This window comes from Peromyscus maniculatus, chromosome 2 (genome assembly GCF_049852395.1).
Source record: "Peromyscus maniculatus bairdii isolate BWxNUB_F1_BW_parent chromosome 2, HU_Pman_BW_mat_3.1, whole genome shotgun sequence".
In the NCBI taxonomy this organism is placed as follows: Eukaryota; Metazoa; Chordata; class Mammalia; order Rodentia; family Cricetidae; genus Peromyscus; species Peromyscus maniculatus.
Genome location: NC_134853.1, coordinates 93,099 through 165,187, shown reverse-complemented (window position 1 = coordinate 165,187; position 72,089 = coordinate 93,099). Strand labels below are relative to the sequence as shown.

General features: G+C 40.7%; 2 long non-coding RNA genes across 2 annotated transcripts; one reads left to right on the top strand and one right to left on the bottom strand.

Moving 5' to 3' along the window:
* Positions 1-22,286: 22,286 nt before the first annotated feature.
* Positions 22,287-25,744, bottom strand: LOC143271779 (uncharacterized). Its single transcript, XR_013048901.1, has 2 exons — positions 24,103-25,744; positions 22,287-22,606 (listed from the first exon to the last, which is right to left on the bottom strand). It is a non-coding gene; the product is annotated as an uncharacterized LOC143271779 (long non-coding RNA).
* Positions 24,459-54,441, top strand: LOC121827520 (uncharacterized). The gene is made up of 2 exons (XR_006069820.2): positions 24,459-24,530; positions 54,079-54,441. It is a non-coding gene; the product is annotated as an uncharacterized LOC121827520 (long non-coding RNA).
* The last annotated feature ends 17,648 nt before the right edge of the window (positions 54,442-72,089 follow it).

Sequence of the window (72,089 nt, the reverse complement as noted above, 5' to 3'; positions counted from 1 at the left end):
CCCAAAGAGAGTCACATCAGAGCATACCGATAAAATCTTGGCATTTCATGCTGTTATGGTAAATGCCTTCTTGAGGAAACTAGGTTAAAACTAAAGCCTGGCCTAAGCATCCCCGAGATGAAATGTCAGAGGTGGAGGAGTAGCAGAGGGGAGGAAGTAAAGCCAGTTTCAGAACTGAGAAACCAGAACACTTAGGGTTGGAGGTAAAGGGTGAATTTGTGTGAATACAGCTGGAAGCAAGTTTCAAGTTTTGAACATTATTATGTTTCATGTTATTATGTTATTATATTATTTTAGATATTGGTTTCATTTTTCTGTTTTTTTTTTTGTTTATGTTTTCATTCTTTTGGGGTTTTTTTGTTTGTTTTTGTTTTGTTTTGTTTTTGAGACAGGGTTTGTTTGTGTAGCCCTGGCTATCATGGAACTCACTCTGTAGGCTAGGTGGACTTTGAACTCAGGGACCTGCCTGCCTCTGTCTCCCAAGTCCTGGGATTAAAGGTGATCTCATTTTCAGATGATTATTATTTCATTTGTTTTCTAAGCATGTTGACTGGAAAATAAGATAATGTAGCACATTCGGGTCAAAAGCACAGAGGAAAATGCAGCCATTATTTAAAATAGCATTCTGTCACAAGGCTCCAAATGAACTTCATGACTGAGTTTGGGAGTAAAAATATGTTCACTCCTGTACCCTGTGCCTATTTCCAGGCATTGTCTGTAGCTTCACATGGTCACTTTTCAGACAAGGTCACTCTTAATGGTTTAGGGTCCAGTAATTATGTCTCTGTCTTTTACACATTTTATGGTATTTACAAGAATAAGGAAATGTAGAACTTTAGACCAGTTTTCACTAGAACCCATCACTTTTCACATGTATCTGGATTGGAAGTTTCCACAGCACATCTGCTGTATTATTGTAACTATGTGGCTTGATAATTTACACTCGCAAGTGCCTTCTCCCATTCAATGAGTACACATGATGGACATGTGTTCTGTACTGTTATTAAACTATTGATTTGGTCCCCTGGTCTTGAATGCTCTCACTTCCCGAGGACCCATCTCATCTCTGTCTCTCTTCCACGTTTCATGTGCTGCTTTACCAAGCCCTGTTGTACTTCCATACAGCACTCGGTCACGTTTTCACTGTTCTTGTGGCTACCGCCTTAGTTTCCCCCTCATTTCTCACTTTGACTCTTCCTTCAAATGTTCTCTGACATCAGTCACCTGATACTGAAATTTGGAATTTTATTTTACTTCTCCCCTTAAAATCTATCACAGATGCCTTCTGTCTAGACAGTTGTCTTCAAATTTCACTAAACCTGTAATTCAAAAATAATTTTTAGCATTCATTATCATCAGGATACACACCACACATATAAACATATGTATATGTACACATACACACATATATACACATATATATTTGTATGATATGAGACTCTGCTCAAATATCTTCCAGCACATAATGAAGGCTGACCTCAAATCACTATGTACTAGATGACCTTGAACTCCTAATCTTTCTACCTCCATCTCAAGTGCTGGGATTATGGCCATACACTGCTTTGCCTGGCTACTATTACATAGTTAAAATATGAAATAGTAAAAATGTGTTAAATATTACATAGTAAAAATATGTACTAGAATAAAATCAAGAGAAATTATAGGTTTTACTCACTGCAGAAGATGTACATTCGGCCATCTATTCCGTGGGCCTGTCTCCTCCTCTCTTTCCCCTAGGTCCTGTCAATTCTCATGAACTCTTGCCTTCTAGGCAGAATGCATTCTGTAGAATGCCCTCAAAGCACTGCCTTACCTCTTGGCTTTGTATCTCGTACAGGCTGTTCCCTCTATCCTCACACAGTTTTACACTTCTAACTCCTTCACAGCCACTTCCTGCACTAATTCACAGTTGTTCTTTATGGGAGACATGGAGGTTCTTCTTTTCACAGGAAAGCACTAGGGGAACCAGGAATGTTAAATACACAGGGTTGTCTCTTCAAAGAGAGAGATGTATAACCTGTTTCCCACCGGAAGACTGGGAGCAGATGTGGTTAACAGCATGATAACCTTTTCATTATCTATGGCTGAGACCATGCCAGATCTTCCCTGAGACCCTTATCATGAGCTTGTTTTTTTTTTTCCAGCTAATCTACAGAACCTATCTTTGTGGAAGATAGCACATGTACTTTACAGAGAATTTTAATGTAGTCATACCTTCAGCTTTCTTGCACACATGGGGTTGAGTTGATTATCACCAGGAATATTTTCACCAAATTGTGTTGTGCTTACATGTGCCTAAAAAAACTGCCCAGTGTGAAACTTCTGAAGTTTAAACCAGCTCAGCTGCTGAGTTGTGCTGAACTGAAATCTTGCCTCAAATGGATTGCCACTCTGCTGGCCATGTTGGTTGCAGGGTCCCCCTCCCTCCCAACATGGGTATTAATCATTGTTTTGTTGCTGTAAAGAGACATCATGACCACAGAAACTCATAAAAGAAAGGATTTAATTGGAGCTGGCTTGTGTTCAGAAATTTAGTCCATTAATTTCATGGTGGGAAGCATGGTGGTGTGCAGGCAGACATGGTGCTGGAGAGGAGCTGAGAGCTCTGTATCTGGATCAGAAGGCAGAGGAAGAGAGAAAGAGAGAGACACTGGGCCTGGTTTGAGTATTTGAGACCTCAGAGTTCACCCCTAGTGACACCCTTCCTCCAACAAGGCCACACCTCCTAAGACCTGTCAAGTAGTGCCATTCTATAATGACAGAGCATTCAAATCTATGAGCCTATGGAGGCCATTTTTTTTTAATTATCAAAACTACCACATTGGAGCTCTACCCTCATGGAAGATAAGAAATATTTTCTTTAAATAGAAGCAGAGAATAGAAGTTTAGTCCTCTCACCCATGGGATCATGAACATAAGAAAGAGTTGTAGCAGGAATCTTAAAAGTTCTTATTGATAAAATCAAACCTGGAGCCAGGTATTGGGATGAACTGGAAGATCAGAGAACAAGCCACAGCTAACCTCACCTGACCAACTTCTCAGCTGGTCTTGTTTCCTCAGACTGGAGGCCTCTGAGTTCTCATCCAGAATGAATCTCAGCTGAACTGTGTTGCTCCAAAGCCTGAAAGCTTAACCGGTCAAATGCTTAACCAGCCACATGCTTAACCAGCCAAATGCTTCTAGTTTCTGGTCCTCATGCCTTATATACCTTTCTGCTTTCTGCCATCACTCCCTGGGATTAAAGGCGTGAGTCACCATGCCTGGCTGTTTCCAATGTGGCCTTGAACTCACAGAGATCCCAGATGGATTTCTGGCTCTGGAGTGCTAGGATTAAAGGCATGTGCTATCACTGCCTAACTAGTAGCTTTTCTGTTTTCTGACCCCAGATAAGTTTATTAAGATACACAATATTTTGGGGAACACAATACCACCACAAAGAGTAAAACAATGCGGCTTTTTCTCAGTCCTCTGAGGCAAAGCATTTTATACAATTATTGAGATGTTTGTTAAGATCCAGAAGAGCAAAACATTCAGAGTAACAGTTCAGGTACTTTGTACAAGTATCTGTAAATTTAATCTTTCATTTCTTGAACAAAGAATTATTGGTGGTGAAAATTGGAAATATACAGGAGCTAATTAAAAAGAGCCCATGCAAAGGAGGAGAAAATCCTTCCAATTATTTTTCAAACTGGACTACAGTAAAGTATTCCTTGGACCCTCTCAGGAGGATCACTAAAAAAAAAAAAAATTCTCTGCCAGACACATGTTGGCAGGTCCTGGCAGGGCAGGCTGAGCAGACTTTGAATGAGTTCAGTGGAGTAGCAGGCAGGGCTCTGCTGCAGCATGAGCCCCAGGAGTTGGTTGCCCAGTGTTTGGCTTTTCATTTTCCCTTGAGTATAGATTGATCAATTGCACCTTCAAGGGGAAATAGTACAGCAGACTTGGCTTCTAGTACAGGAACACTTGTAACAAGGATATAGAGAACCTTCAATTAGTCCTTGGAATTCTCCTATTTCCATAATTCATAAAAAGACAAAAGAATAAATTTCATCTGCTACATGATCTCAGAGACATAAATGCTACTGTGAAAACAATGTGGACCCTACAGCCCAGGCTCCCCTCTCCCACTATCATTTCTCAATGACATTACATTGTTATACTTGAGTTAAAAGGCTGCTTTCTCTCTATACGTTTATACCCTGATGTTGGCTAACTGAACATAAACTTGGGGACAGCCAAAGTCATCAAGACCCCTGACCCCTAAGAGAGTAGAAAAAGCTGAGAGGCAAAATAGGTCTCTAAAATGAGACTCTGCTGTCTATTTAAATTCAGATGTCTGTTTATTGAGTGGACTGAAGAGGAATCAGAGTCCTCCAGCCATAATGGGTAGCTTTGGAACCCCAGTTTGCACATCCTCACCCAAAATGGCTATCCTAAAGGAAGACTGAGGTTCAACCTTAACTGACCTCATGTGTAGCACATAAAGGTTAGAGATGCATTGAGAATGGCAACTGGCCTAAAGAGAGAAAAGAAATAGCATAGAAGGGTTGTATGTGGAGAGGGAGTAGAGAAAGGATGAAAACATTTGAGATGAGGTTCTTGAGGAGGGAGTCTAGTAAAGGACGAGTAAGAACCAATAGGACATGAGTAGTTTGGAGACAAATGAAAGGAAGGTTTAGTGTGCTCTGTCAGCTGGGTTTCCTCACCTTAAAAATAGTGATCCAAAAAATAAATACAGGCATGCCACCAGGTAAGCTGCCTGCAGACATTCTCCTCTCTCTTTCTGCCCCCCCCAGACCCAATCCCAGAGTCTCATCCCTAGAGCTGCAACAGAACACTAGCTGCAGTCTTCCCTCACCCTGTCCACATCTCCTGTGGATCCTACAGATCATCCCTTCCTAAACTCCCTCTTCCCACTTGTTGCTTTGACCCAGACCCCAGCTCCACCAGGCAGCCCCTTCTAACCCAAGGGCTGCTCCTCCTAGGGTAACTAGGCTGAAGGGAGATTCACACCTCTTCTACTGCTCCTCAGATCCAAGGCTCATCTCTAGTTCTGTCGCAGAGCACCTGCTGTGGCCTCCCTTTCCTCTCTGACCCCATCCCCAAGAAATCATAAAGACCTCCTCCTCCAACCTTCCTTGCCCCAGCGCACCCCAGGTACTCATCCTCCAACACCAGCATGCCCCTGAGAACACACCAACTGAACAGGCCCAGGAAAACAGAAAGCACACTGTCCACAAACTCTTTAAAAATTCAGAGAGGAAACAGAAACCAAAGAACAAACTACCCACTCAACAAAGACAAATCCAGAAATCAGCACCCAGACCTTTAATCATCTCAAACCCAAATGCTGAGATGCCAGCATAAAAACACAATCAACAACAGCCAAGACAATATGTCTCCACTGGGCTCTATCCTACCACAGCAGGCCCTGAATATTCCAACATAGCTGAAGCAAAAGAAAATGATCTTAAAACAGTTTTTTATGAAATTGATAGAGGTCCCTAAAGAGGAAATGAATAAATCCCTTAAAGAAATTCAGGAAAACACAAACAGTGTAAGGAAATAAATAAAGCTGTTCAAGACCTGAAGTTAGAAACAGAATTAATAAAGAAAACCCAAACTAAGAGAATTCTGGACATGAAATTTTTAGGAACTCAAGAGAAACTACAGAGGCAACCTTCACCAACAAAATATAAGAGATGGAAGAGAGAATCTTAGGCTTTGAAGATACGATGAAAGAAATGGATACACTGGTCAAAAAGTGCTAAATTAAAAAAAAAAACTAATGTTACATCTAAAGGACCATAAAAAATCCAGAATATCTGGCACATTATGAAAAGACCAAATCTAAGAAAAATAAGAAGAGGAAGGAGAAGAAATCCAGCTAAAAGGCCCAGAAGATATTTTCAACAAAATCTAGAAGAAAATTTTCCTAGCCTGAAGGAGGAGATGTCTATAAAGGTACAAGAAGCTTACAGAACACCAAATAGACTGGACCAGAGAAGAAAGTCTTTTCAGCACATAGTAATCAAAACACTAAACATACAGAACAAAGAAATATTAAAAGCTGCAAGGGGAAAAGACCAAGTAGCAAATAAAGAAGACCTATTAGAATTACACTTGACTTCTCAATGGAGACTCTAAAAGCCAGAAGGGCCTGGGCAGATGTGCTGAAGACTCTAATAAAACAAAGACTATATATATATATGTGTGTGTGTGTATGTGTGTGTATGTATGTATATGTATGTATATATATATGTATATGTATATATGTATATATGTATACCTAGCAAACTTTCAATCACCATAGGTGGAGAAAATAAGATATTCTATGATAAAGTCAAATTTAAACAATATCTATCTACAAATCCAGCACTATAGAAGGTGATAGCAAGAAAAATCCAACCTAAAGAGATTAACTACAACCATGAAAACACAGGAAATGAATAATCTCACACCAGCAAAATCAAAATGGAAACACACACACACATACACACACTCCCATGCACACGCTGTGCACCACTATCACCACCACACCACCAACAACAACAGCAAAATATAGGAATCAACAGTCATTGGTCATTAATATTCCTCAATATCAGTGATCTCAATTCCCCAATAAAGACACACACTAACAGAATGAATGTTAAAACAGGATCCATCCTTCTGTTGAATCCAAGAAATACACCTTAACATCAAGAATAGACATTACCTCAGAGTAGAGTGTTGGAAAAAGATATACCAAGAAAATGGACCCATGAGTCAAGCTGGTGTAGCCATTTTAATGTCTAACAAAATAGACTACAAACCAAAACTAATCAAAAGAGAGGGAAGAACACTACATATTCATCAAAGAAAAAGACCACCAAGATGACATTTGAATTCTTAACATCTATACCCCAAACACAGGGCCACCCAAGTTTGTAAAGGAAACACAACTACAGAATAAATCATCTATTGATCTACAGGCACTAATAGTGGAAGACTTTAACACCCCACTCTCACCAATGGACAGGTCATCCAGACAAAAGCTAAACAGAAATACTGGAGCCAATGGACATTGTAAACCAAATGAACCTAATAGATATTTACAGAGCAGTTAACCCAAACACAAAAGAATATACCTTCAAGTCTCAACACATACAAGAAAACTGAAATAACCCCTGCATCAGCAACAACAGAAACAACAGAAAGGCTACAAACTCATAGAAACTGAACAACTCTCTACTGAATGAAAAATGAGTCAAGACAGAATAAAGAAAGAAATTAAAGACTTTCTAGATTTGAATGAAAATGAATACACAACATACCAAAACTTATGGGACACAGTGAGAGCGGTGTTAAGAGAAAAGTTCTTAGCACTAAGTGCCTTCCTAAAGAAATTAGAGAGAGCTCATACTAGCAACTTAACAGCACACCTGAAAGCTTTGTAACAAAAAGAAATAATCATTCCCAAGAAGAGTATATGGCAACAAATAATCATACTGAGGACTGAAATCAATAAAATAGAAACAAAGGGAACAACACAAAGAATCAATGAAACAAAGAGTTGATACTTTGAGGAAAATCAACAAATCCTCATCCAAAGTAACAAAAAGACACAGAGAAAATATCCAAATTAACAAAATTAGAAACAAACAAACAAAAAAGGGGGCATAACAAAAGACATCCAGGAAATTCAGAGAATCATAAGGCCATATGTTAAAAATCTATACTCACCAAATTGGAAAATGGATAATTTTCTCAATAGATATCATTTACCAAAGTTAAATCAATATCAGATAAATTTAAATAGACCTATAATCTCTAGTGAAATAAAACAGCCTTTAAAAGATTCCCAACCAAAAAATAAGCAGCCCAGGGCTAGATGGTTTTCAGACAGAATTCTACCAGACTTTCAAAGAAGAGTTAACCATCCTCAAATTATTCCATAAACTAGAAACAGGAGGAACATTGCCTAATTCATTTTATATCACAATTACCATGATACCCAAACCACATAAAGTCCCAGAAAATAAAAAGAATTAAAGACCAATTTCCCTTATGAACATAGATATAAAAATATTCAATAAAATACTTGCAAACCAAATCCAAGAACACATCAAAAAGATTATCCACCATGATCAAATAGGCTTCATTCCAGAGATGCAAGGATAGTTCAATATACAAAAATCAGTAAATTTAATCTATCATCTAAACAAACTGAAAAAAATGTCACATGATCATCTCATTAGATATAGAAAAGGCCTTTGATAATATCAAACACCCCTTCATAATAAAAGTCTGGAGAAATTAGAGATACAAGGACATATCTAAACATAATAAAGACAATTTACAGCAAGCTGGTAGCCAATATCAAATTAAATGGAGAAAAACTCAAGACAATTCCACTAAAATCAGGAATAAGACAAGACTGTCCATTCTCTCCATATCTGTTCAACATAGAACTTAATGTTCTAGCTGTAGCATTAAGACAACTGATGCATCAAGGGGATACAAGTTGGAAAGGAAGAAGTCAAAATATTGTTATTTGCAGATGATATGATAGTATGTGTAAGTTATCCAAGAAATTTTACCTGGGAACTTCTACAGCTGATAAACACTTTCAGCAAAGTGGCTGGATACAAGATTAGCTGAAAAAAAAAAGATCAGTAGCCTTCCTATATACAAATGACAAATGGAGTGAGAAAGAAATTGGGTAACCAAAACAATAGCCTCAAATAATATAAAATATCTTGGGGTAACTTTAATCCAACAAGTAAAATACTTTTATGATAAAAATTTCAAGTCCTTGAAGAAAATATCACAAGATGGAATTTGATTAGCAGCATTAACATAGTGAAAATGGCCATCCTACCCAAAGCAATTTGCAGATTCAATGCAATCCCCATCAATATTTCAACACAATTCTTTACAGATCTTCAAAAAACAATTCTCAGCTTCATAGGGGAAAATGAAAAACCCAAGATAGTAAAAACAAGCATGAATAATAAAAGAACTACTGGAGGTCCCACCATTCCTGATTTCAAGTTGTACTACGGAGCCACAGTAATAAAAACCACATGGTATTGGCATAAAAACAGATATATTGATCAATGGAATCAAATTGAAGCCCCAGACAGAAATCTACACACCTATGGACACCTGATTTTTGATAAACAGGCCAGAAATACACAATGGAAAAAAGGCAGCATCTTCAACAAAAGGTACCGGTGAAACTGAATGTTGGCATGTAGAAGAATGCAAATAGATCCATATTCATTACACTGCACAAAACTCAAGTCCACATAGATCAGACTTTAGCCTAAAACCATATGCACTGAACATGATAGAAGAGAAAGTGGGAAATAACCTTGAACATATGGGCACAGAAGACAACTTTCTAACCAGAACACTGATAGTGCAGGCACTAAGATCAACAATTTTTTATTATGATTATTATTATTATGATTATTATTATTTTGGTTTTTCGAGACAGGGTTTCTCTGTGTAGCTTTGCACCTTTCCTGGAACTCGCTTTGGAGACCAGGCTGGCCTCGAACTCATAGAGATCCGCCTGGCTCTGCCTACCAAGTGCTGGGATTAAAGGCATGTGCCACCACCACCCGGCAAGATCAACAATTAATATATGGGACTGTAAGGCAAAGGACACCTACAGTATGGGAAAAGTTTTTTTTTTTTTTTAACCAATTCCACTTCTGATATAAGACTAATATCCACAACATATAAAGAACTTAAGAAATTAGATAATTAAAAAAATCCAATTAAAAAATGGGGAACAATTCTAAACAGAGAATTCCCAATAGAGGAATCTCAAGTTGTTGAGAAACGCTTAAGAAATGTTCAACATCCTTAACCATCAGGGAAATGCAACTCAAAACTACTTTGAGATTCCATCTTATACCTGTTTGAATGGCTAAGATAAATAGCACAAGTGCCACCAAGGTGTCCCACGTGCTATATCATTTCATTGGTGTCTTGACTTGGATAGGCCCTGCGGGTGGCCCCTCACATGCCAGGATCCTGGACCCAGTCTTTGGCTTACCCAATGGCTCACCACCCCATTCACCAGGAGCAATCTCCTAAGTTTCAACTGGGTTGTTACACCCCTTCTGGAGCTGCCCACAGCTCCTTTAGGCCTTTCAGCTTTTGCAACACGATTCCTGACCTTTCACTATGGATGAGATTCCCTCTTGGAGCTCGGTTTTCGTTCTTGCCTCCTCAAAAATCCTAATATGAGGAGCTGAAACTTCTGGCTCAGTCAGTCTAAGTCGACCCCTGTTGAGTGTGGCAACATCCCTCTTTGATGGCTTGGTCCTGGTTCTGTCCCTCCGATAGCCCTGGGGATGCCATGGCTGCAGGCTGTAGGGATTCCTTTCCCCCCTCTCATCCATGAGAACTGTGATTTTTCGGGACATGTATGACTTCTGTGAGTAATCAGGGCCTGCCCCTACTCTGACATGGTATTTCACTCTTTTCCTTTCCTCCCTTAAAACTCTTCCACTAACTCTGCTGCATGTAGCATGTCTGCTTGGTGGCATACCTTGGCAGGGCCTGCCACAAAGTACCAACTTGCTTGCCTCCATCTGTGGCAGACCTGCTCCTTCCTGCCTGTAACAAGTCTGCTTTCTCTTTCACTGGCTGCTTTGCTTTCCATTTCATACCACCACTCAGATCTCTGACTTCCCATCACTTAGTCAGGCAGGCGCCATCTTGACTAAGGTCAAAGACAGGCCATATGGCTCCTTCACCATATTTGATAAGGGCAATCATGTGGTCGGGCAGGCGCCATCTTGGCTAAGGTCAAAGAAGGACAAATCATAGGACCTCATGGCCATCTTTACTAAGGGCAGCAAAAAGTCACTTCCTGCCCTGGCTCAAGCATGAGCTGGGTGCCTGGCAGTTTGGACCGTCTGTATGGGGGGAGGCCAGGAAATCTCCACCTGGTGCCAGTGCATTGTTTTGGGGGGCCAAGGACTGGTGCCTCTGCTTGCAGCCTGGCGTTCTTCCACTGCTGCTCACATGCTCCTGTGGGCAGGGCCCAGAGACCTACCCTCTCCCTCCTGGGCTCTAGGGATCTCGGACGTCAGCAGCGCCACATGCTGGTGATATGGCCAACTTGCTAGCTCATTTTATAGATAAAAAAAAAAAAAGCCTTACTTTTCATAATGTTAGTTAGTAGGTCTGTTGATATACATAAATGATTTAAATACTTCAGATTACTTTCCCCTTCTATGATATTGTCATATTAAGATTTTAAAATTTCAGATTTTAACATTAATAGAGTTCTGATGCAATGTGGGTCACAAACTCAGGATTTTGGATTTTCTTTCAAAAGAACTCCAGATAAATGAGTTTTCCTCACCTGTCTATTTCTGAGAATGGTATTTTTCTCTCTCCTGGTCCCCCTTTCCCAATTACTAAGACCATAGGCCTAAAAGTTCCAAATAAGTTCATAACTCTTGTCTCTAGTGTATATCTTGTCTCTAGTCTAAATCTGCTTCCATTTGGCTGACTGATACATCCAGGCATCGGCTACTCACTTCAACCTGTGAGACATGGACTTGCTGAAAGCTGATATGGACCAAGCCAGCCATTATGAACGCTCCTTGTTTCCAGCTGGATCAAATCAAATGCTTCTGGTTAATGCCCCATTGCTTAAATTCCCTCCTTACCTTTAACTGGCCTTTCAGCCTCCCTGGGCTCTGATAACCTGTGCCCCATTTCACCTTGAAGCTGTTACAGAAGAGAATACATTGTCCTGTGCTCCCTGTTCCCAAAGGCTATGTTAAAGGTAAAACCCTTGACATGCTTAGTGCCCACTGATATACCGGGAAACTGGACCCAATATTGTCAATTAATAGATTTATTAACTAAAATGGTTCTGTAATAGTATAAGATACTTGATCTTCTTTATGCAGAACCAAAGAGGTATTATGTGACCTTAAGCAATTATTATTTCTATATAAATCATTCAGGATTATAATCTGGCTGTACTCAGAGATCAGAACTACATACAGGGCCTTAAAAATGGTAATAGATGCAGATATCCCTGCCAATAGCTTAAAAACATCTCTCCTTATTCAAGGTCTATTCAGGCTTAAGAATATAAGCCTCCTTGTCCTTGCTAAATTTATCTGTTTAGATTAACAAAAGCTAACTTAGAGATTTATACCTCTAGAGAATTTAAATAAATTATGTCATACATTTGATAAATAAGACATTTGATAAACAAGATATATATCCTATGATAGAATTTCTGCTCCTCCTAGAAGGTCCTTTTCTCAGAGCTGGGCCACACCTTGACTTGTGAGCCCCTTTTCTCCTGTTCCCATTCAGCCCTAGATCTTTCCCTGTCTCTCTTTGCCTTCTCAGGAGAGAGTAGGACCTAACTTATGGAAGCTGCTAACATATTGAAGACTATAAGCTGATAGTCAGTCATTCATACCTAGTAGTCAGGCAGTCCTCACATGCTCAGAGATCTGAAAAATATAGCATTTAAAATGTTTATCAAAAAACTTATTATATCAGAGACTCTCAGATCCTCCCAGTGACCCAAGGTCTCTAAAGAAGAATATGAGGTACCACAATGTCTCCACCTGGGTGATGGCAACACTGACTTCTGGCAAGATGCCCCAATGTGACACCCACTGCCAGGCCCCGGGCCAGATTATGGACAAACAGCAGGAAATCAGAGAATTGATTGCACCCTTTTGTTTAGACAAAGTAAGGTCAGTCTTCCTTATGTCCCTCTTCCATGGGAAAAACTCCCATGTAGACTTGGAGGCCCAAGATTGATGGTGTTTTAATACTTCTGCTTCTAACAATGTGGAGACCTGGGTATGGACTGGTCATTTTTAATAGATTCGAAAGCTGTATAATTTATCCTTCTCAGATCTCTGATTCCATTTGATGACCAGGCTTTGCTTCAGCTGCCTTCTCAGTTCTCTCTATAAAATTCACAGGTCTCCCTCTCCTAGGGCTACTACTAGGTCTTGTGGTGATATTTTCTTTGTGTACCCCAATAAAGCTTACCCGCGGATCAGAGGGAAAAACCAGCTACTATATTAAACACAGAAATCTGGCAATGGTAGCACACACCTTTAATTCCTAGCATTCGGGAGGCAGAAATTCATCTGGATCTCTTTGAGTTCAAGGCCACACTGGGAACAGAGCCAGGTGTGGTGGCACACTCCTTTAAATTCCAACCGTAGTTAACCATAGAGGTCTGGAGGACTGTACAGACAGACAGGAAGTGATAGAGCTGTGTGGAAAGAGAAAAGTGATGTAGCTGGGTGGAGAGAGGAAGTAAGAAGGCAGGCACAGAAAGGCATATAGGCATGAGTATACAGGAAGTAGATCTCTCTTTGGCTGAGGATTTCTAGTGGTAAGAATGTGGCTGGCTTCTTTCCGCTTCTCTGATCTTTCAGTTTTAACCCCAATATCTGGCTCTGTTTTTTTTTTTTTTTAATAAGACCATTTAGCAATTTGTCTGACAAGGTCTAGATACAATTTACCTTGTTACCAGATCAGATAAACTCACAGAACAAATTTCAATATAACTTTTCCCTGTTGACTGCTCTCAGTATCTCCTAGAGAATTACATTAAAACAAAACAACTTTAAGTTTTGTTTATATGAAAATAGGAAAACTGTCTCACTTCTGTTCACTCACATATTCTTCCCAGATCTGATGATGTTCACTCAACCACTTCCATTCAGCAAATTTCCTCTGGTTATAGATTTAAAGATGTGTTTCATTGGGCTGAAACCAGGCCCCTAAGAATGTTCATACCAGCCGGGCGTTGGTGGCGCACGCCTTTAATCCCAGCACTCGGGAGGCAGAGGCAGGCGGATCTCTGTGAGTTCGAGGCCAGCCTGGGCTACCAAGTGAGCTCCAGGAAAGGCGCAAAGCTACACAGAGAAACCCTGTCTCGAAAAACCAAAAAAAAAAAACCAAAAAAAAAAAAAAAGAATGTTCATACCTTTTAACCCAAAGCCATAGCCTTTTGCTATGACACCAAGATGTAAGTCTGTTCCAGTTTTACACACTTACAGGTTCCCGCATAGAAACCACCCCTCCTGCCAGACTTGTGCCAAGACCAATCCTCAGGAACTCTTCAGATACAACACCAGCCCCTCAGCAGCTCCAAGGATCCCAATGTCACCCGGTTGAATGCTGACACAGGTTAATTCAAATACGTGCCCACTCATAAAAACTCTGCTATTTCCTAATTCGTTGACACATTTTACAAGATGAATAGAGGCATTTCCACCTCCAGAGGAACAGCAGATGTGATGGCTCCTGTACCCCTGATTTGGCATGCCATTCTGCCAAGCTCCTGGAACACTACTGCTGCAACCTGCCTTCTCAGCTCCCTCAAGGAACAGATGCCTCAGAACTCCACAATGATGCTTCTTCACTCACACCTCCCGCCATGCGTGACCCCGACTTCCAACTTCCCCCTCCCACTTCGCACCCAAATCAGCAGGAAGCAGTCTCGAGGATTCAGTGCCCTTGTTCCCCCACTTGCTTCCATAACTCACCTTTTTATAATAATCAAAATGGAGGATACTCATCCCTTGGAGACCTGCCCAGCATCCTGATGTCATCTTATGTTAAAGCCCCCTTAGGAGGGAAAAAAAACCCTCTACTCTCCCCTCTCACCAAAGGTAGCACACCTCTTTCTCTCTCTCTCTCTCTCTCTCTCTCTCACACACACACACACACACACACTTACTCTTTCTTTTCTTCCCTCCATTTTTCTACCCTCTCCCCAAACCCCAAAATAAACTTGCCACATGGACATCGCTGTGTGAGTAATTTTCTACTTTCTGCCATGCCCACATGGCATGTCTCACCTGCCTCGGGGTACCTTGGCTCCAAAACACCAAGGCCTCCTACACACTGTATCATTACACCAGCTCCTCTGCACCCTGGGACCGATGGGGGTCCACAGGGGGTATCACTGGGAGATACGCAGGAGTCTAATAAAAATACTAAGCTAATAGGTATATACCCAGAGGACCTGGTGCAGACCCATGTAGGCCCTGCACTTGCTGCTTCAGTCTCTGGGAGCTCATATGTGTCTTGCTTACTTGATTCAGAGAGTCTTGTTCTCCTGGTGTCCTCCATCCCCTCTGGCTCTTACAATATGTCTGTCTGTAGCAGGATTCTTAAAAGTTCTTATTAATAAAATCAAACCCGAGGCCGTTTATTGGGGTGAATACTGGAAGGTCAGAGAGACAGGACAAGCCACAGCTATCTCACCTCGCCGGATCCTCAGCTGGTCCTGTTTCCTCAGACTGGAAGCCTCTGAGTCCTCATCCAGAATGAATCTCAGCTGAACTGTGTTGCTCCATAGCCTGAAAGCTTAACCAGCCAAATCCAAATTCTTCTAGTTTCTGGTCCTCGAGCCTTATATATCTTTCTGCTTTCTACCACCACTCCCTGGGATTAAAGGCTGGCTTTCTGGGATTAAAGGCGTGTGTCACCATGCTTGGCTATTTCCAATGTGGCCTTGAACTCACAGAGATCCAGAGGGATTTCTATCTCTGGAATGCTAGGATTAAAGGTGTGAGTGCCACCATTTTCTAGCCTTTGTATCTAGTGGCTGTCTGTTCTCTGACCCCAGATAAATTTATTAGAGTACACAATATTTTGGGGAACACAATACCACCACATCTGTCTGCTCTTCTGTGGGATTCCCTGAGCTCTGAGGGGAGGTATTTAATGGAGAACTCCAATTTAGACCCTCTCACTGCATAATGTTTGGCTGTGGATCTCTGCATCTGTTCCCATCTGCTGCTGGAGGAAGCCTCTTTGACGATTAAAAAAATCAATAAAAAACGATTCCTAATGATATTCTGCTTGACTTACAGATCACTGCCTTATCCAACCCTTGGTCTGACATAAATGATTAGATTCTGAAAAGGGGGAAGTTAGAGGAGGCTCACAAGAGCCTGTCTTCCATTGAAGGCAGGTTTTAAACAGTACTTCAAGCTTCTAGTGCGTAGTTAGTAGTGGATGCTGCTCACATCAGCTTGACACCTGGAACTACAGCTGTCTGTGTATGGGGCCTTCGCTGCTATCAGGTGTGGTGGTCTGAATAAGAATGACCCCCCGGGGCTGGAGAGGTGGCTCAGTGGTTAAGAGCACTGGCTGCTCTTCTAGAGGTCCTGAGTTCAATTCCCAGTAACCATATGGTGGCTCACAACCATCTGTAATGAGATCTGGCGCCCTCTTCTGGTGTGCAGGCAATCCAGGCAGAACACTGTAAATAGAATAAATAAAAAAATATTAAAAAAAAAAGAATGACCCCCATAGGCTCACATATTTGAATGCTTAGGGAGTAGCATTAGGAGGTGTGGTCTTGTTGGAGTAGGTCTGCCATTATTGGGGTAAATGTGGCCTTGTTGGAGGAAGTGTGTCACTAGGGGTGGGCTTTGAGGTTTCAAAAGCCCAAGCCAGGCCCAGTGGCTCTTTCACACTCTTCCTGTTGCCTGCTGATGCAGATGTAGAACTCTCAGCTACCTCTCCATGCTTCCTGCCATTGATGATAATGAACTCAACCTCTAAATGTAAGCAAGCCCCAATTAAATGCTTTCTTTTATAAGAGTTGCCATGGTAGAGGTGTGGGTGAACCAGCCTCAAAGGTGTAAGCACGGTGTAGAGTTGTCCCCATGTGGTGGCATGGGCGGGGGAGAGATTCCCTTCCCCATCTCCACTCCCACCCATCAACGCCTGAGGCAGATGAGCGAGCTGACCCCCGAGGTCATAAGAGCAGGAGAACTGGCCCTGCTCCTCATCAGCTGCAGCACTCAGAGAATGACTCCTACACCACACCTGGACAGCACCATAGCGCTGGCCCTGAAGGTGTAGGTGTGGGAGGACCGACCCTGAGGACAGGAAAGCAGGAGAACCGGCCCCGCCCCTTACTCATGGCTGCAAGGCTTGAACTGGCCAGGTCAATGCAGCTCACCCTGGTGGTGAGGACAAAGGAGAGCAGGAAGGTTGACCAACCCTGCTTCTACCCAGGCCTAGTGACGATTTTCTCTTTAAAAAATAAAAAAGAGGGAGATGTAGGACGCATGGAAGTTCTTTCCCTCGCAGATAAGCCCTAGAGGAACCAGGAACGTTAAACACACAGAGTTGTCTCTTCAAAGGGAGAGATGTATAACCTGTTTTCTTCACAGAAGACTGGGAGCAGATGTAGGTCATAACCTGGTGGTCACACATATCTGTGTGGCTGAGACAACACTAGATCTTCCCCCAAACCCATATCATGAGTTCAGTTTTCTGAGTCAATCTGTAGAACCTATCTTTATGGAAGACGTCACAATCAGTACAAAGTTTAGTAAGACTACTCTAAATGGACATTTAAAACTTAAGATTAAAATTTAGTTTTATATGTTTTCTTATTGGAAAAAAAAAGCCTATGCTTTTTTTTTCTTGTTTTTTTGTTTTTGTTTTTGTCTTTTGTCTTTTTGAGACAGGGTTTCTCTGTGTAGCTTTGTGCCTTTCCTGGAACTCACTTGGTAGTCCAGGCTGGCCTCGAACTCACAGAGATCCGCCTGGCTCTGCCTCCCGAGTTCTGGGATTAAAGGCATGCACCACCACTGCCCGGGAAGCCTATGCTTTTAGAAAAGTCAGATGTGGGGCTTGTGAGATAGCTTGGCTGGTAAAATACTTGCCTTGGAAGCATGAGAAGCAGAGTTCATCCTGAGAACCCACATCAACATCCAGGCACGGTTTACACACTTGTAGTGCTTGCACCGGGATGGTGGAAACAGGTGGACCAGATCTCTGGTGCTCATTGGCCAGTCTGTCTAGTCTACTTGGTGGGTTCCAGGCCAGGGAGAGACCTTATCTCAAAAAGAAATCATATGATTAATTTCTAAAGATAACGTAAACTATCCTTAGGCTATATATTTTAAAGGGGTTGAGAAAGAAATAGGTGAACATACTTGTCCATGGTAACCATGGATTTTTAATCTATAGATTCATGCATGAACCAAAAACATTTTAAAAAACATGCCTATACCAAATACCTACAGACATCTTTTCTTGTCATTATTTCTTATACAATACCATGTAACAACAATTTACAAAGTATTTGTGAAGAATTGTTCATTTGCAGCAATCTATCAAAAAGATATTGGAGCATACATGTAGGCCCTATACAAACAGTACATTAGTTAGAGCAGTGGTTCTCAACCTTCCTAATGCTGTGACCCTTTAATACATTTCCTCATGTTGTAGTGACCCCCAACCATAATGTTATTTTCATTGCTACTTTATAACTGTAATTTTTCTACAGTTATGAATAGTAATGTAAATATCTGTGCTTTCCAATGGTCTTAGGAGACCTCTGTTTTCGAAAAGGGGATTCATCCCCCACAGGTTGAGAACTGCTGAGTTAGAGAGATGTGAGTGTCTTCAGGCTTTGATGTTTCTGAAGATCCTGGAACCCATCCAGGTGATACTGGAGGACAGTTGTACTCAAGAGTACTAACATCACAGAATATTAGGCATATCAATACAAAACACTGTGTCCTGTTTTCTACAGTATCCAAGAAAGGGGAACATACAGTTCCAAGAGCATGCCCTGTGCATTCACAAGAGGAAAATGCTGCTCCTGTGAGAGGCAAATCATCACAGGAGTGGCAGCGTTTGTCCAAGATCATAAGGCTGTACAGAAATAATAGAAAAGAGCAGTGGAAGGATAGAGAAACCTCATTTCCCCAGCTCCATGGCTGTGACACACACGGCAAGTCTCAGTCTTGCTGATGGCACAGTTAACTTGCTAGCCTGCTTCTGATACAGTACTAACTATCTGTGTGTCTTCAATGACATCTTCCATTCTAACTGAATAAAGTTTGGAAGCCTGGGAGTGCCTCCTCAGCTTTCAGGTCTTGAGGCTACACTGCTGTGCCTCAAGTCCTTGCCTATCTGCTTTAGAAAGAGTTGAAAAAAAAAACTTTTGAATTAATTTATTTATTATTTTGTTAATTATGATTATTTGTGTGTATGCTTGTGACATGTGTGGGGGTGCATGCATGCCACTGTGTGTGTCTGTCTGCATGCACAAATGTCTGATTGCCTCCCAAGAAGTCTCACACATGTCTTGTCTACACACTGTAATTTTCCAAACCATGTGCCTTTCTCATCTTAAATAACTCACCAATTTTGTTTCATGGTGACTCCTCCTGAAATTCTTTTCTACAGTGGAGTCAACAATCCAGCCTTACCCGTCTGAAGTTCCACTCGGGAAGGGAAGTTCCCAGGTTGATGGTAACAGCTGTACTGTTTCCCTACCACCGGACACCACCATAACTGCTGTTGGAATAGTACTGCAATAAACGTGAATTGCAGACGTTTATACTGTGGAATATATATCCTCCCATGATGGAATTATGAGGTTTACCCTAGTTTTAATGTGTCGTTGAGCAGATGTTGAGGCTGGTTCCATTTCTCCGCTGTTGTGAATAGAGCAGACATAAACATGGATGTGCAAGTCTCTCTATGCCAGCATATAGAATCCTTTAGATAAATACCCAGAAGTGCAACAGCTGGGGCTCATAAAAGTTCCAGTTCCAAGTTTTTTGAGAACCCAGCTCCAAGAATGTTGTATCACCACGAGGAGTTCCTCTGAGGAGCTTATCTGTCACCCAGCAGACTTTTGAGTGAACCCTGTTTCACCTGACATTCAGCAGCTTTGCAAAGCACTTTTTAAAAACCATGCATTCTTCTAAATTCCCACTAGGTGGTGCTAGATTGGACCGCATCCACCTCTGCCCTCCCTGCCAGCTTCTTAGCCTTTTTTAGTCCTGTTTGAAAGGCAAGCAAAGGTGTCATTCTTGGATCCCACTCACTCTCCTCATTGCATCACTATTAGTCAGTGAAAAATATCAACTCACCACAAGTCTATGACTAATTTTTGGCAGATTTAAGACTTGGCATCCATTAAATACTTTAGAAAATTTATTTATGTATGCTAAATAATGATGTAAGTAATGGTCTCATATAAATGTTTTAAAGCATACAATCTAACATCTAGGGCTGACCTCCTGGGGAAAAACTGAAAATATGTGGACTAGGGTTTGTAAGTCACTGACTTAAGATATGGTATTTTTACAAATTGAGTAATGGCTTAGGTAGCATCTTTTCTTAATTTTAAGATATTCAGCTATAGTAATGCAAAATTATGCACACTAAATTTCCTGCATTGAAGTTACTATAAGGGAAGCTATGATTGATTAGAAGAAAGCAGGCAAATGATTTTTTTTTTTTTAGCACTGCACAAGGACATTAGGGTTAGGGTCAGGGTCAGGGTCAGGGTCAGGGTTAGGCTTTACACAAGAATAAAATGCAATAGCAGAGCATGGGTGTCTGTAACATGATCAGCACACAGTTGATCTTTAGAAAACACACACACAGGTGACTCAAACATAACGCAGTAGCATGTTTGCAAAACTTAATGTTCTACTATGGGGAAAAGTAAATCCAGTATACATCAGTTTGTAAAGATTTACTCATATGTCTTTGAAGTTGCTTGCCTCAGAAGAGCAGATCATATAGTCCCAAGGAATGCAGATTTTTAAAAAACAGAGCAAAACTGCAATGCTTTTACAACAGTAAGAACTCTGTTGTAACAATGCACTTCACAGGGAAGTACTGTAAGAGGAGTAGAGCTCACTTACAAGAAAGCACAGCACATGAGTTCTCTAGTGTTGCACTTCTTCAGGACATTAGGGTTAAGGTGAGCATAGCGTTAGGGTTAGAACAAGAAAGCACCATGAGAGAAGAGTGTAAGGATCTGCAACTTTAGCAGTGCGAGGTATCATCTTTAGGAAACACACACCTGGGTGACTAAAACATCCCACAATGGTGTATTTGTAAAAACCAAGGTATTTCCACTGTAGCCAAAACTAAATCCCAATTACAGCAATGTGGACGGGTTTACTCTTACATCTCTGAAGTTGTTTGCATCAGCAGAGCAGAGCATGCATTGCTAGGTAAAGTGAGTTTTTAAAAAACCGATTGAAAACAGTAGTATGTTTACAACAACAAGAATTCTGTTGTGACCATGCGCTCACACAGAAGTACATAAGGGAATGTGATTACTCACAAGAAAGCACAGCTCATGAGTAATACAATAGCAATATAGGTGCACTGCATAACGACATTTGGGTTAGGGTGAGTGTTATGGTTAGGGTTAGAATAAGAAAGGAATATGAGGGAAGAGTATCAGTATCTGCAACTTTAGCAGCACACTGACCTCTTTAGAAACTACAGGCCCAATTGACTAAAACATTGCAAAATGGTGCATTTGCAAAAACCAACGTATTTCTACTGCAGGGAAAACTCAATCTCATTTACAACAAGGTAGTCAATTTTACTCTTGAAACTGTGAAGTTGCTTGCATCAGAAGAGCAATGAGTACATTTCTAAGTAAAATGGGTTTGTTCAGAATAGAGGGCAAACTGCTGTAACTTTTACAATAGCAAGTACTTTGTTAAAGCAATGCACCACTCTGGAAAATACAGCAAGGGAAGTGGTGTTTAGTATAGGAAAGCAGGGCACAGGAGTTGATTATTGTAGCATTGCACAATGACATTGGAGTTAGAGTCATGGTTAATATTATAACAAAAAGGAACAGGAGAGTAGAGAATGAGTGCCTGTAATGTTAACAGTCCACAGCATCTGCTTTAGCAAACACATGCCCAGATGACTAAAACTTCGCACAATGGCGTATTTGAAAAACTAATGTACTTTTACCATTGCAAAAACTGGACCCCCATTACAACACGAATGGTCTTACTCTTGCGTCTCTGAAGATGTTTACATCAGAAGAACAGTGCACACATTCCTCAGTAAAGTAGGTTGGTTAAGAACACACTGAAGAATGTGCTTTTACAACAGAATATACTTTGTTAAATCAATTCACTGCACTGAAATTACTGTAAGGGAAATTGTAATTGATTACAAGAAAGCAGGAAAATGATTTTTTTTTTTTTTTTTTTTTTGTAGCACTGCACAAGGACATTAGGCTTAGGCTTAGGTTTAGGGTTAGGGGCAGGGGCAGGGTTAGGGTCAGGGTCAGAGTCAGGGTTAGGCTTTACACAAGAATAAAAAGCAAGAGCAGAGCATGGGTATCTGTAACACAATCAGCACACAGTTGATCTTTAGAAAACACACACACAGGTGACTAAAACATCACACTGTGATATATTTACAAAAATTAATGTTCTTCTACTGTAAGGAAAAGAAAATCCATGATATGCCAGTCTGTAAAGGTTTACTCATATATCTCTAAATTTTGTGTATTTAAGGACAGGTTTATTGGCTGAGAAGTGTTGGAGACTGAACTGGAGGCCTTGCAGGTACCAGGCAAGAGCTGTACCACTGAAGTTTAGCTGTAGCCGCAGGTAGGAGTTTGTGAGAAGATACCAACCAGACTTCCTGAGAGTTGTTTGCTTGGCACCTGAAGTGTCCATAACATATGTGGGGTGATCTGTCTTGACTGGGATGCTGCAGGAGTGGTTCTTCTTACTCAGTAAATGAATCACGAAGATCTCTTCTTGTGTGGATGTTTTCTGACCTTGAAATGCAGGAAAGGCGTTTTGGGTCCTACTATCTTTGAGACAAGTTGTTACGATATAGTCATACTAGCAAAATTTTATAAAATGCTTTTCCTTTCGACTGAGAGGACTGTTATGCAAGGTGAGCAAGGGCAGAGACTAGTCTAGAAACTGTGAGGTCTCCAGAGTGGTTAGTGTGCCTCTGTGTAAGCCGGGGAGTCTCACCTGTAACCTGTACAGCTGTGTCTTCCTTCAATTCTTGTGGGGCTCATTGGTACATAAAGATGCTTGTGCTTTGTGCGTATGATTGGATAGGTAAGTGAGAGAGCTCTCTGTTTCATGGTGTATCTCAGAAATGGGAAGGGGCGAGTAAATTATAATAATCAATTCTGAATAATTTATGTAAAGATGGCCTTTGTAGGAAACGTACTAACTGGGGCCACCCAGCCAAGGCTGTTTTAAATACTCCTTTCAGTTTTGGGCACACACTTGTAATCCTAGCCCTTGGGAAGCTGAGGTTGAAGGATCACTTGATCCCAGGATTTTGAGACCAGGCTAAGCATCATGGTAATATCAACACACAGGCACACATACACACACATTCAAACACTCCCCCCAACACACACACACACACACACACACACACACACACACCAGAATTCAATAATTTTAATATAGGGTGGCCTGGATCTGATCAGTAAGGAAGGCCATTAAGCTGATGGGGTGTGATTGTTCAGACTGAGGTGTGGCTCACTGGTTTTTATTCACACCTTGGTTCTGCAGCTCTGGGATTTGTAGCCTGTGGTGACTTAACATAAATCTTTGGTGCTAATTTCCCCTTCTCTAAAGTGAAAATAACAGAAGTATTTCCCTTACAGGGACACTTGGGACTTCAGTAAAAAGATCTAGATCGCTGTGCCAGCTGCACAGAAACCAGGCAGAGCCGACATCAGCGTTCAGAAGCACTCAGAAGAGCTCAAGCATTTCCCTAATTTTAAGAGTGAAGGGAATTTTTTTTTCAGTGTCTTTGAGAATCTGAAGCCATGGTTTATTAACTGTTTTTCTTTTTCTTTTAAGTGGGGTTGAGGCTAAGAGTAACACCAGCTTTCAGGAAGAACCTCCAGGCTCTCTGAGATTTATTTCGATGTCACCAACTTTGGATTTGGGGTTACCCTTCTTCCTAAGGTGGGTAAAGTCAGCAGATCATTGTGACAGCAGCTTTCATCAGCATCACGTGACTGGAGACTAATAAATAGAAGTTTTTTTCCCTTGGCATAGTTAATAATCATTTAGAAATGATTTTGATGGGCTATATGAACGAAAAGTATTCTAACAGGTCAGGCCTGATACCAACTGGGGGAGGGTGCATGTTGGGAATGTGCAGGTGGGTGAGTCCTTGAAAAGTTGTTAACTTGATGAAAGGAAATGAAAGCATCTCTGTGTCCTTCAGGAAAAAAAAAAAATCTTTTGAAAAGGCCAAGGCCTAGTGTTCGAGCCAAGATATAAAGTGACTGACCTTCTAGGCTGGCTGGCTCAACCTCCAGTTTCCCAGGGGGAGTGGGTTCCTGCCTCAGTGTCTGTTCACGGGCAGCAGACCATTTAGCAGTGGGAAGTAAGGACATGATGGTTTACTCGAGGGATGACAGTTATTTCTCATGAGCAGGTAGGTTCACAGCACCTGCTGAAATGATTCAGCAGTTTGGAGCTGAGATCTGTGAGACCGTGGGTTAACACGTGGGGGGGTAGAGGGCTCCGAAGGGGCGCTCGTTTGGAATTCTGGGGCTGCTTTATTCCCTTTGCTCTGAATCACAAGTGACTGTTTTTTGCCAGTGTTCTCCTCCTCACTCTAAATTCTACCCTCAGAACTCCTTAGCTGAAGATTTAGGTGCCTGGGTGTGGGAAGTGGAGAGAGGGTAGTTGTTTCATCTGTCCCGGCAGTATGAGGTACTTCCATCTTTGAAAGCTAAGCTTATTCTGTTCCACCCTCATTCCTGGACAAAAACAGGCCTCTTGTCTGGATCTTTTCTTTTAAATGATTTCCATGAACAGGCTTTTATTCAGGCTTTGACATAACTGTCAGAACACACATTTCAGTGCGAGAGTGCTTAAAAGGCTATTGACATTTTTCTGTGGAAAGAAAAGTACTTAAAAAAATCCATCTGTGCATACACAAGTTAATGCTATTACTTTCTCTCTTTTCTCCCCTCCCCCTCTTCTTTCCTTTCCCACCTTATTCCTCTTCCTCTTTCTTTTCTCATTCCTTCCTGAGGTAAAGCCACAGTCTGGTACAAGTCTTGTATGTCTCTCACCTCCTAGGAGCTGTCACTTGGATACATGGATGGCTCTGATTAGTTTAGTTTAGATCCATTGATACTGAGTAGGGAGGAAACAAGCTTACTTTTGATCTAATGCCACTGTTGAGTTTCAACAGGCTGCTCCTTTGGAATCTGGGGCTCATTTCTCTGTCTCTCTGCTTGTATCTTGGATATGTGAGCAGAATGAATCATCAGGATGATTAGAGATGCTGGAGACAACAAGAGTGGCATGTAGCATTCTGAGCAGGAGCTCACTTCGCCATGAGTTTATGAGGTGTGAGTGGGGACTCGGTCCATGTCAGGTCGCTGTCCTGTGTAAGCAGAAGGGTTCTAGATAAAGGAGGAATTGGATCAGATTAATTGATGGGCATGTGACCACGGAATGATTGATATTTTGGTGAGAGAAGGTTGTATCTGTTAACTGCTCTCATCGTTCTCTCGTCACCTGAGGTGTGGGGGTTCTGTTCAAGGGGAAAGAGCACACACAGCCACATCTACAGCCACAACAGAAGGAACTGCTACTGCGCCTCAGCTTTCTTGTAAGCGACATCTTTCCTTTCTCCACCGTGGTCACGCTGCTTACAGACACGTGTGCCGCCTCCCAAGTCCTAACTATGCTCTGAGTGATGCTTCCAATTTTCCTCCTGTTACTCAGCGCCCCCCCAAATTCACTTCCAGTCTGCTTTTTAGCAGGTGCTTTATCTCATGAGGTAGAGTTTATAAGTGATTGAAGCCATTAGAACACTTTTTTCATATATCCTCTCGGTTTGATAACTTTTCCTCCCTTTCTTATTTCAGATGGAAATAGGCTTCCTTAATAGCTATAAACTTTTAAAAAATTTACTTGTTCCAGGATTTTCTAAAAATGTGGTTCACTTAGTGTTATCTTTCTTTTAGGTTTCTTGACTGGCCCTTTGGCTTTTCCCCAGGCCTTAATCTTATACTTTAAAATAAAAATAATACGTTATTCATTTGGATATACTTCCTTATATGAAAATTTAGCTTCATTTTTAAAAATAGCTTTAGAGTTCTTTAGTTGCTTGCCATTAATACCTTTGATGTCTTCTAGTTCAGTTCAGTATTTTTTGAGGTTTTCCTCTGGTTAATCTGAAAGTAAGTCAGTGGTGGCCTCTGCATTCTAACAGTTTCGGTGTGGTCAACATTGGTTACAACTCAAGAGATAGATGCTTTGTTGTTTTGAGTGTTTGTGGCTTCCCCAAATTCCCATGCTGTATGTCTAACCCCCAGGAGCATGTATTAGGAGGTGGTGCCTTGGGAGGTGCTTGAGTCTTGGGAGTGTAAAGTGCATGTATAGGAATGTTAATTTTAAGGAAAGGAAAAGGTTCAAAAGAGGGCTTTCCTCTTCACTGCATGAGGACTCAGTGAGAACCAGGGAGCCGTCCCTCACACCATCCATCACTCTTAGATCCTAAACTTGCCATCCTCCAGAATGCTGGGAAGTAGATAAATGTTGACATCTGTCTGGTATGTAGTCTCTTCTTACAGAGTCTGAACAGACTGAGATGGATGCTTTAGTGGAGATGCATGCTCCATGCCACCGGAGCCCTCAGCTTGTCTTTTCTCATACCTCCTACTGAATGCCTGCCTCTCCAAAAGAAGGAAAAGAAGCTAAAGGTCTCTTGCCGTATTATTTTCATATATATATTATTTCATATATGTATATGAGAGGGAAATAATATATATGTGTATTATATATATATGAAGGATGGTGAGTTCTGACTGGAATTATAATTGTTTTTTACATTAAATGAAGTTTTAAAGAACTATCTTACAATCTATAGATAATAGAAAGCTTTTTCATGTGCCAGTGGTGTAGAGTTAACAGAGCCTTAACGAGTTGGTGATTGTTAGCCTTCCTGTGCACAGCAGGCAGGTGTGATTTCTTTTGACTCAAGGCTAGTCACATTTTTAACTTGTCACTAGCCCATCAAGGGTTATCGTTAAATGCCATTTCCTCTTAGGGATTTAGAAACTATGAGTATGTCTTGATTTTTTAATATTGAAATGCTTTCTTTTTTCTTTCTTTCTCTCATTCTTTCTTTTCTTCTTTTTTTTTTGTTTGTTTGGATTTTTGCTGTTGTTGTTTTTGTTTCTTTGAAACAGGATTTCTCTGTGTAGCCCTGGCTGTCCTTGAACTATTTTTGTAGACAGGCAGGCTTTGAACTCACAGGGAATAAAGGTGTACACCACCACCACCACCCAGCAAAATGCTTTCTAAAAATGAATAGGCTTTTGTTTCTTATTAGACTATATAATACACTATTTTTTTAAAAATATAATTGTATATATAATGGTTTTATTATAACATTTTCATACAGGTGTATAATGTGTTTTGATCATATTCAGTTTCCTTTCCTATGCCTCTCACTTTTTCTGATTTTCCCTCTCCTTTTCCCATCTACCCTTCTGCTCACATTATACCTTTTTAAGGGAATTTTGGTGTTGGTGCATAGAGAACTGGAGCAGATACTTACCATATGCCCTCCTTACTCTCTAGTCATAATTTCTCTGGTTTGTGTGTGTATGTATGTTGGGATTCAGGCATGGTGAGCATGTGCTGGCCTGCTGAATTACATGAAGTCTCTCCCTTAGTGTACTGTTTTGCATTAGTTAGGTATAATAGTTGTAGCTGAAGATCCAGTATTTAGTTGTTGTTACCAAGTTAAGTTCATAGCATTTGTTAGAATGGACCTTGTCCAGTACTGTGGGTGGTGATGTGCTCAGTGCAACATGCCCACTATTGTGGCACTATGATGAGCAGTTTCACTTGCTGTACACCCACGTTCTTCATCTGTGCATACCCATGACCTCCAGCAACCAGTGTGTTTGTACTCTACTGTTTGCTTCTTCCAGGTTGTCATTATTGCATGAAGCCGTTCACAGTGGCCCTTATGACTCAGTACTGTGCACGTATGACACTTCTGTGTTTGTCGTTGGTTGGTTGTTTTTATTTTGCATGATATTCTATTTCATGAGGGCTCCACAATTTGTCCATCCATCTTGGTCTCTTCAAAGTTCTGTCAAGGAAGACTGCGGAGACTGTATGCATTTGTGCACAGGTGTTTTGTATGAATTCGCATTTCACAATCATCTTAGTACAAGTTTCACAGCATGATCGCTGAGTCATAGGGTTAGTCCATGTTTCATTTTGTAGAAGACTGCTGAACTTCTCACTGGTGGATATACTGAGTCACATGAATGTCCACAGTGCACCAGCTCCCTACATTACATCCTCAGCGGCATGTTACTGTCATCACTGGCTTTTTGGATTTCAGTCATAAAGGTTTGGAATGGGCCTCCTTTCTGTTTTAACTAGTGATTCCATAAAAACACATAGCACTGTCTTCATGTTTTAATTTGCTCTTTGTCTTCTTTCATGAGATGTTTGCTTAGGTCTTTTGCCCATTTTGTAACGGTAGTGTTCCTTTTTATTATTTTGTTCTGTAGAGTGTAGTTTGTCTTTTAATTCTCTTAACAGTGTCTTTTGCAGAAAGATTTTTATTGATTTTAGTAAATTCCAACTTAGCACTTTTTTTTCCTTTTCTTTTCACTTTTTTTTTTTTTTGAAGGATCATGCTTTTGGTGGTATTCCTGAAAAATCATTACTGAACCCAAGGACACCCAGATTTTCTATATAATATTATCTCTTAAAATTTGGTTTCATATATAGGGTTGTTATGCATTTGAGTTGATTCTTTTTGTGAATGACATTAAGGTCTGTGTATTGATCCATTTTATTGTGTGTCGCTGACTAGTTCTAACACTGTTGAAATTACTACCATTTTTCTATTGAGTTATCTTCATTTTCCTTTCAGAGATTAATTGACTGTGTGTGGATGATTATGGATTCCTGTCTGTTTATCTATTGTTTTTTTTCACATATCACATTGACTTGATTACTATGGCTTTATAGTTAGCCTTAAAACTGGATTATCTTCCCACTCTGTGTCTTTCACCTTGTTGTTGGTATTTTGTTGACTATTATATGTCTTTTTATTTTCCATAGAACTTTTAAAATCAACTTGTCATTATTTACTAGTATCTGTGTAAGGGTTACAGCTCTGAAGGGAAAGGTATCCTGGCAGCCAGAAGCCAAGGAATACCTACAGCTCAGAAAGAAAAGGTATCCTGGTAGTCAGAGGCCAAGAAATACCTACAGCTCTGAAGGGAAAAGCATCCTTGTAGTCACAGGCCAAGGAATCTCTACAGCTTAGAAGGGAAAGGTATCCTGGTAGTAAAGCATCCTTGCAGTCACAGGCCAAGGAATCTCTACAGCTTAGAAGGGAAAGGTATCATGGCAGTGGGAAGCCCAGGATTGCCTACAACTGGAAAAGAAAAGGTATCCCAACAGAGGTGTTACAGTTCTGGCCCAGTGGGGGTGCAATTTCCCCAGCAAAGTGTTAGAGTCCTTCATTTAACCGCTCTGCTTTAGCCAGGAGGGTTTCCCAGTGAGGTTGTTACAGGTCTGCTCCACTCTGCTCTGGAGAACCGGTACAGCTCTGCCCAGCTTTCTCAGAGTGTAACGATTCTGCTCCAGCAAGGGAAAGTTTACCCAGCCAAAGTGTTACAGTTCTGCGCTGTTCCTGGTCTGCTCCACTCTGGCACGAGTCCTTATAGCTCTGCTCTGCTAAGGGGGTTCCCCCCACCACAGAAATGTAGTACTTCTCCTCTGTCTGCTCCAGTGAAAGATGTCACATCTCTGCATCGCTCTGCTCTGGCAAAAGGAAGTCCTTACCACAAACCTCACTCAAGAGATTTATTAGGAAGAAGGAATCGAATCCAGGAGAGTGGCTGTCTCTGCCAGTGGAGAAAGGGCTGCCCCAAACTGAACAGGTACAGGGCTTATGCAGGGTTTCTTTGGGGCAGAGCTTTCCAAGGTGGAGATTTTCAGGGATTGGTAGGATTTCAGCTCCTGAGCTTGGGACAAGCTTAGAGATTGGTTGGATTTGTATTCAGGAATGGGTAGATTTTGTGCTCTGGGACTGGTTGGTTTTCATGCTCAGGGATTGGTTGGATTTCAATTCCTGAGTTAGTTAGGGGCAGGGTGTGTTTCTTTGGCTCTGGTCTCAGGGCCGGGGTGTTCTTTCACTGGCCTTTTTTACCCTACCTCTTGCTAGGAATTTAGTGAGATTGTATTAAACCTATAAACCAAAGAGGGGAAAATATGTATCTTAATTATATTGATTCTGTCAATAAATGTGAAATGTTTTACAATTCATTTATATTTTATTTATTTATAATTCCTTTGATATTTTTCATGAGAGTCTTGTATCATAGATCTTATACATATCTTTTAGGTTTATACCTAAGCATTTCCTTTTGGTCCAAATATAATGGTATTAAGTTTCATTTAAATATTTATGCTTACGAGTGTGATGTGCTCGCTTTTGTGTGTGCCTTAGGTATGCACATGGGTATGGAGGCAAGAAGTTGATGTCTTTGTCTTCCTTGATTGCTCTCCACTGAGGCAGTGTCTCTCACTGAAATTAGAGCTTGCTGATTCTGATAGTTTAGCTAGCCAGCTTGCCCCAGGAAGCCTGTTCCACTTCCCAGCACTGGAATTACAGGCTGGTCTCCATGTGATGAGGTTTTATGTGGATGGTGAGGATTCTAACTTCAGTTCTCATGCTCACATGTTAGCAAGAACTTAATCCATTTAGTTACTTCTGCAGCCCCTACTTAAAGAATGTTTATTCTTTGACAGTTTCATGTATATATATATATATGTGTGTGTGTGTGTGTGTGTGTGTGTGTGTGTATAATATATATGTGTGTGTATATATATAATATATGTGTATATACATATATATGTGTGTATGTATATATAATATATATGTGTGCGTATATATATGTATGTATATATAATATATATATGTGTGTATGTATATATATAATATATATGTGTGTATGTATATATATATATATATGTGTGTGTGTGTGTGTGTGTGTATTGCTAATACCTACTTTAAGCTCCTTCTTCCACTCCTTTGCATACCTCTCCCTAACACATCCCTCTCCCACTGTCATTTTTCTTTTTTCATTTCTGTCATTGGTGATGCCTACTGTAATAGGGACAGATTTTGTTGGATCTTGTGCAGGTAACTGTCCCTGGGGTGAGTTCATAAGACAGCATCTCACAGCATTGCATCACATCCTCTGGCTCTTATATTTTGTTCCGAATCCTCTCCCATGATGTTCACCAAGCCTTGGGGTTGGGGACTTGGCGTAGATGTCCTGTTAAGGGCAGACTACTCAACAGTCAATTATTATCAATATCTTCACCAGGAATGAGTCTTTGAATTGACCACTACCCACTGCAGAAGAAATTTCTCTGCCTAATGTTTAGAGGAGCAGAAAAAACAAATCCATAAATACAAGCATAAGTATTTCAGAGGCAGTTTGACCACAGTCCATGTAGTAAAACAATAGTAGCTGGTTCGCCCGCATCCTGGGCCATGGGCTTTTGACCGGGTTTGTGTGCCAGGCATGAATTTCTTCCTGTGCAGCAGGCCTCAAATGAAACCAGAAAACTGTTGGCTGCTCCCACAGTCTTCAGGCCACTGTCACATCAGTGTGCACTGCTGCTGGCACCTGTCTGCCAGGTCACTATTAGAACATTCAGAGTTGACGGCTGGGGAATATCGTCAATGACTTTTCTTTCCTACTAGCGTGATAGCACCATAAGACAGCATGAAAACCAGTCAGCAGAGAGGAGGGTTTCAGGTCAGTTTCTTCTTGATTTCTCTATGTCCTGTGACTGAAATATGTTATGTCTTCAGCAGTGATATTTCACCATGTGATTATGATGGGCAACCCAAACCAGTGGTAACGTGGTTTTTTTGTTTTTTTCAAGACAGGGTTTCTCTGTGTAGCTTTGCGCCTTTCCTGGATCTTGCTCTGTAGACCAGGCTGGCCTTGAACTCACAAAGATCCGCCTGCCTCTGCCTCCGGAGTATTGGGATTATAGGCGTGCACCACCACCGCTCGGCGTGTTGTTTTGAGTTTCTTTAGGGATCCCCTGTCCAATAACTTGTAGGGAGGTATTTCATTTTCGGCACAGAGATTTTCATTTAATAACCCATATCTTCTGGGGGAAGCATTGTCCACCCATGCAGGGAATCTGTGTTCAAACTCCTTTAAATTTTTGTTTTTTAATTAGCTTAAAAACTAGTGGGTGCCATTAATGTTTCTCATTCATTCTTAGTCTTGGTTAACCCATCCCTACTTTTCTCCCCATTTCTCTTGCACCCTTTCTGATTTTCATAGCATGTGTGCTTCACTATCCCTTCACCCCTTAATGCTCATCCTCATCTCATGAGCCCTTTCAGGCTTCCTAACTTCCACAGTTGCTCCACATTAAACACACAAATTTAAAAATTCAAAGCGAAGATTCCCATATGAGAGAGCACAATGCAGTGCTTGTCTTTCTGGGCTAGGGTTGATATTTTCAAGTTCCACTCCTTTTCCTGAAAACTTCATTTTTCTTATAGCTGACTAAAATTCTCTTGTGCATATGCACCGCATTTTCACTATCTGTTTATCAGTTGGTGAACATCTAGGATGATTCAATTTCCTAGCTATTGTGAATAGAGCAGCCATGTGCAGAGATGAACAAGTGTCTCTCTAGTAGGATTTGGAGTCCTCTGGGTGTACACCCAGGAGTGGTATAGCTGAATCACATGGTAATAAAAGTTTAAAACAACTGTTTTAAAAAATAAAACTATTTTTAGCTTTTCAAGACAGTTCCACCCTGGTTTCTGTAAGTTTTAAATTTCAGATCCCATTTGTTCAATAGTGGCATTAATAACGTAATTGGCCTTTATATATTCATCTCTATTCTACACATTTGCCAAAATCTTCCAGTATCATGTTGTATGAGAGTGGTGGGTGGCAATATCCTCATCTTCATCTCTAGGAAGGAAGTGTCTATTTTTCACCATAAGTGTGATGTGCTGTAGGTTCTCGAAGGATACTTTTCATTATTTTTAGTGAGTTATTGTCTATTTTTAGCTCACTAAACTGATTTATGATGAGTGGGTATTGACTCTTGTCAAATGCTTGCTTTGCATCTCTTGTTAATGACCACATGTTGATCACCTGCTGATGTGAAAAACTGCATTGATTTTTGAATGTTAAATCTGCTCCTTTTACCTGGAATAAGTCTCACATGTTGTGGTGTATGAGTCATTTGACACATATTGTTAGGTTTTCCTTTTGTTGAAGGTTTTTATGTCAATGTTCATTAGAGATATTGGTTGTATGTTTCCTTATGGCTCTGCTTCTTCCTCCGGATCATTGGTACATTGGTCCATGAGGGAGGAGGGTGCAGAAGCCGGAAACAGGGTGGATATGATTGAGATAGCCCTCTGGGAGATGACTTTTGTGATGCAGCTCAACTTTATTCCAGAGTATAGGGAATATATAGGATTGGGAAGCCCAGGGACAAACTCTAATTTGCATTAAGTGGCATGCTCCTGTCATAAGGTTTTGTATGTGGCAGCAGGGTCCTATAACAAAGCTCCTAGTACAAGACTTAGTTACTATATGTGTGGCAGGGGGAAGACTTCTAGCAGGAAACTGTGACAAGGGTCATGTTAAGGATAAATCAGGCATCCAGGCATAGAGACAGCTTTCAGATAAGGTCATCTTCCGGGCCCAGAGACATTCTTCAGACAAGAGTAAGTAGAGAGCAGGAAGTCTCGCTGTGGGGGAGGGAGTCCTGTTGTCAAGCTTAGAGAAGGCTGCCAGGCTATGGTAGACTGTGACCTCTAACCAGCAGAGCCTCCCAATATTTCCTTTTTGATAATATGATAATAATGTTGACTTTATGAATGAGTTAGGAAGTAGTCACAATACTTTTCTTTCCAGAAGGATTGTAGAGAATTGTATTATATCCTCCTTAGATGTTTAGTAGACTTTACCAGTGAACCAAGTAGACTGGTACATTGTGATTTGAGAGGTTATTGATTATTGATTCAACTATTTCAGGAGACAGAAGTTAATTTTGATATCAAAATTTGATTGTATCTCTGAAGGAATTCCTCTTTGTTTATTCAACTTATCAAATATTAGATTCATTCCTCATGTTCTTTTGTTATATTTGTGATGTGCATAGGTTTACGATTGGTGCTCTCTCTTACATTTCTGCTATTTGTAACTTCCGTCTTTCCAGCCCCTGAGAGTGTTAGCCTGGCTAGAGAATCATCAGTGTCCCTCAGAGAACCAACTTTATTTCTTGTGTTCATTGTTTTCCTTTTCACTGACAGCCGTTTGAATATAATAATAGTAGTTTTTGTTGGGCTTGCTGTAGATGTGTCTTGCTATCCTCTCTCCAGCTGCCTCTAGGCTCCTTTTCTGCTGTGTGCAGTCAGTGTTATCAGTTCCTGCCATCACCCGCTGCTCATCTGCTCACTGTATACTACACATTTTAAGTTGGCTTTTCAGTTTAATTTAGTTCTCTATTTTTTTGTTCCTTCTCAAAGCTTCTTTTATTGTATAGTCTTTCAAAGGGTACACTGAGCATCTTAGATACTAAAGTTTGAGATTAAGAAAGCTCCCAAGTCTGAAACTTTCAAGCATCAACATGATACCTGGCCTGTGGCTACTACTGACCTGTTTTCTATCTTAGTGGACTTACCTTTCCCAAGAATCCTTCCCCCTGGCCCACACGCATGTGTGCGTGTGTGTGTGTGTGTGTGTGTGTGTGTGTGTGTGTGTGTGTGTGCATGTGCACGTGCGCCTGTGTGCCTATGTGTGTGTGTGTGTGTGTGTGTGTGTGTGTGTGTGTGTGTGTGTATGCATGCATGCACATGTGTGTGCCTGGCCTTCTTTCCTTTGGTGTAAACATTTAGCAATTCATTCATTCATGTTAATGTACATAGCAATGGTTTCCCCTTCTGTTGTTGGGTATTAGTCTATTTTATAGCTTCTTCATGATTTTAGTTTTTTTCCATATTTTTCTATTATGCACAAAACTTATTAATATGTATGTATTTGTGTTGGTAACTGGATCAGTAAAATGAGTGAAAGTGCTGTTATTGTTCATATGGTATGTGATGTTTAGTTTTTTCAGTTGGTTCATTCCGTACCATTTTATAGTCCTAATATTAACATAAAATGTTCCAATCTTGCTACTTATATGGATTCCTGGTCTTTTATCTTTTTTTGTGGGGGGAGGCATAATTTCATTTCATTGTTTTCAAGGTCTGATCATTTATTAGTTGCTTAAAGACTTAGTTTGACTGAATTCAGACTTAAAAGTAGAATTTATCAGCAAGGACAGACTACATCTCTTGATAATCTGTTTCTGACATTTTTGTTTGGTTTCCTTCATCCTTTTGGTCAAAATTTTAGCATATTTTGCAGCCTTCTTGGTTTTCTTAGTGCATTCAGAGCCATACATTGGTGTTTGTATTGCAGGATACATAGAGTAACATAACTCTGAATCTTGGGCACTTTAGTCCTGGGCTTCTTACCTTCTTTGTTTAAGGGCTTTCTGATAACACTTTGGTGGACATCCTCTTCTTTAGCGAGATGGAAAAGCTCCTGGATTCTGCTAGTCCTTTTTGGCCCCATCCACTGAAGCACAGTATTATCTGTCAGTCTATGAATATCCCTCTCTTTCTTTTCCACAATGGCCAAATAAAGAAAACTCAGATGGGCACCCATAATGTATCTCCAACCAGACTTGGGGTCCCTTTCTCTAGTTCTTCTTGGTCAAGAATGCCCCTTACTCAAAAGCAGATGCACTCCGCCATGTGTTTCAAGATACCTTACTTCATGGGAAAACCTTGTTTATTGTTCCCAGCACTTTCAGACAACACAACCCTTCCACTCCTCACCCAGAGCACCAGCAACTCCTCCTGTGGCCAGGTGTTTCCCATAAAAAAATAGGAGGCTTGAGTTCATCATCCATGTCAATGTGTTTTTGATAGCCAGTGGCCAGGAAGGAGATACATAGCTTCATCTTGAAAGAACTGACCACCTAGGAGGTGTCATGCAAAAGATCTGGTGATAATTTTAAAATTATGTAAGAACCGCAAGAATAGTGTTGTTTCCCAAGCTCCTTTTCCACTTAGGTTAATATCTTAATGAGTCATGAAACATTTGCATTTATGAAAGGTTGGAGCTTAATCTGTATAGAAATCTGTTAACTAACGCTAGAACTTATTTAGAGTCTTTCAGTTTTGCTGCTAACATCCATCATATGTGCCAGGACCCAGTTGTTACACATACTTGTCACATGTCTACGGGCTTCTCCAGTTGGAGACTGTCCTCCAATCTTTCCTGTCTTTGGGGACCTTGAAACCAATCCATTGTATTGGAGAACTTGTAGTTTGGATTTGTGTGAAGCTTGTATCAAAGTTGGATTAAAGTTATGTATGGTTAGGATGGTTGAAGAGCTAATGTGTCTCAGTGTGTCATGTCAAGGTTATACAATAATAACCTGTGTCACCAGTTTTGATTACTTGGTTATGTGGTACCTGTCAGAGCTCTCTTGTGTAAAATTATTATCTTTAACTTTGAAAGTTTCTAAATACCTATTGGCTGAATGTATTAGTTCTTTCTCTGTATTGATTTGTTTTCTTTTTCTACATGTTTATCTGCAATACCAGCACACAGCATATGGTCTTCTTGGACTTTCACAGTGAGTTTTAAAATCAAGTTGTGTAGAATCTCCAGCCTAGTTCCTGCTGAGCAAAAGTGTTTTGCTTCTTTAATGCATTTTGCATCTCTATATATTTTCAAATCAGTTTGTCAGTTTCTGCAAAAGTCTTGCTGGGACTCAGGTCCTCATCCTTGCTCAGCTAGTATTCTTATCTATGGAGTCACCTCTTCAGCCCTGTTTTTAGTTTTTTTTATCTTTTTTTTTTTTTTTGAGGGGTGCTTTTGCTGTGTAGTCTAGGCTAGCCTTGGATTCTTCCTAGTCAGATTAAGGTTAGCCTTGTACTCTCTGTGCTCCCATGTCAGCTTTCCAAGTGCTGGAGTTACAGGGGTGTGCCTCAACATCTGGCTTATTAATCCAGGGTTGGTTTTTTGTTTGTTTGTTTGTTTTTTTGGTTTTTCGAGACAGGGTTTCTCTATGTAGCTTTGCGCCTTTCCTGGAACTCACTCGGTAGCCCAGGCTGGCCTCGAACTCACAGAGATCCGCCTGCCTCTGCCTCCCAAGTGCTGGGATTAAAGGCGTACGCCACCACCGCCCGGCCAAATCCAGGGGGTTTTAAGGCATGCTGTGGCAGGAAGTAGGGGTAAGAACACCCTAATAAAAGAAGATGCTACTTCCTTCATCATTTAGGAAGTCACAGGGGATGTAAAGGTTTTGTGCCAGCTGCTAGAGAAGACCAAGTGGGTAGGTTTTGTTTGTTTGTTTGTTTTATCACAACATAATGGCATTTCAAAATCGTGTTTAGGAGCCTTTTGAAAACTGAGGATGGTGGTATATTTTCTTGGAAAAGTAGCATTTTAGGTACATTTTTTTCAGTGCTGGAAATTCAACTCAGGGCCTCACACATGCTAAGCTTGTGCTCTACCACTGAAATGCGTTCCCAACTCTCCTGTTTATTTTTCTTAGACTTGATACAGTACTACAATTCTGGAGTGTGCTGGGTCTTTGTGATCAGCTTAACCTGAACTTCATAGGAGTTCTTCATGGTGCAGTCTAATCCTGTCCCTTTTCAGAAGGTGCAGTTGTTCACACTTCTGATGCCAAGTCTACCAAGGCCACCCTTCTTTGGCAGAATGTGACTTTTATCCTGGTTTTAGTCTTTTTGTGTTTTCAGAAGAGACATTTAGCCACTCCCAATGTTGACAAATAAGCTACCAAGAGAAAAAGAAAGACAGAGAAAAAAAAAAAAAGCCAATGCCAGTGATCTTTTTTTTGCTCATTCTGCAAGCAGTGTTGAACCTATCCTGGTGTGTTTTACCATCTTCTAGTCATGTCTGGGGCCTTTAAGAGATGATTTTAATATTTTGTTCATCTTTTTCGTTACCTGTATTGTATGTTCACCATCGCCAGAAGTGGACACCCTTTATAATTCCTTACCCTAACCTCTGCTTCATTGAAATTTGAGCATATAACATATAAATTATATTTTTATTTAAATAATTTAACATAGTAAGTATATTTCTCCATATTACTTCAAGACATGAGTTTTCAAGTAAGTTGAATAATACTTCTTGATATTTTTGTTGCATAATTTCTCTGAACTATTTCCTAACTAGTTGATACTTCCTGTTCTTACTTTTATTTTTCATTTTTATTTGATACATAATGATAGTTCTGGAGTCAAAATTATTTACAGGTGCTCTACTGTATATATTTATGAGTGTAAATTTGATCATTCTTGGTATCTTACATACTTGCTGTAACAAAATCAAGTTTTGATTAGATGATAAATAGAAACTTTTACATCATGGGCAACACTTGGCTTTAAGTTAAAACTGGGAACAGACTCTTGTGTGACTGTATAGTTTCATATCTAGCAAGAATAAAACATATCTCCAATGGGTTTTAGGAAGACCTTATACGTTTCAAATGGGTCCAAGCCATTCTTGCTGTCATATCTTATTAGCTTAGTTCTTTTCTTCATAAGGAAAGCCTGCATTTGTAACATTTTTTAAAAAAGAATATGACACCATGAAAATGGATATTGCAATTGGTGTCTTAAAATTGTGTCTGAGTTCCTGAAAAGGACTCTGAAAGTCACTCAGTGAGCAGTCAGTCAGAATAGACAGTGGCCGCCTGTTTGCCCAGCTTGTCATCACTTCTGACTCTCAGGAGAACATCAAGCTAGTTTGGTTTTCTTTTTGAAACATGTTTTACTGGTTTCTTTGCTGAATAACAGTAAAGCACTTAAAAATCACACTTATAGACAGGCAGTCCAAACTGGAAATTTCATGACTTCATTTTGATTGACCTTTACAGCCTCCCCTTTAATTTTGTATGAGATACTTGTACCAGCAGTCTTTTATATTCGTTTATAAACCAGACCTTATTTATAAAGCCTGGTGTTGTAAATGGCCCCATTGTCCTTTGGCTGTTCTTTTCTCTATGTACTTTTTACATGGAGTGGGTACTGGAGATACATTCTCCATGTTCTCTGGTACTTTTTCTAGCTGTCTGCTATTGTTCATCAAATTTCAACTGTAGTGGAAAATTTGGATCATCTATTTTATTCACTTTGGGCATTCTGCTAGGCTTTTCATCGGTTGACTAAATTGCAAAGATGGTATTAGACTTTTCTATGGCTACTTAAATATTTGGGGGTAGTAGAAATTTGATCTCTTTGTCATGACATTCTTCTCTCCAAGTCTGTGTTTTCTGTGGGTGAGTTGGTGGGAGAAACCTTCAGTGTTAATGGAAACTATGGATATAACAAGGAAGTGTTGGATTTTGATGGACTTTTTGGACACTTGCTCTGTGTCAGTTAGTGCTAGGCACTCTCACAAGTGTGAAATCATGAAACGAGCGAGGGATACTATATTTTATTTATTTATTTGTTTATTTATTTATTTATTTTTGGTTTTTCGAGACAGGGTTTCTCTGTGTAGCTTTGCACTTTTCCTGGAACTCCCTTGGTAGCCCAGGCTGGCCTCGAACTCACAGAGATCCGCCTGCCTCTGCCTCCCGAGTGCTGGGATTAAAGGCGTGCGCCACCACCGCCTGGCGATACTATATTTTTTTAAAAAACAAAAGTATATAGCCCAGTCTGACCTTGCGGAAGTGATTCTCCTGCCTCTGCTTTTCAAGCATTGTGATTACAGGTGTGTGCTACTACACTTGGTTTTGGACCTTTGAATCTTTGATAGAAACTTTGAATGTGGTCAAAGCTGAGCTTTGGAATTCCTATTTTTCATAGTGCCTTCCTTCCTTCCTTCCTTCCTCCCTCCCTCCCTCCCTCCCTCCCTCCCTTCCTTCCTTCCTTCCTTCCTTCCTTCCTTCCTTCCTTCCTTCCTTCTTCCTCCCTCCCTCCCTCCCTCTTTTCCTCCCTCACTCTTTCTTTCTTTCACATGCAGACTGCAGTTTCCCCTCTCCTCCTCCAAGTCCCTCCCCACTCCCTCTGTCCCACTCTCCCCACAATCCACTCTTCCTCTGACAGTATTTTCTTTTTAACTTGAGCTGTTCTAGGAGCTGGGAGTCGAGCCCATCTTTGCTGTTCCTATTGTTTTCTCATTGGAATTTCTATTCTGTGCAAATCAGATCTCTTTATAACCTTTCTCTAGACATTGTGTGTTAGAATGTATATATAAGTTTTGTATTTTCAATACTTTTCTACTCACATGTACAAACTATAATGTTATCCACAATGCTTTGTTATCAGTAGCCTATACAGTGGAAGACTGAACCATAATTACAAGTTTTTTTCCTCATGAGAGACCTTTTCTCTATCAGAAGTTGCCTTATATGCATTTGAATTCCCTGACATGAACCATTCAAAACAGGAATTATTCACTTTGGCTCTTAGCTTTAGACTTTTGTCTCCATCATCATGGGGATGATGTGGAGGAGCAGAGATTTTTCACACCATGATATCTAGGAGGCAGAAAAGAAAGTACAGGAAGAGACTGGGGGCATTTGGCATCCAAGAATATGCCTCAGTGGCTTAGGTCCTCCAGCTAGGCCCCAGTTCTTTTTTTCTCACCTCCATCTGTAATGAATTGATCCAGACATAAATCCACTGATTAGGGCAGAGCTCCTGGGATCTAATTCTTTTTGGAAATACCATCAGATACACCCCTCAAAGTGTGCTCTACTAGTCTTTTAGCCACTTTTTAATTCAGAGTGTCAGTGAAGATTACTCAACCCAAGTAATGACTGGATCATCTTCATGTGCCTGTTTGGAGAAGTTTCTGTGCGAGCCTTCTGTTCATTTGTATTGGTTTCTGCTGTTGGGTCACAGGTTTTCTTAGATTCTGGTTGCTGATCCCTGGGAGATGCATGGATTACAGGCATGATCCCCACTCCCTGCATTACCTTTTTATTCCATTAGTGTTTTCTTTGATGTTTAGTGACTAATATTACGGTGGATAGTGAGCACCTTTCTTAATATACAAAGAAAAGTGCCAAAGCATTATGTTAATGTTTTTCTTCTGACTGATGGACATCCTTTGGAATCCACAAATCCTTACAAAAGTGGCCTTAGATATGACACAAATAACACACTTTTGTGTGTAGTCCACGAAAGTAGGTTTTTGTGATCATCTTGCAACATTTTTTTTCTCTTTTGATCACTATTCTTTTTTCCCATCTCTTTTGCTTGAGCATGATATTGGAGTTGTCAAAGGAAGCTAGTGTCTGGATGAAGTGCTGTGAGAGCTGGGAACTCCTGGCTGAAACCTCTAGCAGCTCAGCAGTCCTTTTTGTGGTGGTATTTGGAGTCTTTGTAGACTGATTTTTTTTTTCTTTCTTTGAACATCACCTAGCCTTTAGGCTTCAGATCCAGAACAGGCCGACAATTCATTTCAATCTGTTCTCACTTTAGCGCTTGTTTCTTTGAAGGAATGAGGGGATCGATATGAGATTGATCATTCATCAGTAAGATCCAATGCATCAGGAACAAAGGTTAGAAGTGAAAAAGAAAACATAGGACTCACAGAGTACTCTGTATAGGGTTCTGTTCTAGGCGAGTCTGGATCCTTAATCTGTGAGACTTTCAGAAGCTTTGTGGAACCAGTTATGGGAGCAACAAATTGGGGACACCTTTACCTGCCCTCAGTGAGGGTTGCCTCACGGATGGGTTGGGCTTTGTGAGTGTCAATTTATTTCTTTACAAGGTTAGAAAAGTGCCGGGATGAGAAGTTAGAGGTGTTGGATTATGTCTGGATCTGTAGCTCTGGTTGCTGATAAAGCCAGAGTGAGAGATGAGGTCTAGAGGGTCTGCAGCAGTGTCGTATGTATGCATTATGCTTGCTGCTTGTACTGACACGGTGCTCGAGGTCTGAAGGAGTGCAGCAGTAGGTGAGCCAGTGACGGGCATCTGAGCATTGCTGGGTCTCGTGTAGACAGTGACTGCCGTTTTCAGAGGAGAGCAACTGGGGCGTTTGCTTTTGTTTCTGTTCAAGGTCTTTCATGTGCACCCTCTTGTTCAGTTTTGCTGGCACTCCTAGGTAGATTTGATTGTTAGTTTTTACTAGATGAGACTATTGCGGACAGGCAAAGCAAACCCAGCTAGGCAATATAATTATTAAATTTCAAACTCTGGACTTAAAGACTTCTTACTCCACAAAATTTGAAAAACACCAAAACCCTTGTACTTGCATTCATTATTTGGCCTTTGCGCAGTAATTACAAGCGGTTCTTCAAGTTTCTAAGCTTAAAGCTCCTCCTTCCAATTAGTTTCCGATTCTAAGGGTCATTTGTGTATACCTCAATTTACCACTAGAGGTCAGTGTCGTATTGATAAAAAAGACACTTGCTTTTTGAGTCTTAAGATTTTGAACTCTGACCAAGCATGGCAAACACGTCTCTCTAGCAAGCCCTACTCCTCTCCCTAATTCCCTTTGCCTTGTAAAAATCATTAGATTACTGTGGATCTTTGCATATAATTTGCCCACATAAGCTCATGTGGCATAGTGTCTTAAGATGTGTGGTCCTTTTTTTTTAAAAAAAAAAAAAAAAACAAAACAGAACAATAATTTAATTTAATTTTACATATCAGCCACGGATTCCCCTGTATTCCCTCCTCCCGCCGCCCCCCCTCGACCTCCCCCCAGCCCAGCCCCCATTTCCATCTCCTACAGGGCAAGGACTCCCCTGGGGATTCAGCTCAGCCTAATAGATTCAGTCCAGGCAGGTCCAGTCCCCTCCACCCTTCACCCAGGCTGAGCCAAGCGTCCCTGCAGGCTCATGCACTGAGGACAGGTTCCAGTCCCACTACCTGGGTGCCTCCCAAACAGTTCAAGATAATCACCTGTCTCACTTATCCAGAGGGCCTGATCCAGTTGGGGGCTCCTCAGCTATTGGTTCATAGTTCATGTGTTTCCACTAGTTTGGCTATTTGTCCTTGTGCTTTTTCCAATCATGGTCTCAACAGTTCTCGCTTATACAATCCCTCCTCGGGGTCCCGGAGCTCCACCTGGGGCCTGGCTGTGGAGAGTCCATTGAGAGCATTTAAATGATATGTGTGTGTGTGTGTGTGTGTATTTATATGTGTGTAAACATGTAAAATAACAAAAAAGCTCATGAATATGAGAGTGTTAAGTTTATATGAGGGAAGTCAGAGAGTGAAAATAATAGAATAAAGTTATGTAAATGTATTTTTAATGTTTGAATATGCTAAAAAAATTAAATAAACTTTCCCTTAGTTGTGTCAAAAAAAAAAAAGATTTTGAACTCTGAATCTTACTGCTAGGTATCTTGGGAGCTGGGACTTGCATTCCATAACAAGCTTTTAATTAATAGTGTGCATAGGATGCTTCATAGGCACTCTGACAGTTGACAGTGTTAATGGTGATTTCTTAAGTTCACCATTCACATTAGGTAACATTTGCTTACAGCCCCCTAATGATTTCTAGTAGGTTATCCTTTAGTTTTAGGGACCAGATCACTTTCTCACATACACTCCATTTATCATCTGCTGTACTCCTGTAGTAAACTTTGTATCTCAATTTACCCTGTGTGTGTTAAGTGTCTGGCTGGGGACTCCTCTAGTGGTGAAGCATTTCTTTTCAAATTGAAAAGCATTGTTTAGTATTTTCATCTGAATATCCAGCAGGTTTATGGTGCTCAACTTAGTGCTTCTTCATTTAGTCTATAATTTACATGGTCTCGTTGCTCGGGGGAGCTCCACTCTATAGCCATCAAGGCCAGAATACATTGAGTTGTTCTGATTTCGTTTTCTCTCTATCATGTTCAGCAGGCAAGTCAGCAAATCAGTGATCTCCTGTGTGTGGTGCTCCCTCACTTCAGTTCTCAACGTTGTTATTTGGGGTCTTACAGTGATCTGTGTTGCTTTCCCTGCTTCTAGTCTAGGTCTCCCAGTGGACCAGCTTCTGTCCCTAGCCCATTTGTTTGGATTGTAAAGCTGACCTTGCAATTCTCTGTTCATACTCCATTGTTTCTCCTTTGCCTCCTTAGCACCAAAATTTGCTTCACCCAGCATCCAAGTAGACAGTCAAAACATGTTTGAGTGAAAGTGGTAACACAAAGTACCATTTTAATCATATATAAGGAGCACTGCTTTCTTTTCTTCCCTCTCTTCTTTCTTCCCCTCTCCCTCCCTCCTTCCTTTCTGTTTTTTTCTTTTCTTTTATTTCTTTCTTTTTTTTTAAATTTTTTTTCTGGAGTCTGGACTTGTACTCCTTGCTCTTCCCTCCTAATTGACACACACATTGCTTGGGGTGGTGTTGGAGGTGATGGGTCCCACTATGTTGAACTCAAAGTGGTATCAAAAATACAATATACAATATAGGAAGCTGGAGACGTGCTGAGCATGAGAGCAAACAGGAGGTGAGGAATCCTCAAGGAAGAATGATGTGAAATGATAAAGGAAATGAAAATTATCCACTGAAAGAATGAACAGGAAGGAAGACACACTGGTGTGGTTGCCTGCTCTGTACCCCTTTCCTGGTAGCCCAGGCTAATCCCCAGAAATTAGTTAGTTGGTGCCGCAGCAGCTCTGGATATAAATGTTCTTGGTAAAGCTGCTTAGCACATCAGGAAAGAACTCTGGAAGGTTCCGAGTGGAATTTTTCATAAAGTCGAACACCACACTTTCCCATTGATCTGTGTTGTATTTATAGGTGTGTATTTTATCTTCACCACCTTCTTCCCGTCTCATATGTTCTAAAGAAGGAGCTTTGAATGGACATCTGTAATTACAATATCTGACAATTTATGTGATGATTTCACATGACTTGATGTTTCGATCTGTGCTGGTGTCTGCATGGCAGGTTGTCTGTGATAGAACCTTACAGATGTGGAGAAGCTGTGATTGCTTAGGTCACGAGCACTGGGGTTCCGGGGCTTTAGAATGTAACACAAAACACTGTGACTTCTAGTCAAGGGCTCAGGACTTTAACATGCTGACTGGCCTGGACTGGCTTGTATTCCCTTAAATTGGTACGAAAACCATATGTCAACAACAGGAACAACAGAACCCAAAACAAAACTATACAAACAAACATTTTTAAAAAGAAGTACAGAGAACCTAAAGTTACTTCCCTAGGTACCTTTTCAATTTGTATGGTCTCAGGATTAGACGCCAGTATCTCATGTGGCAACTCTGGATTGCTCCTGCTAAACTGGCAGTGTTTGATTGTGAAAGAACACTAATTTGCTTGGGATTTGATGTCAAGACCTACTTATGGACAGCTTTGGCTTTGGTGTTCTGAATGAAGGTGGAGAAAGAAGGGAGCAAGCTGTCACTCTGTAACGGGAGCTCTGCTCTTTCCAACAGGAGAGCATGGGAGTACCCCATTCCCTTGGCCTCCTGAGTCCTGGGTGTGTGGTCTGCAGTAGCCACAGTTCAGGAGGCTGTCTCACCGAGAAGTGTAGAAAGAACACTGTACTGTGCTTGAGATCACGAGTGCTTGTCTTTTGTATAGACCTAAATTGTTTGCAAGTGCCTGCTCTAGCTCGGTTTGTTAGTAAAGCCATGGATTCGATGTAAGTGAACCCAAATGTCAACAGAAAATAAAAGACCCCAGTGAAAAGCTAAGGGAATGGGCTGAGCCAAAAATCTAGAAGAAATTTTCAGGCAGAAAATACAGACACAAAAAGTTGAAAGCAAAATCTTGGTAAAAGGTACAGTACAAAATGGGGTTGAAAATCCTGGTAAAAACGCTGGATGAAAAGGTTGGTCTAAAAGCTTGCATCAAAAAATCAAGCAAAATGTCTGGCCACTGAGGCCACCTCAAAAATCCTGGCAAACAAACAGGATTAAAAAATATGGGCAAAAACAAGGGGCAAAATTTGGACAGAAAAAAAATCAGGTGAAAAGTACAGGCACAAAATTCTAGGGGAAAAACCCAGCACAAAATCAAATAAAAATGCCAGGTGGACAGGCTCTCCAAATAGGTCATGCCCACAACCCGGGAGGAAATTTCAGGGGAAAACTGGGCAGAAAAAGTAGAGACCAAAGTCTAGGGGAAAAGAATGGTACAAAGGTCTGGTGAAAAACACTGGTAAAAATGCCAGGTGAAAATGCTGGGCAAAAAGGCTGAGACAAAAATCCACAAGAATCACTCAGAGGAAAAACAAGGGAACAAAATACCAGAGCAAAGTCTACTCAAAGAGCCCAGAAGAAAGCCTGGGTGGAAAGTAAAACAACCAGATTAAAAGTGAGCAAAAAGGTTAGGCCGAAAATTTAGTTGAAAAAGTAAATGAGAAATACAAGCAGAAAAAGGCCTGAGGAAATCCAGTCCAAAGTCCTGCTCAAAGCCTGGTGCAGTATCCTGGTGAAAACGTGGGAGAAAAGCTTGGGCGAGAAAGGTCAGGCCAAAAATCCAGGCCCAAATTCCCAGTGAACAGCAGTTTGGAAAGTTTTCCTCATTCATCTCTGAAGTTGCTTCAGAAGAAGAGAAGATGATCAATTCCTGTGTAAAGAGGGTTTTGAAAAAACAGAGTGAAAATTGTTGTCCTTTTACAGTCACAGCATCTTGTTAAAGCAATGCATCACAGGGAACGTAACAAGGGAGGGGATGTTAGGGTAAGAAAGCAGGGCACACGTGTTGATGGGTTAGAGTTAAGATTGTTATAACAAGAAAGGAATGGGGGAGCAGAGGATGAGTGTCTGCAATATTAATAGGACACAGGGCCAGTTTCAGAAAACACACAAGTGACTAAAACATTGTATTTACAAAAAAAAAAAAATGTACCATATTTGCCAATGTACTTCCACTATAGAGAAAACATAAATCCATTTACAATGTGTTGGAAAGGTTTTCTCATACATATCTGAAGTTGCTTGCATCAAACAACAGTTCTCACATTGAGTAATGTGAGTCTTTAAAAACAGAATGAAATCGGTAGTGCTTTTAGAAGAGCAAGAACTCTGTTGTAACAATGCACCCTACGGAGAAGTACTGAGGAGGGTGGTGACTATTTACAAGACAGCACATAACAAGAAGGTTACTCTTCTTGCCCTGCTTAATGACAAAGATTTAGAGTTAATGTTAAGGGTGGGGTCAGAGCAAGAAGGAAATATGGTAAAAATATTAAAAGTTCTGTAAGTTTAGCAGCACACCAGAGTCACAGTAAGAAAACAAAAGCACAAATGACTAAAACATTGCACAGTGGTGCATTTATCAAAAGAAATGTATTTCTATTACAGCAAAGATAAAACCCCGTTTACAAAGGTAAAGTTTGGAAAGATGTTTCAAGCATCATGGAACTTACATGCATCAGAAGAACAGATGTTTCATTCCTAAGTAAAGTGGGTTTTTAGAAGACAGTTAAAACAGAATTTTAAGACCATAAAAATGGATAAAAGCAATGCACCCAAGGGAAGTGGTGATTTGGTATAAGAAGCAGGGCACATGACTTGGTTATTGTAGCCCTGCACAAGGACACTTGGGTTAGAGTCATGATTAACATTAAAACAAGAAGGGGATGGGAGGCAGTGTGCTGGTATCTGTTACCTTAGTAGTCCACAGTACCACCGTTAGAAAACACATGCCAAGATGACTGAACAATCACACAATGGTGTATTGGCCAAAACCAAGGTGATTCCACCGTAGCCAAAACTAAATCCCAACTACAGCAACATGGACGGGTTTACTCTTACATCTCTGAAGTTGTTTGCATCAGCAGAGCAGAGCATGCATGGCTGGGTAAAGTGAGTTTTTAAAAAACCGATTGAAACAGTAGTATGTTTACAACAGCAAGAATTCTGTTGTGACAATGCGCTCACACAGAAGTACATAAGGGAATGGTGATTACTCACCAGAAAGCACAGCCCATAACTAATACAATAGCAATATAGGTGCACTGCATAACGACATTAGGGTTAGGGTGAACGTTATGGTTAGGGTTGGAGTAAGAAAGGCATATGAGGGGAGAGTATGAGTATCTGTAACTTTAGCAGCACACTTACCTCTTAGAAACCAGAGCAGTTAAGCAAAGGTACTCATTTAGAAGACTGTTCTACTTGACCAGTTCTCTCCCATTATCATCACTGGTCAATATTATACTGAGGGTGGTAAGCCAAACCCAGACACACAAATGCCTAGTATCTCTCTCTCATATGCAGATATTAACTTCAAATGTTTAGATTTCTGTGTTTAATTTATTAACCTCTCCCCCAAAGCTCAAAGTTCCTTTCTTGCTTCCTGGCCTCTGAAGACACTCATTCAGTAATTTAAAACGACTCTAGATTGACAGCTTAATGGTACCTTATTTCCTGGGACCTCCTCCTGATATATACATTCTTTTCTCCTCCCTTAAACTCCTATTCATGAATCTATAGTCAACTATCTAAAACTGACTCTCTGTGGTCTGTGAATTTCATTATTCAGATTCACGAGACAAGAACCTACCATGGTCATCTCTTTTTGTTTTTAACAATTGTATTCATGCATTCAATGTATTGTGATGATACTCACACTCCACTACCGTCTCTTATCCCTCTCCCTGCTGACCAGTTAGTCTCTCTTCTATGTTCATGTCCTTCTTCTATGTGTGCGGGTCTTATGTATGTGGCCATAGCTGCTTTATGTTCATGATGGCAAAAGCAGTGTCATATCCAAAAGGACATAGTTCAGAGCACTCCTCCCTATCCTCCAGATCTTGGCTCTTGCATACTTTCTGTCCCCTTGGACTTGGAAAAGGCGATAGAGATAGCCAGTTTAGGGCTCAGCACTCAACAGTTGCTTATCAACACTCTGACCTTTTATGAGTCTCTGTATTACCATCACCCACAGGAGCTTCTTTCTAACCAAGACTAAAATCAGCACAGATATAAACCTAGTATTCAGAAGGCAATTTCTCTTTAAATCTATTTAGCAAAACATTAGTGGTAAATTTCCCCCAAGGATTACAGTACCAATCAGAAAGCAGTCATTTACAACCACCCCTCCAACAGTTGTGCGATTATTGCAGCAGTGAGCATACCTTGCCTTCCAGGTCAGTACTCTAGCACACACAGTCTACCACTGAAGAAGACCGTTGGTGACTTAATATCTAGAAAATACAAAGAATACAAAAAATTGAATAAAAAATTAAAACTAAAGCAAATGAATGAATGAATGAAAAAATTGGGTTAAGGTTCTGAGACAGAGTTCTCAGAAATGAAATAAAAATGACTGATAAACATTTTTAAAGTATTCAACATAATCAGCTTTCATGTAAGTGTAAATTAAAAATACTTTGAGACTCCATCCCTATCATTCAGATTGATATCAAGAAAGCATATAACAGCAAATATTGAAGATAATATAGAGAGAGGGGAACACACTTAGTACTGGTGGGTATGTAAACTGGTGTAGCCATTGTGGAAATCTATGTGGCTGTTTCTCAAAAAGAGAAAACCACTGCATGCCTGAATTATCTCCCAAAGTCTCTGTAGTGTATGACAGGTATGTTGTGACCCTACTCACAATAACTAGGAAATAGAATCAGCCTAGATGTCCATCAACTAACAAATTGATAGTGGAAATGTGAACATAGAAGAGGTAGCAGTTGGGAAGAACAAAGGGTCAACAGGAAGAGGGATAAGAGAGGGTAGTAGAGTGTGAGTATCATGACGATACATCAAATACACGAGTACAATTGTTAAAAATAGAAAGAGATGATGATGGAAGACTGGTGAAACCGTCCTCTTTCCAGTTAGTTGTAGAGACCTTCATGACGGAGTCAAGGAAATTTAAATCAAATTTATAAGTTTGCTTATTAAATAACACTAAATATTCTCTTCTGAGTTAAGGGAGTTGGTAACGCTAAATGACAATGGAAATTGCGTTACATGAGAGGGACATGGAACGCAATTCTAATGGACAATTTGAAGTCCTGGTGGGACATAAAATTAAATTTGATTCTGATTGATTAACTTCTGAGTCCTTCTTACTCAATGTGTAAGTTACATTTGTGAAGTTTTTACAATATATTTCTTGCTATATATCACAATGCTCATTGTTTTAGATAAGCCTTATTGAGGTATAATTCACATATATTCTAATCCCCACTTATATTGTACAGTTAGATGGATTTAGTATTTTGATGTTCTTGCACAGCTGTACAACCCATCCTACAGCCTATTTTCTGGCTGATGTTTAATAATGATTCATTCCTCATTTCTTCACAATGTAGATCATTGTTTCTTAATCATCTCTTCTGGCACTTCTGGACAGATGGTAATTTTTTCTGTTCTTTCATTGGAGGATGTTTGGGACATACCTGGCCTCATGACATCAGCGATATTCCCAGCTACAAAAACAAAGAATATGCTGACACATCACTAAAGTTACTCAAAGTATGAAATCATCCCTTGTAAGGAAACCACTGAGAAGGATGAATTTCATCTCCACTTCAGCCCCTACCATTCTTGTTTTCTATCTATGGTGTGTATTAGACCCTGCCCAACATATGTAAGAACTGCACCTTGTACAGCACATAACATGGCTGGCTTCTTTGGAACTTGTGCTCTCCTGGAATCCCTCTTGGAGAGACTTAAACCACCCCAGAAAACAGTCTGGTCCTTTGCCCTAATAAGTTGTGAGGGCAACAACTCCTGGCTGCTGGCTCCTGCTTCTATAGCATCCATGAGCCGGGATGTGTACTGCTGTTTTCCAACCAAGAATCAGATACTCATCTGCTAGATAGCCTTTATGATAGGAGATTCACATCTGTTCTCTATTGGCTCCATCATAGGCCAACTCTTTTGAGAACATGAAAAGCCCTTACTGAGTCCCATTGAGATTCAGTTTGAGTCTCTTCAAAGGTCCGTTCATTATATAGCCTTCCCTTCATCTCCACTTTTGGTCTTTTATACTATGAATGAAAATTCTTGAAGAGAAGCAAAAATTGACTAAAAATGTAGTGATGTGGAAAGGTTGGGATGTTGTAGGACCAGAGCTAATTATGTTATTTTGTGCTAACTTCAGCACCCTGAATAGCAATTGCTATCCCTTGCTCAACTCTGTGTCAGGACTAACATCCTGTGACTAATAGGTAAAGACCTTTTGAAATCTATTAATTTAGCAGACCTCTAGCTTCCACCAGCCCCAAAGTGAAGACTGTCATCAGATAGCATCTGAGGCCTATAGAAAAGCTTCTCTCAACTTGCTGTAACCACCTCTCCGATGTCTCCATCAATGTATTTTACATGTGCCTTGATTTATGTTTTTTTTTTTTTGTTTTGTGAAAGTATGAAACTGCTTTCATGTTGGCACATGGACTTTGTATCAAACTAAATCTTTGTTCCTGGGCCACGGTCACTCAAAATGACTTCAGAACAAATTCTCTCTTATTCCCTTAAAGTGAGAGCTAAGGTTTTTTTCGGTTGTTGTTTTTGTTTTGTTTTTCATCGACAATACCACATTCAGAAATGCATTATCAGAAAATCACTTTGATATCTCTAAGAACAATTTTTGTGTGGTTCACTCTGGTAATCTGATATTTAAACACTCCAGGGTGTTCTGTTTTATCTTCCTGTGGGTCTTGATCTGGTTATTTTTCCTCTTTAATTCCCAATTAAAGAATTAAAGGCAGGAAAAAAATCTCAAATGCAGCAGGGAAAACCTCAGACACAGCAGATAGAATCAGCTAGCAAAGAACGGCTTTTTAACTGACTGTGAACAATCAACTGAGATAACTCACTACCTTCGGACCTGCCTCTGCTTGCAAATGGAGGAGATGGCAGGCACATGCTACCACACTAGCCCAGAAGAACGATTTTTGAATTACATGCTTTCGCCTCTTCTTCAGTCCCAACAACAGCACTCAGACAGACTGGAGAGTCTAGCATCCACTGTCTCCTTTCTAGGATCTCAGTGGCACTTTGTGGCTCTTCCTTGGGCAGATTCTGTATCTTCTAAAGGACTTCTGCAGTTCCAACAACAGGCTAGGTGCACTTCCTCCACAGTTCTGGTGACTGATGATCCCTTCGCATTTTTGTCCTAGATTCAGAGGTGTTAGGTGCTGTCTGAAGTTACTAATCCTGAATTGCCCCCTACCCAACTCCCACCCCCCCCCAAAAAAAAACAAGCAAGCATCACATTGATCACCATGCAGCAATGATTGGAATCATAATACAAATAGTAACTTGAAACTGTGATCACATATTCAGAAGACTTTTTTCCCCCCAGTTTAGATAAGTATCAATTGTTTAGACAATAATTTGCATTCTTGGATTCTCTAAAGCTCTAAGTTTTTAGTGTAAGTGTTCATTGATAAAATAAACTCTGTATCCAAACTTGACTACATGATATATAGGATATCATATATAGGATTTTTTTTTTTTTTCAAAAATAGCTTGGGAAATTGCTGAGATTTCTGTAAGTTTAAATACTTTAAAATTTGTTTAAATTTAAAATGGCTGTTAAGAATTATGTCCCTGATACACATAGATCACCCTGGGAAGGGGAAATAGATGAGATCTCCTGGGTAAACTGGGGGTGGTAGAGGGGAGGGGATGGAGGATGGTGACATGAGGGATCCCAATGATCAAGTTGGGGGAGGGATGAAGAGGGAGAGCAACAAAAGAGATATCTGGATAGAGGGGGCCATTGTGGGGTAAAGGAGAAACCTGGTGCTAGGGAAACTCCCAGGAACCCACAAGGATGACCCCAGCTAAGACTCCTAGCAATAGTGGAGAGGGTGCCTGAACTGCCCTTCCCTGTAATCACATTGGTGACTACCCTAATTGTCTTCATAGAACCTTCATCCAACAACTGGTGGAAACAGATGCAGAGATCCACATCCAAGCACTGGGCTGAGCTCTGGGAGTTCTGCTGAAGAGAGGGGATTATATGAGTTAAGGGGAGTCAAGATCATGAAAGGGAAACCCACAGAGACAGATAACCCAAGCTCGGGGGAGGTCACAGACTCTAAACTGATAGCCAGGGAGCCTGTATAGGACTGGACTAGGCCCCCTGCATGTGAGTGACAATTGGGTAGCTTGCTTTGTTTGTGGGGCCCTTAGCAATGTGACCAGGATCTGTCCCTGGTGCATGAGCTGGCTCTTTGGAACCCATTCCCTATGGTGGGATGCCTCACTCACCCTTGATGCAGTGGGGAGAAGCTTGGTCCTGCCTCCACTCGATATGCCATGCTTTGTTGATTCCCATGGGAGGTCTTACCCTTTCTGATGAGTGGATGTGTGTGTGGGTGTATAAAGGAGGTGGAGGAAGGAACGGGAGGAGAAGAGGGAGGGGAAACTGTGGTTGGTATGTAAAATAAATTTTAAAAAATTAGTAAAAAAGAATTATGTCCCACAATAAACTAGTAGGAACCAACATCTGTGACCCTATATTCATTCCAGTCCAGTTTCTGACACCTTACAAAGGTGCGCATTATGTTTGATGAATAAAACAGTTTAATCAAGAAAGTACCATAACTGTGATAGATTGCCAGTTACATAGTGCAAAACTTACCATATTCCTGCAATTCCCATAGCTCTAGTTTTCCTTGTTTGGAAACTCAAATTGCACCATCTATTACTTAAACTTTTAAATCCTAGAAAAGCTCCTCCCACCCTAAAACATTCCCCAGAGGTGGCAGCTTGGTCTCACCTCCCCTGGCAATCAAGGCAGATCTTACTTATTGCCTTAGCTGCTGCAGCCAGGTAGCTACTGCTGGCCTCAACTACTGTGCTCCAGAGTCCCCTGCAGAGATATCCCACCAGCCTTTATTACTCTTGTTGACACAGCTTGGCCAGCTCCAGTGGGAAGGTGCCTCTTGTTAGGGAGTTCCCATGGGGACTTCAGGCTTTAATTTACCTTCAAATATTTAGTGAGCTGAGCAATAACCTCCCTTGAATGCAGACCTTTTTATCAGGTCTGATCACCTCCTCTGGGTAAGTCTCTGGGTCGAATTGCATATCCTTCTCATCAGAGCACTTGGATTCTCATCACCAAACAATCTAGATGGACTCTGCTAACGTTAACTCTGAAAACATTGGTTTCCTAAAGCTTTTGTCAGCAATCCTGTTGATCTCTCTCTTTTGACCAGTTGTAATCTGATGTACTACAAATAACATACCATTGTTTTTCTTCTGTTATAGCTTATGCAAGCTTCTGAAAGACAAACAAATCTACAATGGTATAAAATACCTTTGGAAATATTTAAAGGACTCACAGAACAATTTATGTGGTATATACTTAGATAAATGCTGTTTCGAAAGATAATTTGGACTTGCCTAAGAGAATGGGAGTGAATTTTCATAACTGGTCTCCAGAACTAACTGAAAGGGCAAGACTGAGTAAACACGTGCCAGAGTCGGTCTGAGTAAACAAAGCCAGAAAGTGGATGAAAGGCTACTGCTGAATCAACAGAGAACAGCTGTCACATTCGTCCCCCAAACTGTGCCCAGATACTTTGGCTATTTCCGAAATGTGACAGTAAATGATTTTTATGAAGAGAACAACTGTGTGTTATTTTATTGCTTGTTTGTTTACCTTTTAGACAGATTCTGACTGTGTAACCCAGCCTGTCCTCAAATTTAGAATCCTCCTTTCTTGGCCTCCTGCAGTCATTTAAGTCCTGAAATAAGCTGTTTTAGTTTGATATTACAAAATAAAGTTCCACGCAGTCTTGCACAGGGTCTAGCACAGAGCTGACCCCTTACCAATACTTATAAGATGAACTAATTATCACTACAGATGTTTAACTTATGTGTAATGAGTAATGGAGAAGCTTGATCCTCTCCCCCCCCACCCCCGCCCCCAATATGTAACACACATGGCACATAAAGTTCTTAGCTCCCTCCTTGGCACATAATTGGTGTGCATGTGTACCTGAAATGTGAAATTCCAGTTCAAAGTTCAGTGGGCCTTGAGCTACATAACTTTCCTCTGTTCTGTGGTGCGGTGGTGGTGTATTGTAGTGAACATGGTTTCCAAAAGCATTATGCTGCTTGAACTTGGGCTCTCAGTGTTAGTAACTGATAATTGTACTATTTATTATGAACACAATGTGATGACTTACATGATGGGCCTATGGTATGAATAAGAGTTCCCAAGAGATTTTGGTATTTCCTTCAGTCTGTTGTGATCGACAAATACTTGCTTATTGATGTCTTTGATGAACTTTAAGGCAAATTTTATCTCAAAAAATCCCCCCAATCTAATTACATATAGCTACCATCTTACAGATATATATATATATATATATATATATATATATATATATGTATATATATATATATGAACAATATAGAGGTTACCGGCAGGTTACTCCTTAATCACTTCTTTAACTTAGGAAAGAGTTAAAACTACCCACTGAGCATAATTTCCAGATCTCAGCTAAGTGGAATTCAGAAAACCTAACATTTATGTTTATTAAAAATGAAATATTTAGAGTAATATATGGATGAAAAATATTGTTTAAAGTGCCATAGTATCCCTTGGTCAGCATTCATTCCTCAGACAGTGTTTCAATCCTACAGGCTTGAATTTTGCAGGTGAGGGAGCTTATTATGTTTGATGAATAAAATAGTTGAATCAAAAAAGTACCATCACTGTGATAGACTGCCAACTGCATAGTGCAAAGCACTATTTCAAGTCTGGTATGCATTTCTTTTGAATTTGCATCGCTGAAAGCCGGATGTATTCCTACAGTGTGTGACAAGACAGTGTCACTATTTTACTTAATGCCTTCCTAACTTCTTCACACTCAGAGTCCTTCTTTGGGGTCACCCTTTAGTTATGCCATCCCTGGACATAATTTCCATGCAACTGTTGTTCTCTGGTGTGTCAAGATGAGGCAATTGTTAAAGCAGTTCATGAAGGAACTAAGTTGCATTGATCCCGAACGCTAAGCCATCTTTGGACGTATTAACATTTCTTTATTTTGACATTGGGTTTGTTGATAAATGGAAGCATAGCACCAACTCTATCTTTCTTCCATATGACCTTTCAGGTTATGCATTCAACCTTTTAGTTTACTTGGATTAAAAGATTGCACCAATATAAAGACCCCATGAAAAAAGTTTGTCAGCTACTCAAAAGGTTGAACAGAGAAGTACTATGGCTCTCATAAAGTTCACTCTTAGGAAATGTCCAAAAGAAATTAAATCTGGGCTTTAAATAGATAATTGTACATCAGTGTTCATAATAGCACTGTTAACAGCCAAAAGTAAGAAACAATCCTATTGTCCACAGACAGATGCAGATAGATAAGACATGAACTATAAAATGTGCATAATGCAAAGCTTAGCCATTGTTCTAGTTAGTGTCTCTGTTGCTGTCATAAAAACACTGACAAAAAGCAACTGGGAGAGGAGAGGGTTTATTTTGGCCCATTATTGAGAGAAATCAAGGTTGGAACTCAAGGCAGGAGTCTAGAGCCAAGGAGCCACAGAGGAATGCTGCTTACTAGCCTTCTTCTGCTTGTGTTCTACTTTTTTAGTACAGTTCAGACCCACCTGCCTAAGGACAGTACTACCCACAGTAGGCTGGGCCTTGTGTTTCATTTAGAAACCAAGAAAGTGTCCCGCAAACATGCCCAAAAGCTAATCCAATGGAAACAATTCCTCAGTTGAAGTTCCCTCTTCCCAGGTATGTCAAATTGGCAGCTAGAAACTATGACAGCCATATAAATAATGTAATTTTGTATATGCTACATTTATAGACCTCAAAAATTGTATTAAGGATAGTAAGTCTCACACAGAGGGACAGTACTGCTTTGTTCCACTTGTATGAGGTACTCAGAATAGGTAAATTCATAGAGGCAGAGACTAGAATAGAAGCTACCAGGAGATAGTGAGTTCATTGTGGATGAATGCATTTAATATCAATTATCTACTTATGAGCTACTGAAGTGATATATATGTATATATACACACATATGTATATATAGTGATAATATAATATAATATAATATAATATAATATAGTATAATATAATATAAATATTTTACTGGTCATATTTTACTGCCAAAAGTAAGGGTATGAAAGCTTATGCTATGATTTTATCTCTGACTTTGCTTCAACATCCCTTACATTTCCTCTGCCAACTTTCCTGTCTACTATCCTATCTTCCTTCCAAATAGATTAGACCAGAAAAGAAAATCCCCTCTGCCACATAATAATCAAAACAATAAACATATAGAACAAAGAAAGAATATTAAAAGCCACTAGGAGGGCTGGAGAGATGGCTCAGAGGTTAAGAGCACTGGCTGTTCTTCCCGAGGTTCTGAGTTGAATTCCCAGAAACCACATGGTGGCTCACAACCATCTGTAATGAGATCTGGTGCCCTCTTCTGGCCATGCAGACACAGCACTGTATACATAGTAAATAAATAAATCTTTTTTTAAAAAAAAAAGCCACTAGGAAAAAAAAGCCAAGTAACATGAAGGCAGATCTATTCAAATTACATCCAACTTTTCAGTGGAGACTCCAAAAGCCAGAAGAACTTGGACAGATGTCTTACAGACTCTAAGAGACCACAAATGCCCACCTAGACTACTATACCCAGAAAAACTTTGAATCATCATACATGGAGAAAAGATATTCCATAAATCTACAAATCCAGCTCTACAGAAGGTGCTAGAAGAAAAACTCCAACATAAGGAGGTTAACGACACCCATGAACACCCAGGAAATAAATAATCCCACATCAGTAAAATCAAAGGAAGACATACATACACCACCACTACCACCACCATCACCACTATCACCACTACCACCACCACCAACAACAAAATAACAGGAATTAACAATTATTGGTCATTAATATCTCTCAATACCAGTGGACTCAATTCCCTAATAAAAAGACACAGGCTAACAGAATGGATGCAAAAGCAGGATTCATCCCTCTGTTGTATACAAGTAACACACGTCAACATCAAAGGCAAACATTACCTCAGAGTAAAGGGTTAGAAGAAGGTTTTCCAAACAAATGGACCCAAGAAGCAAGCTGGTGTACTGATTCTAATATTTAACAAGATAGACTTCCAACCAAGATTAATCAAAAGAGATGGGAAAGGACACTTCATACTCATCAAAGGAAAATTCCACTAGGATGATGTTTGAATTCTAAACACCTATGCCCAAATGCAAGGGCACCTACATTTGTAAAAGAAACATTACTAAAGTTAAATTACACATGAACCCTACACATTAATAGTGGGTGACTTCAATACCCAACTCTCACCAATGGACAGATCATCCAGACAAAAACTAAATAGAGAAATAATGAAACTAACAGATGTTATGACTCAAATGGACCTAACAGATAACTACAGAACATTTCATCCAAACAGAAAATAATATATCTTCTTCTTCTCAGCAGCTCATGAAACTTCCTCCAAAACTGGCAACATACTTGGTCACAAAACAAGTCTCAACAGACACAAGAAAATTGAAATAACCCCATCTATCTTATCAGATACCACAGATTAAAACTGGATTTCAAAAGCAATAGAAACAACTGAGAGCCTACAAACTCATGGAAACTGAATAACTCTCTACTGGGTCAAGGCAGAAATAAAGACTTCCCAGAATTCAATGAAAATAAAAGCTCAACATACCAAAACTTATGCGACTCAATGAAAGGAGTGCTAAGAGCAAAGTTCATAGCACTAAGTGCCTTTATAAAGGAAGGAGATGCCTATAAAGACACAAGAAGCTTCTTGTTTGTAGTTCTGTCACTCTCATGACCTCAGGGACAGCTCTCCCACCTGCCACAGGCAAAGAGGGGTGGGGGGATGTGGGAGGGCATCTTAAAGTTCATGTTAAGGTCTTTTTTCTTGTGATTCTGTTGTGTTGGAATATTCAGGACTTGTAGTAGAGTAGCTGGGTTCTGGTGGTGATATATTGCCTTGGCTATTGTTTCTTGTGTTCTTATGCTGGCCTCTAGACATCTGGGTTTAGAGTAATTAAAGGGCTAGGTACTGGTTTCTGAATTTGTCTTTGTTGGATGGGTGTTTTGTTCCTTGGTTTTTGTTCCTTCTCTGATCTTCTGGTCTATGTGGCCTGGACTTCTCCCAGTCTGGTCTCCAGTAGAGTGGGAAGTCTCTGCCCCAGTTGGAGGTTGGGGAAAGGCAACAAGGAGGGAATAGAACTAATGATAGTGTGGGGAGATGCTGAGATATTGAGAGCGTGGGGGAGTTTGGTCGGCAGGCAGGCTACCTGGACTTCTCTTAGTCTGCTTGGTCTCTGGTAGAGTGGGGAGTCTCTTCACCATTTGGAGGCTGGGGGGGAAAGGCAATTAGAAGGGGGTGGGACTGAAGGATATGGTGGAGGGATGCTGAAATAGTGAGATAGTGGGAGGTTTTGGGGTGGCAGCCTACCTAAATTTCTGCCAGTCTGTCTTATCTCTGGTAGAGCAGAGAGTCTCTTTACCAGTTGAAGTCTGGGCTTTTGGTAGATGGGCTGATCTTTGGTAGAACAGGGGAGTCTCTGCCCCAGCTGGGATATGGTGACTAGGAGGTGGGAGGACTCTGGATAGGGTGGGCAGATGCGGTGATATTTTATTTGTGCAACCCAATAAAGTTAATCTGAGGATCAGAGGGAAATTATATTATATATATTAAACATAGAAGTCAGACAATGGTAGCACATGCCTTTAATCCTATCATTCAGGAGGCAGGGAATCTGTCTGGATCTCTGTGAGTTCAAGACCATACTGGGAACAGAGCCAGGCATGGTAGCACATGCCTTAAATTCCAACACTAGTTAGCCATAAAAGTTTGGAGGTCTGTATAGACAGACAGGAAGTGACAGAGCTGGGCAAGAAGAGGAAGTGATGTAGCTAGACAGAGAGAGCAAATGAGATGGCAGAACAGAAAGGCATATAGGCATGAGTATACAGGAAGTAGGTCTCTTTTGGAAGCTGAGGGTCGGTAAGGTGAGGTTGGCTTATAGTTTTTCCCATTCTTCTGATCTCTCAGATTTTAACCCTGATATCTGGCTCTAGGTTTTTTATTTAATAAGACTGTTTAGCAATTCACCTACAGGCAGAGGCTGAGAGACAGAGGGAGTTTGGTGGGTAGGCAGCCTACCTGGACTTTTCCCAGCCTGCTTGTCTCTGGTAGAGCAGCAATCTCTGCCCCTGTTGGAGACTGGGGCGCTGCAAGTAGGAGGGTGCGGGACTGGGATAGGATGGGGGGAAGCCTAGATAGTGAAAGAGTGTGGAAGTCTTGGGGGGGGGGCGGGGAGGAACCTACCTGGACTTCTTCCGGTCTGAGAAGTCTCTAGTAGTTGTGGTGGTGGTGGTGGGGCAATCTCCACCCCAGACTGGTCTCTGGAATAGCAAGGCTCAGATGAATTCTTAAGCAGTGATATATGCAATAGTATTTCTAACAGTTTCTTAGTCCATCTTTGCTGCTGTAGTGAAATACCTTAGACTCAGTGTGATAGTTTGAATGTATTTGGCCCCATAAGATCATAGGGAGTGGCATTATTTGGAGGTGTGGCCTTGTTGGAGGAAGTGTGGTCTTGTTGGAAGAGCCTGGAATGCATTTAATCCAGACCTTGAGGCTGGAGGGCACATCTTTAATCTGGACCACACCTTCTGTTGGAAGTGTGTCACTGTGCGGAAGGGCTTTGAGGTCTTTTTCTCAAGCTTCACTCAGTATGACAGTCAGTTGATTTCTGGCTACCTGCAAGATGTAGCTCTCTCAGCTCCAGCACCACCTCTGCCTGCATGCTGCCATGCTCCCTGCCAAGATTATAATTGATTGAACCTCCGAAACTGTAAGCCAGCCCCCTCAATGAAATGTTTTCTTTGTAAGAGTTGCAGTGGTCATGGTCTTCAGAGCGATACAAACCCAAACGAAGACACTCGGCAACAAACTGAAAAAAGCAGTGTATTGCACACATTCCCGCAGTGCACGATCAAGTCTGGCAGATTCAGTGTCTGAGGAGGGCTTGCTCCAAGCTCCAGAATAGTGTCTTTGGGGGTTGGAGAAATGACACAGTGGTCAATAGCTCTAGGAAGCTCTTGCAGAGGACCTGAAGTCAGTTACCAGCACTGATGTCAGGTGACTCACAATCACTGGTAACTCTAGTTCCAGTAGATTAGACTCTGCCACTGGCTTCTGTAAGCTCTGATACATATAAACAGGCCTATACTGTTGTGCTCAGTTTTGTACATGAATGCTGGGGACACACTCAGGTCTCAAACTCATACCTGTATAGCAAACACTTTGCTAAGCCATTCCTCCAGCTCCCAGATCTTTTTTTTAATGTTCAAATACTTTTTAAAAATGTTTTTAATTGCAATAGAATTGCATCACTTTCCCCTTCCTGCCCTGTCTGCAACCCCTGTCATGTTACACATCCAACTCTCAAGTTGATCACCTTTTTTATTATTATTATTACATGCATACATGTATATGTATATGAACACAAATATAAATAAATACAATCTGTTGAGTCCATTTTTATTTGTGGTGTGTATATGGTTTTGAGGCTGACTTCTCTGCATTGGACAACCAATAAGGGGGCTCATCCATGAGAGAGGCTGAATTCTTCTTCTCCCGGCCATCATTAGCTGCCTGCAGTTCTTTGTGTAGGGGTAGAAATTTCCCTCTTCTGTGTTGACATGTCCATTGCCATCGTCTTTGTCCCAGTCTTGTTTCTGCAGTCATTTCTAGGACAGACTGTTTCATACGAGCCTTCTGATACCCTGGCTCTCACAATCCTTGCACCCCACTTTTCTGCAGTGTTCCCTGAGCCATAGATTATGGAACTGTGATGTGGATGTGTCCACTGGAGCTGGACTCCTCATGATCTGCTGATCTCTGCATTATGTCCAGTTGCGGTTTTCCATGATGGTTTTCATTGGCTATAAAGAGAGGCTTCTTCAATGAGGGAGGGGTGGCTGCTGCACTTTACAGAGTCAGAATAAAATGTAGAATGTAGCAAGAAATTATACGGATTTAGCAATAGTAGATTATGTTCTCAGGTTCATGATGTCACTAGCCCTAGAAAACTGGCTAAGTTCCCAGTACCAGACATGATTTCCCTCCTTTTGACTGGGCTTTAATTCCAATTAGACAGCTGTTGGTTGCCACTGACATGTGAATGCCACTTATTGCACTTTTATTCATGTCTTGCCATGCTGGTAATTGTCATGGTCCTTGGTGTTACAGATGGGTAGCACTGTTTAATTGCTTCCCTCCCTTGGAAGCTTGTGACCTTGATAATCTTAATAGCCTTCTATTAGTTCTGGACAGTAGCAGCTGGAATAATCAAACTGGATAATTTGCGTGGTTTAACAAAAGAATTGCATATAGCATAGAAAAGGTATGGAATTTGGTATCGTTAGTACCTACAGACATTGTCCTAAGTCAAATAGTGTCCTCCTAAGGTAATTATTGTTCTTAGCACCTCAGAATGTGGTTGTATTTGGGAACAGGGCCTTTGTAGATATGATTAAATTAAACTGAGTCCACACTTTGTTATGTGAGTCCTAATTCAGCATAGCTGGAAGCATGAAAGCATAAGACCAGGAAACAGACAGGTAGAAGCATACATAGAGACCACAAATACTCAGAGAAATTGGTGTGATGTAGTTAGCTATATGTCAAAAAGGACACCAAACACTCTGGCAAGAAGCAGAAGCCAGGAAGAAGCTTGTCGGATATCTGACCCAGAGTCTCCAAAAGAGGAGCAAGGAGCTATAACCCTTGTATTTCAGAGGCTCTCCAGAACCACAGTGATGAATCTCTGTTGACTAATCCCTGATGGTGGCATTTTGTTATAGCAGCTCACACAAACTAATACAGTCTTGAATATATAGCAGGTAGATAGTTAAGGACACCTGGAAAACAAGATCATGGCTATAAAACAGGCACTATTTGGCATTCATCAGTGCAGTACATCCAGTTTGTGAGTCCATGGTAGAGAACCAAGGGAATGACTCTGACCTCAAATTCTCCAGCCAGTACCCTCTGTTAATCAAACATAGGTAGGAGCCAGAAATCAGGAAAGTACACTGAAAAAAATCAATGAAGGTCGACTTTAGGGTTAGGGAGATAGCTTGGTGGGTGGAATGTTTACTATGCAAGTAGAATGTTTACTAGAGAACCTGAATTAAGATACTGGACACTCACATATGTCAGGTACATACCTGTAATCCCAGAGGTTGGAGGCAGTGAGATAGGTAGATCCAATGAACTCAATGGCCAGCCAGCCTTACTAAATTGGTGAGTTCCAGGTTCATGAGAGATCTTGTCTCAAAAAAAATGTGATAGAGATCAGTTGGGGGAGATATGTGATGTTGATCTCTGGCCTCCATATGTACACATATGGGCAAGTGCACCCACACCCACATGCATGTACATATGCTTATACCAAACACACACACACACACACACACACACACACACACACACACACACACACACACACGCTGATGCTGGATATATCTATCACACCATACCCAGAGAAGACAGGGCAGAGTGGAAGGTGTAGCTGAGATGAGAATGGAAATACTGTTACACGTCCTTATACTGTTCCATGTTAATTGGTGAGATACTCCTAATTTACTGTACCTGTTGTATGGAAAACACATGAATTTCAGGGTTGCTAACAATGCATGTTACTCTTGCAGAAGACCCACATTTGGTTCCCAGTAGTCACATCAAGCAGCCCATAACTACCCATAACACCAGTTCCAGGGCTTCTGATGCCTCTGGCATCTACAGGCACACACACACACACACACACACACACACACACACACACACACACACGTCATAAATTTCATGTTTATACTTGGATTTCACCCCTAAAATAGCTCAGAAGTTTGGGTATTATAGGAATGCCCTCTCCCTGCCAGGGACACTGTGGTGAAATGGTTGGCACTGTGCAAAGTGGTAAAATTTCAAGAGAGATCTTCAGGTCACTGGGAATGAGAGGCAGTCCTTGGGCAACCCATTGAGTTTTCCTGAGAGCAGTACTAGGCAAAGACCAAGTCTGCCACCAGCTCTTCTTTTTCCTTCTGCTCCCCTCGGAGTTATAACACCTTGTTCTCATGTATATTCCTGCTTTTGTGTGGTACCGTCTGCTGCCCTCTGCTGAGCCAAGTAAGTGACGGTGGTCAGGGGGTCACCCATGCTTAGACTTTGGTCCTCCAAAACCAAGTTAAATAAACCTTCTTTTGATAATTAGCTGCCTCCAATATTTTTGTTGTAGTATCATAAAACAAACAAATATAGCAAAAAAAAAAATTTAAACCCAAGCTGGGTGGTGGTGGCACATACCTTTAACCCGAGCACTTGGGAGGCAGAGTCAGGCAGATCTTTATGAGTTCGAGGCCAGCCTGGGCTACAGAGTGAGTTCCAGGAAAAGGCGCAAAGCTACACAGAGAAACCCTGTCTCGAAAAACCAAACCAAAAAGTTTTTTTTTTTAATTAAAAATCCAAAACCACTTCTGATTCTATACATTTCATATAACCCATTTGTTACAAAGCTTTTAGGCTACCAGTGTTGAAAGGAGCCTGGTGTATGAAAAGACTTAGCTGTAGACCAGGATCTGGCACTACTGTCCTGCTATTTGGCATTCTGACTCACTGAATGGTGTTAGAATTATGCAAACATTTAAAGAATCACAGAGCCCTGTCCTATTCATCACACTTCTTTTAAAAAATGCAGTTTTTAGTCAGGCATACTTGGTGGACACCTTTAATGTCAGCTATGTAGGAAACCGAGGCAAGATGGTAACTTGGGTTCATAAGCTTGAGACCAATCTAAGTAACATAGTGAGATCCATCTCAAAACAAACAAAAAATAAACAAAAAAGCTGGACATAGTGGTTCATGCTTCGAAACTCAGTATGAGAGACAGAGACAGGAAGATTAATTATCTCATGTTAAAGGCCACAGCAAACGAACATACCCCTCACAACCACAATAAAACTAACCAACCAACCAACACACACACACACACACACAGAGAGAGAGAGAGAGAGAGAGAGAGAGAGAGAGAGAGAGAGAGAGAGAGAGAGAGAGAGAGAGAGATCGAGATCCTCCTTTGCTTTTGGGCCCTGTTAGAATCTGAATGCTTGAACAAGAAGTAATTACAGTACTGTATTCCCTATTATCAGCTTATCTCACCTACCAACCTATACTGTTTGTGTTGTAGCAAAATGCTGTTAGGCTCTAGCCCAGCGATTCTGAACCTGTCAAATGATCCTTTCACAGAGGTTGCCTAAGACCATTGGATGCAGATATTTGTATTATGATTTATAAAGTATCAAAATTACAGTTACAAAGTAGCAATGGAAATAATTTTATGGTAGGGGAACAACACAACATGAGGAAATGTATTAAAGGATCCTAGCATTAGGAAGGCTGAGAACCACTGCTCTAACCTACTATACAACACAATCACATAATATGAATCCAGCCTAAATTCCCAAAGCATTTGCTCCTACTGCTTTGTTATCCCTCCCATAACTCACATCTGGGGCATCACGGAGATACCCTTTAAGTAATTAAATGGAGGAAGGAACCACATGGCCGAGTTTCCCAGTGTTTCACACTACAATGACATCAGTTGGGTATGGACAATGGTTGCATGACTGTCCTACTTCAGGTTAGTTTCGATGGAGTGAAGGAAAATCTACCACTGGGTAATGTTCAGGAGGTAGAGCTCAGCTACCTGTCTGTTTTATACTGGAGGACTTCATCCCCGAATGGCGTTTTTACTCTGACTTTCAGAAAATGGCCAATGCTGGGGTCAAAATGGCCAGTGCTGAGGGACTTGGAAGTAGCAGTCCTGGAGAACTGGCAGTCAGGCTAGTGGGAGAAAACATATGTAGCTGTACCTCTTGAGTGGGCACAGATTGAATAGAGATGGTGTTTCTATTTGAATTGGACAGGTGAAGTTAAAAGGTTACCAAGGGCCTTCCCCAAGATGATGCTATCCTTTTCAAGAGGGTAAAGCAGCCCTTTCTTAAGGTGATTATTTCTCTTTACCTAGACCTGCTCAGTACATCCAACTACAAAAAGTAAATTATGGTGGGAAAGCAACAGACATGTGGGCTCAAAGCTAAAAAACATGGCCTTCTTTTCAACAACTCTTACATGATCTTCCCCAATTTGCCCTCAGTATAAGCCAGCCTTCAACCCTAATATGGCACTGTTTCCTGGAGTTGCCACTGAACCCTCCCCCTTTGATCGCATTGAGTAGCTTTCATTTGGAAGAAGCAGTGACAGGCCCTTAAAACATTTTTAATATATGTGGGTCTACTTTTCTTACCAGAGTAGCTTCAGAGACACTACTATGGGTCTACAAGCAGCTGCCACAGACGCTTTGTCTTCAGCATGGTCTCCCATGCACATTTCCTTTAACTGCACAATTTCTTCTGCAGCACAGAGATAGAGCAATGGTTCACACCAACAGAATCTGTCTGCAGCCTCTTTTCTATTCCCATGGTTAAAACAGCTGCTGACTTAAAAACCAGTTGTGACTAGTAATACTGAGTCACCTTGACAGGCTCTAGAATCTCTGGATATGCCTTTGAAGGCTTATTAGATTAGGTTAGCTCCTAAGCATGTCTGTGAGAGACTGTCTCAATTATGTTGAGATTGGAAATCCCTCTCTGGACCTGAACCAAATAAAAAGGAAAAGCCAGCTAAGCTCGGGAGTTCATCTCTCTCTGCTTTCTGACTATCACCTCAAGTTCCTACTGTCTGACTTCCTCACCATGACTGACTACACCCTTGAACTGTGAGCCAAACTAAACTCTTCCTCCCTGAAGTTGAATTTCTTGGGTCTTTTGTCACAGTGGCAAGAAACTTACTAATATACTGGTAAAGGTTGAGAAAGAGCAACCTATGGCTCAGCTACAGTTTGACCTGGATGAACATGCTGATGGTTGGTGGGTTGTTCCAGAGATCTAGAAATAACTTAAAATATGATCAATACTTGCTGCCTCAGCATCCACCATCTACCCAGGAGGCAGCAATGATCACATCCCTCTTACTATGACGTCTAACAATCTACTACAGAAATATTTTCACTTACTAAATTCAAAAGTTTTGGCTTAGAAATTTTGGAGGTCTTAATTCTATAGAAGAAAAAAATAATTTCACCAGGAAGCACAGTGACATAAATATTATTCCAATAAATAAACTGAAACTTCCAATATCTATGTAAAGCTTCTGAATCAACTGTTAGAAGAGGGGAGTGATTGTTTGAAATTACCAAAGGAAAGGACTTTCTGTTACACAACAGGGACAAAATACTATGTTTGTGACCTAGAAGGTTCACTCAGGAACCTGTGATCTTCAGTAGCAATCAATTGAAGCACCACCCACTAATGTCAGGACCACGGTAGGCCTAGAGCCTCTAGATACAAAGGGTTGGAGCATCTCATCAGGTAAAGAATTTTGTCCATTGGAAGAGAATAAAGGGACCATGGAATGGATAACAGATAAATGTGGCTGGCTATGAATATTAACTTAGATAAAATGAATCCATTACTTATTATCAACACGATGTTGCAAGACAGGCAATGTCAATAGTTTACTGCTTATATTTCTGAGCTCAGCCAAGGTTGGCTAATAGGCTCTGCCGATTTGGTCTGATTTATTCACATGACTGAGAGTGACCTGGCTCTTAACTGGAATAGCTTCAGTTGGGGAACTTTTTGGCTTTGCAGGTATCACCCTGCGATGGGCTATATGGGAACATTCTCAGGATGACTTCAGAAATGCAAGTGGAGAGCCAAAATACACTTTGAGACATGTAGTAGGAAGTTTTCCTGTGTCCCGCCTGGCCCGTGGTTGGGACAAATCTCTCACCCACAGTCCTGCAGCCTTTTATAAAATAATCACAGAGGCTTAATATTAATTATAACTGCTTGGCCATTAGCTCAGGCTTATTACTGACTAGCTCTTACACTTAAATTACCCATAATTCTTATTTATGCCATGTGGCTTGGTGCCTTTTCCCAGTTCTCCCTTGTCATCTTGCTTCCTCTGTGTCTGGCTGGGGAATCCTAGACTCCGCCTTTCTCTTTCCTATCTCTCTGCCTGGATTTCCTGCCTTCCTTTAAGCTGCCTTGCCATAGGTCAAATGGCTTCATTTATCAACCAATGAGAGCAACACATACTCACAGCATACAGAATGACATTGCCCATCAGAGACGCTGCTCAGGATGGCACAGCAACCAATACTGACAAGCATAGGTATAAAGGGAGGATGAAGACATGACCTGCTTTCTGAAAAATAACTGATAGTTCATATAGTGAAACGTGTAGACTCAGGATGAGATGAAGAGTATGGGTTGTAGCTAGAGACAGTGCTCTCCTAATACTTTGGGTCTCATTCCCTTCCCTTGGTGATTTCTCTGCCTATATCTGTTAAGTAGTCCCCTTCTGTAAACTCCAGTTGGCTGGTTCCTTTGGATGTGTTGTCTACTTCCTGCTGTGATTCTAATTGATGCACTCTCTTGAAGCTTGTCAAATGAGAGTAAGCTGTTAAAAGCATTCATGTTGGAGCTAGAGAGATGGTTTAGCAGTTAAGAACACTATCTGTTCTTCCAGAGGACCTGGGTTCAATTCCTAGCATATGAATGGTGGCTCAAAACCATCCTTAAAGCTAGTCCCAGGGGGTCCAATGCCCTTTTCTGGCCACTGAGGGCAAGGTACATACATGGTGCAGACATATATGCAGTCAAAGCTATGCTTATAAAATAAAAGTAAAGGCAAAAATTAATATTATGTTACTTTTTGTAGAAAAGTGAAGAATGTAAGTAGCTGAACAACAACTTGAAAGATGGCAATCAGAGGCACTGGCACACTTAACATCTAAAGTCTGTCACATTTTTTCATCTTATCATTTTGTGTGCATGCCTGTGTATGGGTGTGCATGAGTGAGTATGACACAGTGCATGTATGTGATTAGCAGACATGTTTCCAAAGCTGAAGTCTTTTCTGTCCTCTATCATGTGAGTCCTGGGGATTGAACTCATGTGGTTAGGCTTGATGGCAGGCACCTTTACTTGCTAAACCATCTTTCTGAATCCAAACTCACTTTTGACTTCCAACAAACCTAACTGTTATCCTGCTGTTTATTAGAAGCCTAAATAATAATAGTTGAGCATCACATGTTTAGTATGCTGTGATTATCATGTAAGGGCAGCGGTGTGTGGAAAAGGTGAAGGGTGCATGAGAACCATGAGAAGTCAATCTTTAGCACCATTCATTACTTACTGAAGACACAAACTGTGCATGTTGAAGTGATTGGCACCACACAGCATTTTAAGTAGACATTCACAACACTCATGGAAGTGATTATCAATGCCCCGCATTTTAAGTAGCTATACATAGCACTCAAGCTTGCTGCAATATTGAAAAGAGGTGGCTGTGGAATTATTATGGCTGTTCAATATGGTTACATCTTCATGTTTGTTTTAACTGTGCAGAGTAGAAATGTATGTGCTGTTCTAATAGTTGTTACTACTATCTATACATCTTTGTAGAGGTATCATTATCTTTTCTTTCTATTATTTTTTCTATGAGTCTAGGCTATGTGGTTTATTTTGGTATTTTTTATTTAACAAGTTGTTGGTAATCTACAAAACCATACAGTTTAAATCTGTGTGTATTTGCTTTTATTCTCAAAAAGAAAAAAAAACACAGAAATATCAACCAATCCTAACAAGCAGCACAGAAAAGAACAAAGTGAAGAGAGCAGCTATGAAAAGAAAAGCTCTGTCAATGGCTGGAGAGATGGCTCAGTGGTTAAGAGTTGGAGAACTGCTCTTGGAGAGGACCAGAGCTGGGTTTTCAGCACCTACATGGCAGCTTTTGTTCATACAAGCCCCAGCCCCAGGAGAACCAATGCTATCTTCTATCCTCTGTGGACACTGCATGCATGTGTACAAATCCACACACATACCATATAACTAAAAATAAATCTATTAAAAAGAAAGCCCCAAAACCTTCTCTGAAGCTTCCTCTTGCACCTGATGGCAACAAATACATAGGCAAGCAGGCAGACATTATGCAGAGTGAGAGACCTTGGAACATTCAGCTCTAAAAAGACGTCTCCTTAAATCCCTCCCCTCAGGGCTCAGGGAACCCTGCAGAAGAGGAGGCAGAAAGAGTGCAAGAGCCAGAGGGGTTGGAGGACACTGATTAAATTAGATCAACAGGATCAATGCACATTTGGACACACAGAAACTCACAGGACCTACATGTGTCTGCACCAGATGGAGTCTTAGAACTGAAAGAAGTGGGCATGTGCCCCCATCCCTGCCTCAAAAGCTACCTTCCATTGAGAACCATTTGCAAATGAAAATTTAGTTTTCTCTAAGGGTGTCTCACTGGGGAAACAAACTACTCTTAAGGGTGTGGCCAACTGAAAATTAACTCAACAGCATCTTTGGAGGTTCCTTGTCTCATCGTGTCAGGGCTTTTCCTTTCCTTTTTTGTTTATTAAAAAAAGTCTTAATTTATTTTATTTATATATTCTTCTTCTCCCTTTTTATCCTACAGGTCCTTTGTGTACTTATTATGGGCTAAGTTTGGTGTTTTAATGGGATTCCTGAGTGTGCAAAGGAATGAGTATCTTATTCTTGTGCCTTTTCTTGGGCTCTTTTTCATGTTTGTTTTGTCCTATTCTGATGTGTTAGTTTTTGTTTTATCTTATTATATTATGTTATTATCCCTTAGAAGCATGTTTATGAGAAACAGGGAAGGGTGGGTACAGATGGGAAGGGAAGTGAGAAGGAACTTGGAGAAATAGAGTGATGGGAAATCCTAACCAAGACAAAAAAAATATTCTCCATAAAAGAAAAAAAAAAGAATTCAATAAATTTGACACTAAAAACAGAATGAAATAAAGCGTTAAAAATCTCAAAAACAAGCAAACAAAACTAAACTAAAACAAACAAGCTCCTCTCTGAATATAATCTTTGTTCATTTATTTTTTTAGACAAGGTCTCACCACAAAACACTGATTGGCCTAGAACTGGCTATATAGATCAGGCTGGCCCCTTGAACTCACAGAGATCCTCCTGCCCCTGCCTCCTGAGCATAAGTATTAAAGGTGTTTACCACCATGCCCAGCTTTCCATTGTTTTTAAATTCTGAAGTCAATTAATGTTTTATATAGCTGAACTTAAAATTAAATTATTAAAAAAATGGAGAAGTAATCTCTCCAAACTGAATATAAGTTGGGAAAATGAATGAACATGTTTATAGCTGGAGAGTTTTTTCTCTGGGTCCTGCCAAGCCCTGGCAGTCCAACAGCCTACTTATAAAATGAACACACAGACTCTTACATTATTTACAAACTGTATGGCCTAATGGCTCAGGCTTCTAGCTATCTAGTTCTTACATCTTAAATTAATCCATTTCTATAAATCTATACCTTGCCATGTGGCTTGTGGCTTACCAGCATCTTCACATGCTGCTTGTCATGGCAGTGGCTGGCAGTGTCTCCTTCCACCTTCCTGTTCTCTCAATTCTCCCCTCTGTTAATCCCGCCTATACTTCCTGCCTGGCTACTGGCCAATCAGTGTTTTATTTATTGACCAATCAGAGCAACACATTTGACATACAGACCATCCCACAGCACTTGCCCTTCTCTTTCTTTCTTTTTTTTTTTAAAGGAAGGTTTTAACTTTTACACATTGCTAAAGCCAGCTTGGTATATTTGGGAATTTGGGCATAGCGTCTCTTACTACTTCCTGCTGGAGGGGGGGTTCTGTATCTTATGGGGACACAAAGAAAATTTTAGGATTATGGAGTAGTCCGTGAGGGTGTATCGTCTGAGCCAGTTGCCTTGAAACAGTTCTGGATGTTGGATCATTTGAGCCTTGGTGTCATCGGAGACCTTTTAGAGGGTCTTGGCTGGTCAAACCTGATGTATCTTAATCTGGAACAAATCCATAGCCTCTGGCTTTCTGTGGAAACAAAAGCAGAGCCTCCTTTCCAAAGCAACATATCCTTACATCCAAATTTTGAAGTTAAGATACCTTTAAAATATACATATTGGTTTAACTTAACATCTTTAATGATCAAATGTTTTTCTGCAGTTAAAAATCCCAAAGAGAACATAATCCAGATTCTCTGTGTAATATTCACCTTTACGTGGCTTATTTTTTCTA